Source organism: Chroicocephalus ridibundus, chromosome 3, assembly GCF_963924245.1.
Source record: "Chroicocephalus ridibundus chromosome 3, bChrRid1.1, whole genome shotgun sequence".
Taxonomy (NCBI): Eukaryota; Metazoa; Chordata; class Aves; order Charadriiformes; family Laridae; genus Chroicocephalus; species Chroicocephalus ridibundus.
The window spans coordinates 68,701,630-68,769,306 of NC_086286.1; the positions used below are offsets into that span (position 1 = coordinate 68,701,630).

A 67,677-nucleotide genomic window follows, 5' to 3' on the forward strand; every position below is an offset into this window, starting at 1 on the left:
TCTGCTCTGACTTGAGCAATGCATTTGATACAGTAACACACCTGAAAATATTAGCTAAGCTGGATAAGAGAACTGGGAGAAAAACTATGCTGAGTAGTAACCATCAAATAAGCAGCTGACAAGTTGGGGTGATAAGGGATGTATCAGTGGAGTTTTTCGAGGTTCTGATGTGGAACTGATCAAATAGCATTTATTAACAAATTTAAGAATAAGGTACATTTGTGCTGACACAGTTCTTGGAAGTCACTAAGGGTGTAGCTGAACTAGCAGTTTTTTCCAGGTGGGTAGTGTTCCTTTGAAACAAATCTCCAAGTTGATCTTGCCTACCTTACTTCAGTTCATGTCAAAGAGCAATCGCATAGCACACACTGAACTCCTTTCAGAGGAAAATAAATGGGGAGATGTCGTCCAGGAGCATGTAACATGTTCCAGTCACCAATGGCTGTTCAGTCCCAGCAGCCCAGGTGGGAGCTAGTCAAGTTAACCCTCTGAGATGCAACCAGTGTGGACAACACATCCTTGGCACCAAGCACAAGACCTACTCCCGTTGGGCTGCCCTTACTGCCCATATAGCCTGAGTAGATAAATATTATCAATATGAAAGAGATCAGAAGGAAAACTGAATTGTCTTAATGGGCTGGAATGAAATGGGATTTAATATTAAAAGTGAAAAAACATGTACTTAGAGGCCAAAGCAAATACAGTATTGCCTACAAAGTAGGAACCTATTCTGAGAACAAAAAGATCTAAGTGCTAAACCGGTTGTACAGTGAGTCACAGGATATACCCTGGAATATTTTCTTAATAGGAGAGCAGCTGGCTGTTGCAATGAAATTAAAGTGCTGATAAGAATTCCAAACTGATAAGAGAAATATATTTATTGGCAACTCATAATTAATCTGCAGTAGTTTGCAAAAATAATATTAGTAAACTGAAGGGCTTAGTGGGATTCAGAAATGGATTATATGTTTCTGTGAATGCTATCCTGAATAATTACACTAGCTGGAATAAAAACTGATACGGGACAACAATGGTTTTATGATTCTTCCTATGGACGATTCACAGTGATGGTAAATTACTCACCTCTAAAACATTATCTACCTGAATTAGAACCAAGTCAACAGGTTAGACATACTGCTTTTTGTTTAATGCAGTGGGTTCTTATATTTCAATTTCAACAAAGTATTCTAAAACAGAAGTATTGTAACTATCAGATTTCCATTCTTTATGAGACTCAGTGTTGTAATTCTGCCAGCGGTCATTCAGACAAGTACTTCTATTAAAAAACTGGGCTTTATTGAATGCATAACATATTCCAGTGAGGTTAATTTGAAATACTGAGTCCTAAAATACAAAACAACTCAACATTGCCAGACATAGAATATTGATGAAAGAGTTAATACATGTGACCTGAAAGTTAAAAATGTGATAATTGCAATTAATTTGCTTTTGAGTTTAATTTGAAAAGATTTAAAATAAAGGGCATGAACTTGCCCTTGAGTAGCTAAATCATACTAATTGAAGCACTCCTACATTGTAATGGACCATTTATTCCATTTGCATCTTCATATATACATGCACAGTCTCGCTGAAAGATTTCTACTTGTTCATCATAATGCCACATTTGGTAGGAAAATGAACAAAAAAGAAGGTAGTGCTGGGAAGATGAAGACAGAAGTTCCTGGAAAGGGTCAGAAAAAGACTCATAGAAAGCATTTAAGAGCTAAGAAAGAAAGGATTTAAGAGCTAAGACTAAAGCAATCTAGGAACTCTACAAGCTGCCTGAAAAGCTTTTCAGAGAGAAAACTGCTACTGTAGGTTAAAACTATTTTCCAAATTTCATTCAGCAGAAACTAAAGGACTAGTAATGCTGTATTTTAAGGATAAGGACCATCAGCTCTAGGTCTGAGAAAGGCGCTCGGATAAGGTCGCACAAAAATTATTTTGCTAATATATGAGGTGGACGGATGTAGATGCCTACTTCCAAAACCGGCAGCCTCAAAAACTCTGCTCAGTTCTAACATTAAATTTCCCTTTCCTTCAAAACCAGCCTGGTGGTGCCAGCTCACCTTTCCATCCTTTACACAGCCCAAGCATTAGAGCAGCCATCAGGATGGGTAACGCCATGCCAAAGTCCTTTCGCTGCTGAGAAAACCCGTGCCAACACCTTCCCATCCATTAACCCACGAGCAATTGAGCAGCTGGAGCTTCTGCCAGTCCTTCCTGCTGAGCGCTGCTCCGCGTGGAAGGGGTCGGCTCGTTGGCTCACAAGGAGAGTAAACTGGGCTCCCCAGGGCAGTAGTCAAAAATATCAACCTGGCAAAAATCCAGGCCCTGTTTCAAGGATTTTATCCAGCAACCATTTAATGCAAAATACAGAAGCCATCCTGGAAGAGACAACGTAACCCAGCATTTCTGCTCTATCACTGCGGAGTCATGCTCTTTATTTCCTTGCCCAATAAATGAACAGAGTGAAACAGATTTGCCCAGGAGGGAGGGACAGACCTTAACATCACAGGTAGGGACTAAGATGCTTACCTGACAGGTAGAAAATGTATTTTTTTTAATAGAAGAGGACGAAGCAAACCCATTGCTTGCACGATCTAAATTATTTCTTTTTGGAGCTATTTCATACAAGGGATGCAGTACCATAACATTTCCTTTGGCTAGATGGAAGGTTTAGCTTCTTATACCATGAAAAGGCTTGTGGTGTAGCTCTGCAATTATTTTCTCTGATGACAAAACCAGTTTTAAACTCCCTGTCTTTGGCTTCTTTTTCACCCTACAGTTGTACCAGAGCAATTCGTTGTGGGGCTGCACGGAGCATTGACAATGGAAATAAAATTTTTTTAAAAAAAGTCTGTGAAGTGGATCAGCAACAGATTGAGTACGATATTTATGACCTAAAGATACAATTTAAGTTTAAGACATGTTCTTGTCTTCACCAGTTCCTTACTTGTCAGCTGTACATGGCTCCCGTTTTGGCCCCTGTAAGGTTCCTAACTCTCCCTATGTATTGCAAAGGGTTCAGGCATCTTTGCTCTACTGCAGTTTCTGACTAATGTTCAAGCCTTTTGAATGTCCACAAGTTTTCCTAATTTGAGCTTGAGTCGGAACTACCAAAGGAATATGGAAGGATGCAAGGTCCTGTATTACCCTTGAGGGAGGGGATCCTTCCCCTCTACGCAACACCAGTGAGGCCACACCTGGAGTGGTGGGTCCAGTTCTGGGCTTCTCAGTACAAGAGAGACATGGACATACGGGAGCCAGTCCTGTGAAAGGCCACAAAGATGATGAAGGGACAGAGGCATCTCTCCCATCAGGAAAGGCTGGGAGAGCTGGGATTGTTCAGCCTAGAGAAGAGAAGGCTCAGGGGGATCGTATCAATGTGTATAAATACCGAAAGGAGGGTGCAAAAAAGGAGCCGGGCTCTGGAAAGATCCTGGTGCACAGTGACAGGACAAGAGGCAACAGGCACAAACTCAAACACAGGAGAGTCCCTGTGAACATCAGATAACACTCTTACTGTGAGGGTGACCAAGCACTGGCGCAGGTCACCCAGAGAGGTTGTAGGGTCTCTCTCCCTAAGGTTATTCACGAAACCGTCAAGACACAGTCCTGGGCAACCGGCTGTAGGTGGCCCAGCTTGAGCAGGGGGGTTGGACAAGATGATCTCCAGAGGTCCCTTTCAACCTCAACTGTCCTGTGAATATCTGAAGGAAATATTCAATTTTTGAGTAATTTGGGAATATTTTTGAAATTGGTCTGTCAACCACAAAGTTTCTTTTTATGGTGCTATTTTGATTTCTTGCTTTAAGTCGGTAGCTTTACCTTGATGTCCCAAGCGGGTAAATTTTTCCAAAGTGAGTGCATTTTTCAGTACCTGGTATCTATGTTAAAATCAAAAGCTTATGCCCTGCTATACTTAGAAAAGGATTGCTAGTCCCACATATGATAGAACCCCAAAGACAGTCTTTTAAGCTCGATTTAATGTAACTATTAAGGAAGTAAAAGCTTACATCATTCATGCCTTTAACAGTGTTTTCCATTTTTATAAGAATCCTTACTGCCAACCTAAAAAGAACAGGATGTTCTTTTTACATAAAACTTCCTTATATCAAAACCACTTGGAATACATTTCACATTACACGGGAAAAAAAAAATACTCAACCTTTACATGTGTAGAGATGTCATTGAAGTCAATTAGTCATAATCAAATATCTAGTGGCAGGCTAATATATCATATACAATGTTACAATCCCCAATTATACTTTGATATGGAAGATTTGAGATCAGAGAGGAAAAACAGGTCTTACAACAGATATATGTAGATAGACATTTTATTTTATTTCAAAAAATAGCAAATGTCTTAAGAACACAAACCAGAAAGTTATTAAAAGCTTCATAGCAAAATATTTAGCCAACTCTGTTACAATATATAGGCTTGAGGTTCTAACAGTTAACACTATGCCTCAATTCACTGAGCAAGGAATGCTCCTGATACATAAACATTGCGCAGTTGAAATATGGAGCTGAATATTAAAAAACAGAGAGGGCATTTTTGTCTTTGATCTTTCACAATCAAAGTTATTGAGGAACAATGACATTTTAACAGGTTTGATTCTTTTTGGGAAAAGCCATTCAAAATAATTCCTGAGTATTTATGTTAAGTGAACATATCAAAACCGCCCAATTAAGACCAACATCCTGTTAGGTGAGCCTTGAGACTTGAAGTGACACTCTCCAGCATGGCTGTCATGGCAGGATCACGGCCTAAATACCTTAATGAAATACATGAAAACTTGCTGGTATGCACATTCAAATTCTCATTTTTCTTTAGCAATAGCCTACAACTGTCAACTGTGAAGCTTGCTTTGCTGAGAAAAACATTGTTTTAAATGTCACTTTCTTTTGCAAAATCTTGTAATGCAAATTGCCACAGCTAAGCCTTCAGTGAACCATCACACCAATAATTATGTGAAATATATAAATCGAAATTTAGGCAAGGGGCTTTCATACTATGTTAGTGTACATATTGAATTGTATGCTTTGTATCAGTATTTTGAACACAGAGATCTAGTTATTTAGCTTTTTGCTATTGTAATGAGAGGCAATATATCCATTTCCATTATTCTCTTCAGATGCATATCACAATATAATCTTATTATGCATCGTGTTTCTAAAATCCTGTTGGCATTCATCATGCTCCTACGATTTTAATTGAATCTGTATATTTTGATTTTAAAACTGCTGCCAATCAAAGTGGTTTAGAGAACTATATCCCAGAAGAATTTTCATGTTTCTTACTTTATATATGTTTTCCCAGAATTACAGGATTAAACTACAATGGATGTAGAAAGATTATTTTACAAAGCGTAGTTAATAATTCACAACACTTGTATTCAACTCGACCGATTACAATGAATTCACAAAAATGGTTTTAATTATACCCACTCTTTTCTATCCACCCACCCCAATATGTAAACAAGTTTCTCACAATGACAATGGCAAGACTGCAGTTACCGAGAGGTACCGTATGTGAAAGACAACACCTAGGATAAAGGCCTGGATTTGACAATTCCAGTATGTGCTCCTGCTCACTTCCCATTCTAGACCGCAAGCACCTTTTTTAGACTCTTGCGGTCATTAAATAAACAGAACTTACAGGTAAATGGAGCTTTTTTTCTAATGCAGGCTTCTGGAGTCAAATTGACAAAAAAGTAACATGCTTATATAGAACAAAAGAAATAATGACTTGGGAAAAAATTGGAATGAGTTGTACCAAAACTCTCTGAGCAATGATAATGTACAGTATTGCAGCTCTATGTTACTAAGACAAAAAACTCCTGGCATTACAAAGATGAAGAGATCTCTGTTCACACAAGCCAATTTTAATGGGCTATTAAGCATTTGGTTAAAAACAGGCTTGTACTAGTCTCACTGAAAAGGAAACACTTGTCAAAATGTTTTTTTTTTAAAAATACTGTATGACATCTTCTAAATTGCAATTTCAATATTAAAATCTTGTTTCAGAAGTTCCCCGCTTTAGGTTGTTACTCAAAAACTCATCATGTTCAAAACTCAGATTATTATGAGATCTTGATATCATAAGAAGCTTTTCCTTATTAGTAAAGTCTTTCTTGACTGCTGCTTGTGGCACCAGTAACCTATCCATTGGGTCCTCTTTGTTTTCTAGTTTCATATACCCTTTACTGTTGCTCCGATCCAGTCTGGGCCAGCTGGGGTGCTTCCTTTGTTCCGCTTGGACAGTAAGTGTAGACGGACCCCTTTCCAAGTCCAGGGACTTCGAATGTGAAGACAGGAGATGCAAAGATGTGTTGGACCCAAACTGTTTCCTGGCAGCACCAGGGGATAAAAGCTTTCCTGTGCTTGGCCCAAGAGTCATAGAAGATTTGAACTGATCAGATGGAGTGTCCACAAAAGAATTGTGTCGTGGCAGCATGGCAGCGACCGGTCTGTAGGATTCATTGGTATCAGTTAGTGGAATGGCCAGAGAATCCATGGACAGGTTTCTAGACCGACTCCTAGTGATCTCCGAGTCCTCAGTTATGTTGTCTATACTGGGCTCATCAATAACACAGTTATTCAGTTTAATTACTGGCAGTGTGAAAGCACTAATGGAAGATGATACGATGGATTTTGTTTCACACTTTATAGAGCTAGTGTTTTTGTCATCTGAAGCCTTGCTGGAGTGAGGGTAAAGTCCAAAGACTGAACCTGATTGCTCAGTCAGCAGAGGTGGCAGGAGGCTACCAGTGGTCCTATCTTCATTTAGGGTAATCTCATCTTCTTCAGCAGAACTATCCATTCGAAAATTACTCTTGAAGCCAGAGAAAGGTGCAACTGTGTTCGCAGCCAGCCGTGATGCACACGAGCTCCCGCTGTGCCTGAGTTCTCCTTCCCCCAACAAGCCAGTGAAAGCACCGCTCAGCTGCTTTTGTTCCTTGATCCTCAGCGTGTGGATGTCTATTACAGTGGAGTATATGTCTCTCATGTGTATGATTTTTGTTTCCTTGTCACGGTTTTCATGCAGAATGGCATTTGCGCAAATAAAAATGAAGATTCCAATGCCCATAGTAAAAGGGCCCAGCATTTTCATTTTATCCGAGTGCACATGCTGTTCAAAGAAACGAAGTAAAATGCTTCCTTGGCTCCTCAGGACCTGGGTTTCATTTACAGATAGATTCTCTTCAGATCCTAAAAGCTGCTCCTTTTGGGGCCAGTATCCAAGGATGGCCATTGCAATTCCCAAGAACGCAATAAGCACTCCCAAAACAAGGAAGAATCCCGATGGAGAATAGAGACGGATTTTGCCCCTGACAATTACTACATCTGCCCTGGGCCGACGTCTAACTGGTTTCTTCTCCTCAGGAGCTGGTGCTGTGGCAAGGTTTATATGTTGCTGAGATCTGGCAGAGTCTTGCCTTTTTAAGGCAGCCAGTCCTGTTATGACTCCTCCGGTTGCTATCATAGTTCTATACTGTGCCCTGGGAAAACAACAAAAAGGAAAAAAAAAAAAGCATAAATATTGTGGCAAGCAAAGGTTGTGTCTGCAAATATAAATAGCACTTAGTTAGTCTGTAGCTATTTCTTGATAAAATATTCATGACTTTAAAAAACCTATTACATCTTAATCCAGTTATGATACAGTAGCAGTTTTGAGATTCACATGGCATCTTGAAAAAAATTTCCAAAAGTCTTTATCACTGTAAATATAGGTAATAAATCTTCCATCAGTGATACAGACAGTAGCAGAGAGCAAGTGCTCTTAGTGGTGATATATGAGGATTAAAGATGAAAATATTCAGAAGTCTTAATAGATGATTTATCTCTGGACTGGTCTGCAGCAAAGTCAATAATATCCTCTTACCTTGTATGTGGTTCAGATCATTTTAGCACTTTAGCTAGTAGTTCCGTTAAAAATTTCTATGACCCACGATGACTATGGATACAGCTCATTGTACATATCCCCTCTAAGAGATCTTTTCTTATACGTTTCAGCATAGATTAACACATATTTATTCCATCATTTAAAGAAGCTTTTATTAATCCTATTCTGATCACCTGAGTCTCAACTACAGAATCATTTTTGCCTTTCCGAATAAAGCTGATCCTCTTTTATGCATATCTTGATCTTTTTTCTCCCTTCTTGGTTCCTCATGGACTACAAATCCAGTAGCTCAGTTTAGTTTATCGCATAAGAAATCTTCATAAATTTCAAGTTCATCAATTCAAAGCTTCATGATTTGAGGAGGAAATCATTTCATTTTAGACTTGTTTTCATACCTGACTGCCCACTCCATGAGAAATATTAACCAGCACGTGTTTAAAAAGAGAAAGCCATGTTTGATAGTTTTTTATGAGTAAGAGTAACAAATGAAACAACACATTTCAGGATAATTGTGTTTTATTTTACAAGGCATCTTATAATCAGACTCAAAAATAGTTTCTGAGCTTAATTAATGAATATTAGAATGAATACTAGATAATATTATAGACTAAAATTAAGATACTATAAGGCAGGTATGAAAAAATTTGGTTCTCTGGTGGCCTTACTAGGCTCAGAGGTAAAGAAAGGCTGACATTCTGTTGCAAAGCAAAAGGCTCCGTGGCAAAGCTGGGGACGGTTTAACAAGCAGACAAAGATAAAGTTGGACTGGGTGAATAACAGGAGAGACTGTAAAGCAGAAGCAAAGCAAACGTGTGACTACTTGCAATTTACAGGCAGTAATTTTCATCAGATCTCTTAAAATATTTATGTTTTTTAAAAAATCTTAGTAGTGCACCCATGCAAAAAAAAAAAGATTAGATCTATCATGGTATGAGAAACAAACAGACACACTCTATATTTTGACACTATCACAGATTTCCAACACTGCAAACAGGTGTCACATAACCACATCTACAAAGAGAAATCGGCCCAATCCACCAATTATGAACTTGGTTATGAAATTAATAGGGAATTTGAGATAGCTGGCCAAGTGGAAGGACTAATCCAGGAAAAAAAAAATGTACCCAGTGTTCATTATTAATCTGTTCAGCAGCAATTCATATGACAGACAGAAAAAGTAGCAACCTGAACTCCCTCCCTGCACCATCAATATTAAAGGACAGAGCGCTTTCTCTCTCTCTGTGAGAAACCTTTTCTTTATGAAGGAAAGACCTGAAAAAAGGCCCAGGATGCTAAGTATACAGCATTTTCTGAATTTCTGAAAGAGAAATTCATAGCATTATTCCAAAAATCACAGAAATTTCACTTGAAGTGTCAGGTTTGATGTTCCTAATCTCTCTGGAAAGTCTCACCCTTTGCAATTCACTTCCATTTTTATGCTGAGCAATTTCAATAGGTCAATGCCAATTTATTTCTTGAATGCTTCATGAAAAGCCATTTTTTAAATGTAACAATTTAAAAATCCCTGAGAGACAATTATTTGACATTGACAGTCTTTAAAAGTGAAAACAAAACTTTTTCATATGCCTATGTGTTTATGGGCTTCTGACAAAACAAAAGATCATTATTCTGTAAAACAATGTTTTGAACCTCTAAACAGAAATAAATAGGACTTATCCATTATAAAAGCTGCTGTACTTTGCCGTGACTCAATTATATGTAATTATTTTTCTCTATGAAATAAATTAAGAGAATTATGGTATAACCTTATTGAAATTAATAGATCATTTAGCTACAACCTAGTTTGTTCCATTATTCTCTTCCAGATCCCAGACCTTTGGGGGGGACAAGGTCTGGGACAGGTCTGGGACAAGGTCTGGGACAAGGGACAAGGGGAATTTCCGTATTCTTGTGGTATTTTACAGGCACACATCAACGCAACCTGTCCATTCTCAGGGCTGCCAAGAAACTGCATGGCTATGACAGGATTTGTTATTTTGTGTACTGTACTGTGCTGTGCTTCTCACAGCTACCTGGGTTGCACCAAAGGGTGAACGGAATAAGCTCACATCTGCTTGCTAAATATTTTAAACATACCGCTAGCAAGAGCTCCTCTCTAACTCTGAAAAGCAGAGACAGAAAAACGTTCTTAAAAATTACATCTTAGGGTGCCGTTCTATAGAAAGCTCTCATTTGCAAATTTTACAAAAATTGCAGGTAAACCACATCTCAATTTCATTATTAATTGGTCGCCAGTAACTTGAAAGACAGAGAGAAATTGAGATCTCTTAAAGTGCAAGTGAGAGAGAAAGAGGGATCTCTCAAGCCGTGTGGCTGGCTTCCTCCCAGTATTTCAGGGGAACAAGTCCCTCTGTTCACTTTCCCTGCATCAGAACCGGGACACAGGGGAGAGAAAGTCTGTTTGCAACGAGACGTGAACCTATTTTATACACAGAAAGGGTCTCTTTCCTATTTATTGAGTTAATGTCAGTATTATTAAATCTCCCCTCTTTCATGGAAAAAATCACATCCAGCTTTGTAAATAATAATTTGCAATAAGCCACAGTGTTGGTAAGGCTTAGATTCTGCTTAATATTAACAGCTGAATTTTTATCTCTTCTACAGCTAGTAAAATTAATGGTAGTAACAGACACATTGGTATGCCATAGCTTTTCAGAAAGCAATTACAATGAAGTGCATATTAAGAGGGAAAGCTTTTTTTTGAAAACATTGTATTTAGAATAAAGTGACATTGTAGATACATTTGAATTATTCTGCAAAACTGTTTAGTTTCAGCAAGTAACAGCCATAATGAGTGCCAGTGACAAATGCTGCTTCTCTTATTTAACTTAGTAGAGTGATTACATTTAGTTTTACTCTGGAGTCTGAACTCAAACTTCTGAACAAGCAAACCTTAGAAGACTTTGACTCGGAGGTAAAGAAAGATTATGCTAAGAGCTCAGAGAGCATCTATTTGGTGGCACTGTGAATGACACAGGCTTGCTCTAAAACAAATCAAATAACGGTAAAATGGATATGGAATACAGAAAAAAAGAAAGGGACAGGCCTCTAATTCATTTTATAAAACACAACCCTTTTGCTGACACAAAAGCACCACAGCTGCCGAGCTCCTTTTGAAGAACAAAGGTTGAGTGACTCTCTAACCTCATAGCTGCTCTGTTTGTTTCATCTTCAGCAAGAACACCGGGTCCAAAGGCCTGAACAGCTTTGGGCTTTACTCTTGAAAGAAGCAGTGGCCCAGATTTACCTCTACATTTAACTTCGCTTTGTATTGTGCTGTTGTTACACAGTGGCCCTGACACCACCCCTATCAGACACTTAAGATCACCCAAGAAAAGCCTGTCTTGGTATAGATCCCGTAAAGCAGCTCCTGCTTGCTCTCACTCTTGCTCTTCCTCTGCATCATTTGCACAGAGGACAATGACTCAGGCTCTTGACGCCTCAGTTCTAACCTGGCCATCAGCAAGATCTACTTCACCTTTCATCCAGGCTGTAGGCTAAGCCCCACCCTCTGCATCTGGCATGCATTCTAGGAGATGCTCTAAAAACCCCAGCAGCAAATGGAGTAACAGGTTGTTACGTGCTCCTTAGCATGAAGAAAGGCGGGACCCCTCAGCAGCTGCTACTGCTGGTTATCTCAGGTGACTACAGCCAGCCTCAGTAGGGCCTGTGGAAAGCCGTCTGGCTAGGACAGAGAAAAGGAGCCAGAGGGAAAGACCTGGGTGACACCTGCAAAAGTATGGGTGGTGGGTAAGGGGGTACAAGAGGGGCTGCAGCTCACCTAAGAAGAGAATACTAGAGCCATGCAGGAAAGGTTTGCAGCTGTGATGCAAAATGGGTAATGATAAAAGAAGCATCAGTCTGGGATGTGGAGTGACATCTGCTTCTTCCTTACATTACGCTGGCTACCTATGCTAAGCCTGCCAGAGAGGCTGGAAGGGATTCTCCTTTATCACCTTTCCATACAGGGAAAGGTTACTCAGATGCTCAAGGAAAGGCAGTCATAAAAGAAACTTAAGAAAGAAGGTAAAAACAGCTTTCACAAAACAGTTTGTTGTGCGTAACCACTAGACTCGCATTTGCCAAGCAAAGAATGAAATATTTTTCCTAATTGAGTCAGGGATACAAAGGTAAGGCATAGGTAAATTATCGCAGACAAACTAATTTAGCACAGGTGGACAAGGACCTTTCTTTTCTGCCAGGGCACCAGGCAGTCACTGGAGATCAGACGGAAGGACGGGGCATTTATTCTGCTAGCATTACCCGTATCTGACTTTGCCAGCCTACAGGAAGGAAGGGAGGCAGGAGGCGGGTGACCTGGGACTTGCTCGAGTAGCTGCGGAGTACAGAGCTGCGTGAACAGGCTGGTCACTTCCAGAGGGAGGTATGGCAGATAAGGGGTGACTCAGCGTCCTTTTGAAGGAAGGAGCCATCTACATAAGTAACACCCAGTTATCCTTTGGAAGCTAAGCAAACAACAAAACGGCTGGGATAGGATTTGACAGGATTTGAGCCCAGTTGACTCATTGATTGATTACCCCAGATATAAGAGCTGTGTCAACTGCAAGAACCTATTACAGACTGCACATTTCTGCTTTAACAGCAGCTGAGGCAAGAGCTGCTATTTAGACAACGGCTCTGATGCTAGGCAGCCTAGGAAAATCAGAAAGATGCGGGTGTAAAAGCACAGATTCAATGGAAGGAATTGACTTAATAGCATGTTCTAGTGCCTCCAACTAACTTCTCCACAAACTATAAACTACTTATTTCTCCCTTTTGTCTATGAGGCTGCCACCTTAATACCCCTCTTTCCTACCTAATGACTAGCATCACCTTAACTGTACTGCTGTCAACTAACTTTTTTTCAGAGACGGTCTAACTATTAAAAACCTAATTGATCTCTCAGCAATTGATCTCAACTTGTAGTAAGCATTAAAGCTTGTGGCTCCTATTTTAGGTGCCCGAAAGCTTATATAAATTTTTCAACTATTTTGGTACATATTCGTTATTACTTCTACCTACAACTTCGGTCTTTTGAATGCATACATAGTCATTTGAATTATACTGAGATCTTACACTTCATTTTAAACGTATACCAGCAGCAAAGATGGGATGCAAACTGAAGAATACTAGGATTGTATTTCTTTAATATTAATTATTTTATTCCAAATACATTTTAGTGTCCCTTACCACTTAAAATCTTCTGTTTTCATAAATATTTCTTATTCTCATTTACTGTTTGAAAAATGATTGAAACTTAATTATGTGAAATTATCAGAACTGTACATGCTATTTCCCTGTAGTTTAGCTTTATTTAAAACTTTCTGAAAAGTACAGCTCTTGTGTTTCAGCAAAGAATTAAATGTCACTGCAGTAAGAAGTAGTGTGTGACAGAACCTGGTTTATATTACCATAGCATTTCCTATCTTATTATTTCAGCTGATTAGGAAAATTATTTCCCATTAATACTTGATTCATTATCATTTAAGTGACTCAATTTCAAATTTTAATATGAGGAAAAATTTTAACATCAAGGAAAGCTGCTTTTACCTTTGATAAATCTGGAGTCCTAGAAATGAAGGAGGTATGAGAGAGACTGTTTACTCATGAAGTATTTCTCATAATCAAGAATGCAAATGATACAGTAATAAGAGAACTGATAACATAACTGAGTAAACAAATCAATATTAAGCTGTATTTAATACATGTATACTTTTCTCCTGATGTATAATATATAAATATCAATGTTCTCTATGCATAGAGGTTGTTATCTGATACAATCTGTTCTATTCCAAAGGCAGTTTTATAGGCCCAAAGGGATTAATCATTCTGGTAGAGATAATACAACAATAGCCAAACAGAGGGTAGTTCCACAAAAAGCAGAAAAATCATCCCAAATTATGGTTTTATTTAGCAGTTTAACAAGCAGCCCCCTCCAAGTGCCTAGCACAGCAATGGGACTACCTTACAATACATCTCTCTCCGCATATCCATTCCTCAAAAAATGAGCTGATTAAAAAAGAAAAGCAAGCAACGAAAAGACACCTTTTGTATTCATGATTATGAGGTATCTTAAGTGTACTTTAATTGACAATAGGTGAGAAGAAAGCAGATGAAATGTGGCATTAAAAATCTTCATAACCTCAGCTGGGATTTAAAAGTCATGCTAGCAAAAGCCAAGGATAGGAAATTGCATGCCTATTTAAAACACTAAAACTGCAAAACTTCCAGCTGAAACAAACACTTTGGGTTCAAATTCCCTTTAATGGTGCCTCTTTTAGGCTGTAAAGGGATAAGTTTAGGGACTAATCATGTCCTTTTAACCTCCTGGTTGCCAGTTAGATTATGGAAACAGGCCAAATCATGCAAGCAGTTTCACAGCAAAAAAGGGAAAGGCAAGCTGCACGTGGGTCAGGCAGTGCAAGAGCACCACGGTGTCCGAGTGGCAGCAACCAGACAGAAGATCAACTGCAGAGATTAAAAACTGAGGTTCCCTGGATCTTGGTAGACCATGCAGCTGTATCAAATGGTTTGTGTTTGATTTACAATAGTACCATTTTAAATAGTAAAATTTTTGCACTCATAAGCGGAAAATAAAAGCTTGGTATTAAGGACATGTCAAAATCCGTTGGGAGCTTTGAAGTCTGACACTGATCCATTTATTTAAAAAATCTAGATCTGGCAGTGGTTTTCAAATCTGCACTGTACTGGTCCAGGCAACACCACAGGGGTCCAGCAGTTACCTCTGCAGAATCTGTGAAAGATAACTAGGCATGGCACATCAGAACTTCCTTTAAAAACCCTAAAATTTTTACTGCTTTAAGGAATTCTGTCCTTTTGTGAAGAACAGAAGAGCACTAATTTGGAGTGGATCTAGAAGGTGGACTGAACACACATCAGGAACAGAAGAGAAACAGCTCTTGGTTCTACTATAAAAAGTTCAATATTGAAACAAGGTAAGAAGGGAAAATGACTTGTGCCTGTTGTCACATGTCCTAACACCATGTGGCACTGTGAAGAGCTTGCCTCTGTCTTCTTGATCACCCCTCTGTGGGTACTGGGGAGCTGCTGTTAGGTTCTCCCAGAGCCACCTCTTCCCTGGGGCTGAACCAGCCCCACTTGCTCAGTCTGTTCGCAGGGCAAGAGCTTCAGCCCCTGACTGCCCTGGGGGCCCCATGCTGAACCTGCTCCAGTCTGCAAACGTCTTTCTTCATGTTTTATTACTGTGAAATTCCTTTTTTGATATCACCTGGGATTTTATTTGGCCCTAAACTAACTTGAAATAATCAACCGATAACTATGGAATTTGAACTAAAAATTACAAACTCAGAAATATGGATAAATACAATCGTAATCTAAGCGAGGATGCCTGTTATCCAGATTCGGGGAATGCCATGACTGCATTCTTTAAATCATAACAAACAAAAATCCCTTTTGAATGTCTTCATCACTTACAGTATGTACCACATATGTTAATTGTTTCAACTATTATGCCGAGGTCAAAAGTAAGGTGAGCACCCAGCAATACTGCACAAAGAGGAATGCCTGAGCTGCTTACGCTCTTTGCTATTATTTCTTCTTCAGCCTGATCCTTTCAGCGGGTCATACATTGTAATTCTATGCAAAATCAGCAACATTCAATATTGGCAGCATTACACAGAGCTCGTTAGCCAGTCACAAAAGCACAGAGCACACATCAAAGACAAAGAGAAAGAACCTGAGTTTCTATATTTTGCTTTCAAGACACTACTTTATGACTTGGCCTAGATTTGGTCTACAAGCTTTTGCCTGGCCCAGTTGCACTCACTTTTAAATTTGTTCCTTCCTCAACTACATCTACTGGTACACTGGGGTAAATCAGGTGTGAGTCTATAGAAGTTCATGGATTTTACGAACGTAAAACTCATGTTGCATGAGGTTGGCACCAGGTCTCTTAGGTCCTGAAGAGCCTTCCAGTCATCATACACCAAACCAAACCTGTTCTTAGGCCACTAAACACCTGACTCATGTGGCGTAAACCCACGTACCCCACCGTCGTCGCATGTGATGTCCCAGATTCCCAGCTGTCCTGCTCTCTGTAGCTGTACCAGCTTAGCTCAGGTCCTAGATGACAGACTAAAGAACACAAGCTCTCAGGCACTTGGCTGTGTGTGTTTGTGGAATGCCTACTGTAATCTCTGTGCTCACTGTATTCAATTATCAATAAATTGAGAGCTGTAACTTGTAAGACAAGTGTAAGACACATACTTACAGAAGTGTGCCCCGATAACTTCTTTACTTACACACAGAGATTTTCACTTCTTCCGCACAGATGCATCACGTCCTGTTCCAAAATACATTACAGAAATACAACAAAAAGCAAGAGGGAGCTAAAAAGACTAGGGAAACCAAAAATGGGAAGAGGCTTTATAAGATTTGAAGAAAAAGGTGTTTAAAAGGTGATTGACTAATACAGTCTTTTAATTTTCTTCCTAGAAGAAAAAAATACACACACAGGAAAATAAAAGCTGGATATATAGGCCGCTTTTATTTGCTTGCATTCTCCAGTTTGTCTGAGTTTTTCTACTAAAAAACAGCTAGGGTTTTTTTAGCCTAAATTGAGTAAGGTGATAACTGTCCTTTACGACTAAAGTGACAAAATCTGTTTCTAAGCTATTTTAGCACTTTAGTTTGTGTAAATCCATTTTCTAGTGAAAATCCATGCTACAAATGGAAGCAGATATTGTCTATTTAGACAAATATTCATAAGTATTTTTGACACATTTGTCCATTCACATTATTAGCATACATATTCAGTAATTAGAAATGATCCTGGGTTATCTATGTTTACAGGTGAAATAAGTAGACTATTCTAAATGTTTTATGCCGTGCAATCTATCTGCTTTCAGTATAAACAGAAAGTGAAGCTTTTTATTGAAAATAATTACTTTAAGAGTACAATCTAATTTAAAATGTGTAAAAGAAGCATGTGGATCGTTATGCATTTATTCTCTTTTTTTCCCCAGTTTTTATCTTTTAGACATTACAAAGAGCAAAAGGAAGCTTCTTTTAGAAGTACGAAAGTGAAAACTGAGATACTACTATATCCCAGCAACTCTAGAACTGAAATCCAAAATGCACAGAACTAATGGGAATTCTGAAGCAAGCTCACACAATGCAGATCAGATTATTGATCAGCTGTCAACCACAAGTCATGAAACAAATTTTACAAACGTCCCTAGATGTTTCCAAAAGACTGAATCTGTAAAAGCAGAGTAAAAGGTATGCTCTCTGTCATCTACTGCGAAGGAAAGGCATGACTAAACATTCCAGGGCTCAGTGTGCCAGGTAAATTCAGTTTCTTAATAAAAACCAAACATGAAACAAGATCGAAACTGGTAGGAAATATCTTCATTTACAAGCACTAGGATTGCTGGTTCTTCAATTCTTGTGCACAAAATTTCGAAAAAAAACAGTGGCAAGCACTTGATGTGGAGGTATATAAGCACAAACAATGCTGGAGTGCCTTAGCTACCATTTACATTCACGTTATCTAGGTTAACTAGCAATCTGTTACTTGATTTAGTCAGAGGCAAAATCTCCAGCCTAGACACACACTTAATGTAGGCAGTGACCAGCTGTCATGACACCAAACAAATGTCCTTATCTGCATTACATGCTCAGTTAATCATGCTAATTAGAAGGTTCTAACAACTGTAATTTCCCACTGTATACAAGTCCAATGATTGCACGATCAAATAATATCAGGAACAAAATGAAGTAGAGGCTTTCAAAGAAGACTTAAATAATACATGTATTAGATATGAAACCAAATCTATTTGCCACACAACTACGATGTCTAAGTAAAGCTTTCCCTCTGACCTAGAAAATATTTCTTGTTCTATAAAACGTACAAACTCAAGTGAGTAGGAGCTATCATTCTCTGTTTACCATCAGAGACCTAGGACCAATTTTTTCAAACATACTCAAATAATGAAAGAGCCCAACTCCGAAAAGTACTTAGGTATCTACACTGAGTAGTTGTATTTGAAAATATCAGTGCATGACAGAAGTACAAAAAAGATGTTAAATGCCTGACTTAGCAGAACATAAGGACCCAAGACCAAAAGGTAACCATGAAAGCTACCTCTCCATTAACCCTGGCAACATAGTTTTAAATTAGTGGCTGACACTTGTGTGGAAAGTCGAGTGTCCTGGGTGCCAAGCCCCTCCATCAGCAGGAGGCTTTCTTCTGTGTCATTAGAAAAGTCCGTGCAAGGGGTCTTTGTAACAAGAACTGGAATTTGGACTCCAAATGCTCCAGCCACAAGTTGAGAGCATTTACATGGCCAACAGGAGGAGGCAGTTCAGCACAGCTGTGGCCCTATGCTATCGTTACACTCATCTGGTCTGTCATTGCCTTCTGAAATCTTCTTTGAGGACTATGATCTAAGAAACACTAAAAAAAACATGGGTCAGTGTTGGGATGTCTTTTACACTGAAGACCTTTGTGCGAGTTAACTCACCCTGCCAAGAAGCAAGACAAATCAGGCCTGCCTAAGGTCTCTGTTGCCGTAACTAGCAAGGTCACAGTATCTGAGCTGCAACATTTAAAGACAGTTCCATCATGTCTACACTAACTTTCAATGACTCAGGGGTGCAGGTGGACTCTCAGATAGTTACAGTATCATTATATTCATCCACAGGGGCAGAAAAACCAGTGCATGAGGAGGTTTAAGTTACTCTATGTTGGCAAACCAATTAGGCCATTGTTATATGCTAGCTATTATTCGGACATTAATAATGGAACGAAAATTTTCTTGGGCCTCAGGAATCCCACAAAAAGAAGTAAACTGGTTAGTGTGATACTATTCCCAATATGTCAACAATAGTTTCAAATGCTAGGTACAAAAAAGGGATAGTGAAGCACTATTTCAGAGAGAATGGAAAGCATAGTTCAAAAATACTTTTGGTATCCCACAGTCGAACATTTTTGCCCATTAATGGATGCCACAGAAATAAATTATTATTAAATTAACTAAAACTCAACCATGTCTTCAGCTGTAGACTAGAGTGATCTAGCCAGACATCCACATGGGGGCATCAGTAGAACCTGTAAGCATCCACACAGCTACTCAGCTTGTTGACTGGTAAACACGAGTTACAAAATACACATAAGAGCAGCAGTTTCAAGACACAGAGACCAACAAATTAATATTTCACATATAAAAAACAACATAAAAGTCAATATCAAGGTTTAAATTAATTCCCATTATGTAAATCACCCCTCACAATTTCTTCTGTACTTTTAATCAACACCATTATCACTTCCGTTGTAATAACCGCTCTCTTTGTGGCAAAACACCCAAAACTAAGGGTACTGCAAACATCGGGAATCCACAGGGAGCCAAGTAACCTATGAGTACTGAGATGCTAAGAGAAAGGCACGCTGAAATACTGTGGGTCACATTTATGGAATTGTATCTTAAGCTTTGGTGGCAAAATTCACTCCTACAGATACATGATTTGCTTAAAAAGTCTCTTTCTTCTTCTACCGTGAACAATCCAAACCAGGCTGTACCATTGGGGGTTAAAACCAAACAATTCCTAGGTAGCAGATCAAGTAAGGCCAGTTAAACATAGCAGAAGAACTGCTTCCTATGCTACCTCCTCACTTTTACTTGCTTCCAGGATGCCCAGGTGTTGTTCACACAGAGGACTTTGCATCTACCACAAAACTTTCTTTTTTGACTCTTAAAAGGTCTTCCTTCCTCTACACTCCACCCTGTTGGCCTACATTTCAAATATACACAGCTTTTCCATGGGACCACAGACACTGAAATATGTCAGGATTGCTATTATTTCATTTTGCCTCTATGAATCAGCATATGTCTGTCCTGCTGTTTTCCAGAAAACCAGCTCCATCCAGTTGTTCCAGTTAGATTGAGTCCCTAAGAGACAGTCTGTGGAATTGTAGGCTGCCAGGCTCCAGACAAATGTGAATATTCCTAATACATGAGCAATGATAAATGGTACTGATGCCCTAGTTAAAGACCTATTAACAGATGCGTTGCCAATAGTGTGCCAGCTTATCTAGTGTGTTGCTCAACTTCAATGCCCTCCATTCATAAAGTCTATACATCTGTGTTTTAACATACTTAGGCTACCCTACCTAATTTAAAACATGACCCATACGACCAGGACAGATGTCAACACTGATTGATACTACTAATAATATTAGTAGTAATAAAATAATAATAAAATAGTAATATTTTAATTTTAACAGGAGATGTCAACTTTTATTAGCATGTAATATAGGCTGCAATTTATTAACAAACTACTTGCAATTTATTTTTTTTAGCTCCTTGATGTCCCCTCACTTACATTGCTATTGCTACACCACCTTATGCTATTAATATTTGACTTACTTTTCTTTAGTTTGGGTATGGTCACTGTTAGTTACCAAGGTAAATGTCAATTTATTTAAAGGAAAATCCTCCTGACTTAAAACAAAGCGAGCATAATGTTCAAGCACTTACAAATCAAAGTAAGGCACGTTTAAACTAAAATGAACGCATGACTGAAGTTCTTTGAAGCACCTTGTTAAAAACTGCTGGTTGATCTGTGACGTAAATATAGGCAGCATAAACAACTAAGAGATTATTTCAAAAAGGAGCTAAGAGTCAGGAAGAGAGAAAATATAGAGCCAGGTTTTTCTGGCTCTGTAAAATTTGTGTTTATGTCTTAATGCTTTAGGGCCTTCTCAGCCCATCACAGAGCACTTGTAGGTATCAGTCAGCCTGGTATGTCTAAATCTTTAGCCCAACTTCTGAATATTGCTGAAGAGAAAAGAAAATAAAGGTCAGTAAAACTCTCTCAGCAGACTACCAAATACCAACAGATACAGAGCGCGTTACCATTTTTCCTTTTAAGAAACTACTGCAAAATTACCAATTCCATGTAAGAAAAGCAGGATGAAGAAATAGGCAGAGGGAGGTAAGTTGACAATGTAGTTTCAGGTTGAGCAGCAGGAAGTTGCCAGCAGTCCACTATAAAGTTTCCAGTTCAGAGTGTAGGGGAAAGGGTGAAATACCGTGTCACCTGCTAATTATTTTTTCAATAGAAGGCTATCAATGTGTTACCAAATTACTTGAAATAGATTTATTTAGACAGCTAAAGCAACATGCAAAAACTAAATGAAAATTATTGAAGCATAATCGAAAGTATTCACTAAAATTCACAGAAAATATACAGAATTCTTGTTAACAAATATTTATTTATGATTCGTCCTGTCTCACAGTTGTGTTTAAAGGTCACCGTTCAATGCATGTTCCTCCCAGTGGAAAGACAGCACCGATGCCAATGTATGTGTGGAGTAAGAGGCAATAGACATTAATATGCAACAGACATTACGGAACAGTTGGGACTACCAAGATTAGTGCAGTTAACATCAACCTGCCTGAAGTGTAACCATTCTCTAGTTTTGCAAGATACTGTCCTAACATGGGTCAATTCTGAAGACAGGTACCAAGTTAGCTCTTTCACTTCCTTGTGGGAGCCTTGAGTGCTTCGATGCTGCAGAAAAGGTGCTTCCTAGAATATCATGGGTACAGTAAACGGGTTATATATATACACAAGTCCAAGTTCATTATGGGACTAAAATGTGAAGAAAGTAATTACTGCTTGTTCAAGGCAATGAAAGCACCTCGACAATGCCACAGCAAGACAGATACATGAGAAAGTAAAAGGTGAACTGTTGTTTTTTCTAAAAATGTGTCCAAGAATTAGCAGAGCAAATATTAGAAGGAAAAAGTTCTGTACAACATGAACTGAGCTGGAGATTTGAAATAGTGGCTGATAGAGCTGCAAACATTGAGGACCACCCAGAGTGAACAAAAAGACAGAGGAGCACGCAGAGAGATGAACCAGATAGTGCAACTATGTGCAAACAGCCTGGAATGTCAGAGATAGAATGTAACTTAACCAATGCAAATGCCAAAAAAATGAAGATAACAAATGAGAACACGCTAGGAGGCAAGGAAAAATCAAATCAACACAGACCTACACAAGCAATGAAAAAACATGACAGATGAGAATGAAACCAAAAGGGAAGGTAAAAGAAGCATCTGGTTATGAGAACTGTTTGATTTGTAGGAAATGTGTAAGGTCTGTGGGAGTTAACGAGTCGGATACACTTGCAGCTGCTGCCAGATTTGGAAGCAGATCACATCCTCCAGGTTCAGCTGGAGGATAAGATTTTACAGAACAAGAACCTCCTTTTCCTTTCATATCATACTGTTGTTTTTTCCTCTACAGAAAGGATGAACCATCACCTGCCCAGAGGCTGAAATTACCACTTCACAGGTGCTTCATTCAGGCTTCTCATTTACTCTTCAGTTTTCCTTATCCTAGAGCACTGCTAAGACACCAACAAGAAACAAGAAAACTTGCTACAGTCCTCGCAGAAGTCATGGGCTGCTCTGTGCTCGATCAGTATAGCCAACTAGCAGAGCCACCACTGGACAGAGAAGTGCACAGTACTCGGAGAGGTCCCATAAGCACCTAAGCCTCAGACACTTATGGCAAGCTGGCTCCCTTGGAAATGTGCCTGCATTGCCCTGGTACACGTGTGCGGCTTCTCATGCTGCCTTGACATCCCAGGGTGTGGTTCTAAGAGAGGCACATCCCAACCGAGAGTGTTCCAAATTCCAAACATCTCTGATGCTTCTGCCTTTCAAATAGCTGCGAATTTGAGAAAAGGTTTAACACAAGCCTTCTGTGATTTTTCACGGCTGAGTTGCTGAGTGGCTGCAAGAATGGGTCAGAACAGAGGGCACTCGCAACACTTCTGCTGCAGCCCTCAAAAGCTAAATTCAGAAAAGAAAGATCCAAAGATAAGATGCCTACTACATAATTAGAAATGTAATTTCTGTACTATCAGAAAATAGGATAGAACATGTTGGTATTTTTGGTTTTGTTGTTCTTGTTGGTAAATTTGTATTTGTTGTAATATTTTATTCAGGATCTTTGAAGAACTTCTGGCCAGCTGCAGACTGCAACCATGAATATACCCAGCATTTCAGATTGGCTGAAAGCTGTGCTTAGATTTTTCACTTGGACATTCTATCTCCATACAGTTCCAAGTCACATCTTCCAAGCCATGGAAAGATGCTTGTAGAGTAGGCCGCTATTACGTACTTACTGATAACACGTGGCACGCTTTCTCTGCCACTTACACAGAAGGAGACTTCCATGTGCCCAGGAATAGTCAGTGACAATACTGAACCTGATGGTTTCCCAAGGGCTGTTACTACATGCCTTTGCCATAACAGGAGAACAACATTCAGCTCATCGCTGCCAGACATGCTGAATTAGGGACACAGTATTAGGATCCTAGTGCTCAATATTTGTCTCCTTTATTTAAGCTGACTTAAATCTGCAAACAGAAACCCAGCTGTGCACTCTTTTCCTAACTTTTCAGTTCATAATACATACATGGGTCCACAAATCTAGCCTGACAATTCCACATGTGAGACACAAAAAAAATTACCAATTTTACAGGAAGCTTGAGTATGTATATTATACGGAGCCAGGGCAGAACCTTAGTGGATTGTGAAACAAGAAAAACCCAGATCATAGAATCATAGAATCACAGGGTTGGAAGGGACCTCTAGAGATCACCTAGTCCAACCCCCCTGCCAGAGCAGGTTGCACAGGAACGCGTCCAGGCGGATTTTGAATGTCTCCAGAGACAGACACTTCACCATTCCTCTGGGCAGCCTGTTCCAGTGCTCTGACACTCTCAGGGTAAAGAAGTTCCTTTTCATGTTTAGGTGGAACTTCCTATGCTCAAGTTTGTGCCCATAACCCCTTGTCCTGTCATAGGGCACCACTGAAAAGAGCCTGGCCCCATCGATGAGTCAGCCTGCTTTGGGACTGGTGGGACAGTTCCTAAATAATCCCTAAATTAGCCTGGAAGGAATTATTCCTTCTCCAGCTCCCTTGCATGCAGTCTACATGTAGAACCTTTCTTGTTAAAATAGTCTCACTTAAACTAAAATCATTACAGAAATGGCAGTGAAGAGTGCTACTGTTAATGACATCATCAACCCCTGGTGCCATAAATATCATCCCACGTGATCTTGCTCACAGAGGATCAGCAATGTAAGGAGATTCTAATTTTCTTTCCATCTGAGGTATGATAGAGATCACTTAATTCCCAAAGCAGGACCATGGTGCCACCTAAACTGCTTTTAGAACTGCTGGGACATTGATGTCACTCTAAAAGCCTCAAGTCCTGCGAGCCCTGAGATGAGGCCCAAAGTTGAGATGCCAATGTCCTGTCTTTTTCTAGCTTAGAAACTCACAATCCATACATGATGCAGCACCCTACTCCTCCTCTATTCTATTCTACTGCTGTTATACTCATGAATAAGCATAGTGACACCTGTCCTTGGTGAGTGCCATACAGTCCTAATTGCATGACACCACTGCGTAGTACTTGTTCTGGAAGAGCATTACTGAAGAACACTGATGAAGTGCAGTAGAGCAACAGAATATTTATATGAAACCTTCAATTTTCCAGCACTTCCTGATTATCTTCTGATTTGAGCTGTGTGACCCCGCTGAGCATTAACGTTGATTTTTTAATTTAATTACAGACACTCTGGCTTGGAGAGCTGTGACATTCTGAAATTCAATTGAATTGGGCTTGCCCTGGCCTCCTCCTAATACACACTGTGCTGATTAATCCAATCCTGTTCTGATTTTCTGCAGTGCAGGCTACATTTATCTGTTCCCATTCCTTCACAACGAATGCCATTTGCATCCCTGATTCAGCACTGATTAACCATATGCCCCACATCAGCTTACTGTACTTCGTTGAAACAGTTTTCACAGAAAACTATTTCTTTCAAAAGAACAGGGGCGGTAAGAACAAGACAAAGAAAGGGCAGATAGGAACTCAGTATGTGTTTTGGGGAGGGATTTACAGATTTAGATTTGTATAGTCTACAATATTATTCAGAACATCTTTATTCATCTACATCTTTATTCTCATCCTTTCCTTTTGATAGCACATGTGATTGTATTACAGCTCAATATTTTATCTCACCGATAACATAAGTAGATTACACCCAGTGCCAACTCTTGAGGACCGATGTTAGCCATGGGATAATGACAGATATTTGTTTACTCCATTGGCTCATGGAAGGAATAAGGGACTCGTCTTAGCTAAGAAGCCCGATTCATGTTTCTTACCTATAAAATCATAAACAGACTCCAGCGTACCAGAACTTACTCTTAGTCAATACCACAATAAAGTCATGATCCAGGATGTCCAGAATATAGCTATAAAAATTATGTCATCAGGAGATTATCACCATTAGAATTTAAAGCACTTTAAAAAGTTTAATATCCATTTCCTCTTCATGGAACAACTAATGCATAAGAAAGCTTAGAGCAAAATTTTAAAGAGTGATTCAGAACCTCTTTCAGAAGTTACCTGGGAATCTTCATTCAAAATTGAAATTGAGCTACCAAATTACCTAGAAGTTTTTGACATTTACCCTTAGGGTCTGAACCTGCAGTTACGGAAAGGTTTAGCTTTAAGCATTTGAACATTAGAGCTTCCTAGTTTCCATCTATTAACGGGGCCATGGCTCCTTTTCTGTGACCCTACAACACCCTCGTCAAATTCCTATTTACTAAGCACCAAGTAATTAAGTTATAACTGTTTCCCTTGACAGCTATTCCTTCCTCATTCTTGCCCTAGTCTCCACATACATCAACTTTATACAGAATTAGGTTTTAAGAATTCAGGCAAGCTTTCAGCTGAAAAATTCACACCTTGCTGTCTGCAGATCTGTAGAGCTTTATTGTCTAATTGTCTCTGTTAATGGGAAAAGGAGGAAAACCATTTTAAACAAGAATATGCAGGCCATATTGTTCTTCTTTAATGTATTTATAAGATGATGCCTGTCATTATTTTGGGACAAAATCTTTGCGTTTTTCACTCTCTATTTCAGCAGTGCAGTCTGCATGGGGTTTTGAATTGCACACATAAAGCAGATTTAAAATACGTTAAGTAATGCCCAAATTCAAGAATTCCTCCTTTAAATTATAGCAATTTTATATAGCAACAAAATATAGAATCATAGAATCATTTAGGTTGGAAAAGACCCTTGGGATCATCGAGTCCAACCATCAACTCCACTCTACAAAGTTCTCAAGGATGTCTGTTTGTGTGTATAGAAAAAAAAAAACAACTGTCAAATCAGAATGTGTTAGCAAAGTTACTACCAAAGACTTACCAGTCTTTTGCTGAAAGGACCTTTCTAATTATAAAGTCTTTCAATTTTGCTTTTTAAAAATATGCTTCCTTGTAGAAATGGAATGCTCTCCTGTAGAAAATTACAGGGGAGGGGGAAAAAGAATAATATATCACAAATGGACACAGAAAACATTATTTATTATAAAATATGCCTATGGTATATGGGCAGAAGCAACAGTTTCTTCAAAAGCTCTCTGTCAGTTGAGTATTTAACCTGGGGACTTAGCATCAACGTTGTTAACATGCTTAGTAACAAGAATGGTGATACATATGTTAATTCAAAATCATGCCTCATTCTATTGTCATACAAATGATTACACAAGGGCTACATTACTGAATATACCACACATTACAAATTGGATTCTTTACACAAACAAAAAGTGAACATATTAACAGAATAAACAAATTATATAAGGCTTTATTTTTCCCTATACAGGCTGCCTTGCTGAAACATTGAAGCTGGCCCCTAGACACAGTCTTCTTCACGAGGATCACTTCACACTTTACATTTAATATTCAACTGCTCAGTAAACATTAATTGTGTTCTTCCTCCACACAAAATTAAAAAGAAATCCATGCTTTGTACCATGTCAACTAGAGCACTTTAACATTCAGAATAACTTCTACAAATATAAACTCTTGCCCGTTAGGTGAAAATGTTTCTTTGAATATTTTTTAAATACTCTTTCTTCAATGCTGCTTTTAAAGCCAAACTAAAATCTAGTGAGAAAACATATAGTTTAGTCCCCTTACCAATGTCAAAGATAGCACCAGATATTGTTCTAAAAATACAAGACTGGAAAAGATGTTTGGTTCATTACTTTACAATCAAAACCTATTTATAATCTCTTTCAATAAATCTACTGCCCCTATTTTAAATGTAATGTATTTGCTCCCGCCCTCCCACTGGGATCGCTTTACCCTAATGTCTAGAAATATTCTTCTCACTTCCAGTTCCATTTTATTGCTGGATGATGCTCATTTTATGCTTTTGTGCCACATATTCTGAGATAGTTGAAGTCAACTACATTTTTGAGTTAAGCTGCATCTCTGCTATTGAGACAACACAGCGCTATTACTCTCTCTGATGAAATAATTTGTTATGGTACCTTCAGAATTCACAGTAGTATTAAGCAGGACAGATTCATCACTTTTTACAGTCTCAGAGCATCCGTTTGATCCAACAATACACTTAACTAAAAGCTAAACTTTAAGAACAGGGGTATTGCAGCTGACCTTGACAGCATTACAAGTGTGTTTCACATTTTTTAAACTAAAATGCTCTATGCATTGATGGGTTGAAGCAATATGCTCCACAAGGGTCAGACTGAGGCCAAGGGAGCAGGAGATCAGGATCAGAGGTTGCCAATACAAAGAACAGGCACAAGAGTAGATGCGGCAAGGGCGAGCTTACGCATCAAGAAAGAATAACCTAGGGTAAAACTTTTGGGGGGGGTTTGCTGTTCACTTTTAACACCATAATTCTTATTCCTTTAAGATCATACCTATTAAGACTACTCTAACAATGTATACTATATTTGCATATGATGCATTTGATGAATTAGAAATTAAAAAATAAAAAAGTACTCTACCTGATATCAATGATTGATTTGTCAAGTAGCTAAAATGTTTCAAACCAAGCTATTTTTAAGTCTAAGTCCATTACATGGAATAAGCATAAAATTATTATTTGGGAAACATCATCATATATTACAGATTGAAAAACACCCTATTGTATAGTGCAGACCTTAAGTATTATGCTCTATTTGCACACTCATGCAATACAAAGCAAATACTCGAGTATCGTGCTATCTCCTCCTTCTCCTTTCTCAGATTCTAAACCTAGGCTTCACTCTTTCTGAAATAATCATAGTAATGGGAGCAAGAGATGTGCTGTAACCTTTGGTGCCACCAACTGCTGTGAGGAAACATGCAAAATGCACTGAAGTTCTGACAAACAAATGCAGGATCAAACACTCAGGTGTTTGTTACAAGGCGGTGGATGTTTTCCAGTTGCACAGACTGGGGTAAGGTCTTTCCTGTTCCTGCAGTTCTTTCCTGAGCTGTAATCCTGCCGAAGTTTTTATGTAAAAGATTCACACAGAGATGCTGAGGGGCTCACGTAAGAAATTGCTGCTGGATCAGGGTGGTTCTTTCAAATGGACTGTAGGATTTAAGATTCCTACAGGTTCAGCACTGTTATTGTCTTTTGACTTATTAACTGTTTCAGAAGAATCTGCAGTTCACTTTTTTATGGATAGGTGACTTCAATCCACATACAGACATCTGTGCAAATCCTGCAACATGCAGTTGAAGAAAGGCTACATTTTTCATACTTTTTTCCCTTTCCTTGCTTCTGGGTTGATTGAGGTTTTGGTTATTCATTTTTTCCATGTTGCTTTGTTTTCCTCATTGTCACCTAAATTTATTTTCTTCAACTATTCAAAACTAACATATTTGACAACTGTGCAGAAAATGTATTTTTTAAAAAAATTAGATTGCTCTTCCCAGATCCTGAAGATAGTGTTACCCAGCTAACGTAAGTTGGAAGGAGAACAGACTGATGTCTTCAGCAAATCCTGAAGGGCTTGAAGTCTTTTTCTAACCATAAAAGGCTGATTCCTTAGTAACAGAGAATATGCAACATTTTATATTCTAGGCTATCAGTTGAGAATAACATGATGAAAGCATATATATATATATATCTCCACCATAAAAAAAGACTTTTAAAAGCTGGCTTCAGAACAATTATCCAGTTATAACAGCAAAGGCAGTAGTAGCTATCCAACTTGACTATAATGCAGACAGAATCTTGATCGGTTCCCTAAACTTTATTTGTAAAAACCATTCTGGTGAATCATGGCAGTGGAGCACCTAACCTGGTATCTTCCCTCTGTCTGGTAACACATGCAAGAAGCCCTGTGTTGCCAGTTGCAAGGCATACCAGCCACAGAAAACAAATTTCTCCCTAATTACAATGGAAAGATCCTTTGTTTTAATTTTCATTATTATTGCCCAAAATACTGCCAGCAAACATTTAATCTTTTGAAGCTTATAAAGCTTTTGATTTCAAATATGGAATGTAAAGTCTTGTTTCCTTTGATTATTTTTTTGATTTGTTGAATGCAGTCCAGTTCACACGTGGGTGAAGAGGAAACACCCCCATTCATTATACTTATTGATTTGTACACCTTTAGCTTGTCTTCCGTTATATGTTCCCTACCTGAGGTCCAACCCTTTCCGTACAGTATCTTCCAAGAATTTTGTCCTTTATGAGAATAGTTCTTATGAAAATTCTCCTACTGCCACCCTAAATCCTGTTTCTCATAGTCTTCTATTGTCGTCTCATAGCCATCCACTCTAGCTGCCGTCCATCAGCATGAATGAAGAGTAGGTGAAGATGTACACATTAGACTGTAAACTCTACAGGGCAGACGTGCTGAACGTGATTCTTTGTTGTCTTCTAAGCTGTGCAGGAGCTCACACCTAAGCACAGCAGGTTGTGTACATCACTACCACTCGAATGTGGCAGGGCATCCTTCCCACTTTGCATTCCCTCCAGTCAATAGCAAAAAACTAAGTCAATTAAATCTTGAATCATTTTTAATTAACACATGATTTTAAAGTGTTTTCTGTTACTAGAAACATTTCAGAAATGAAAGCATATGCTCAGAATAAAGTTGGCTTTGACTCTAATTAGTGAAATACTTTGCAAATATATAAAGCAAATCTTTTGTTTCAGTTCTAATCATTGACAAATGTGGCCTCATTGGAACCATCCTGACAGTCACTCACAAAATTGTGAGGTAAGATTGTGTCCTATACTGCTTAGGGGAACATTATTAAAACAAAGATAAACTTGCAGCCAGTGAGATTCAGATGGATTGTTTTTACTAAGCATAAACACAGATGTTTTCTTCAGTCACTACCTGAATCCAGGCACTCCAGATTAACAAAAATTAAATTCTCCTATCGTTATAGACAAAATGCAGATAAAGAACCTACTGTGTACTCTCATAAACCACATATCATATACTTAAGAGAATATCTGTTGCATAACAACAGTGAATTTAATTATTTTGTTTCAACAGTGAATTTAATTATTTTGTTTATCTGTGAAGATTTATGCGAAGATATATATCTTCGCATTTGCATCCTGACATGACTAATGAAAGTACAGTGTTTTCTCTGCAACTAATTCGTTTTCACTTAATACGGCAATGACTGATTAATTTCATTTTCTGGTGTGGAGGACATCCTGCAACACAGTCAATGTTGCTTCAGAACCTTTGAACTTAATTATCTCCAAATAGAAGGCAGAGTAATAGATACAATTTTCTCTCTCTTTTTCTCTTTCTTTATCTCTGAAATTACCTGCTGTGCATCAGAAGATTTTTCAAAGATTTATGGTTAAGCAAATGCTACTCTTATTGGTGCCCAATTCTCAACAGGAACTTTGCATTAGTAAAGCAAGTAAAATTCGATCTGGAAATGTCTGTTAGGATTATGCTTAATGTAATTTATTTAAACTCAATTAGAAAAAAAATTCACCTACAAATTAGAGGCCTGGTCCTACTTTTCTAAGTGCATATAAAATTATGACTGGCTTGTATGGAAGTTTTGAATGTGCAAGGAATACAAAATGGTATTAAAGGATATTAAGTTGCTCCTCTAACACAAAATAGGATTATGAATATCAAATAACTAGACTGTGGTCAAAACACACTGGTGATGAGATCTCTTGAATTTTGAGAACACAAATTTATGAACATGCCCTCTCAATATGGAACAAAGTTAGGTATTTTAGTTCAATTTCTAATGGTTTTAAACAGCATTCAGAGACTTCTTACATCATTGCCAAAATGTTTTTCCATTCCACATTTGCAGAATGGAATCACAAATTCTGAGACATTATTGAAAAACAATAAATCAGGTATGATGGCTGAGTCACAAGAATCAAGATGGCCATTACACTACTGGGTGAAATCCTAATTGTTAACATCAGTTGCAAAATTTGCATTGACTTAAACAATGATAAATCTTCATTTGTGAATTAGAAGTTTGTTTTGTGGATATTCTGAAGGATTCCTTTCACACACACTACCATAATTTGGAAGCTACACGAGTGTGGGCAACATCACACAGGAAATGAAAAACTATAGGATGGAATAAGGAAATTTTGCTAACAATGCTAGTTTTTCAAAACCAAAATATAATTATTTCCTAGAGGATATTCAGTAACATATGCGCCAAGTCAGCATTCTGAATTTTTAGTTGCCCATATGCTGGGAAATCCTAGGCCCAGTACCCTTGCAGTGATCCTAAAAATGGAATGATATGGAAAATTTTTTCCACGTGAACGAAAATAGCGTTTAGCTTTCTTAGCAAAACCTTAAACAAGCAAAACTAGTTCTGGGTCGACCAACAGGGTTTTTTATGTGTGTCATTAGCAGTTTAAAAATATTTATTTTTACAGTGAATTTTGACTAAAAACATCCTTTTGAGAGGAAAAAAGAGGTTTCACTTTCAAAACACTGAAAAAATATTTTGGCTGCTTCAACTTTTGTTTTCAGTTGTTACTATTTTAAGCCAAAACCACCTGCTGAAAGTAGTATGGAAGCCCATACAGGGTTTGGTTTTTTTAATCTATACTGCATTTTTGGCAAAAAGATTTAATTAGCAAAAATGCTGCTCTGATATACATGTAGTGTATCCTCAACTTTAGCTCCATCCTATTTCAAAGTTTTGACAACAATTAAATAAAAAAGATGATGAAAAGAAACTTTTCAACAGCTCTTCTTTCATATTATTGTCAGCACTGAGCCAGAGTGAAATGTTTCGCACGTAAAAGTGATTTTTTTAACCAAAATATTGCATGTACAGAATGAGTCATATTATAAATCACACAACTTCTGTCAAAAGAAAGAAACACTTCGCATAGAACTGACATTCATCTGATTAAAAAAAATTATCTGTTTTTATGAAATGTGATTTTGATCTCCACAAATCATGCTGCTCGTAAGGAACTTTTACACAATACGCACACCATTTTCAGATTCATAAATTACCAGCTGTCATAGATTGCAGCCAGGCTTGCCCTCTGAGGTTTTCCAAATTCTTGTCTTTGCTATGGAACATCCTACAAGTTTGCCAAGAGCTGAAAAGTTGCTGCCCAAATACAGTAGATTTATTAGAAGAGCTGAAGACGTTTATGGCAATGACCAGTTATTTTCCCTTAATGTATCCCATTGTTCTCTCACCAAAAGTTACTCTTGGTTGCCAAATTTTTTACCTATTCCTGTTTGATGGATTTTATGAAGAATGGAATTTTAAACAGCAGCTGCAGAGCTACTTTAAATCAGGAAGCTCCACCAAATGGATATTCTCTAAGGGTGATTGACTTTCTGAACTTTCTGAACTTTATTTTCACTACAGTTTTTTGTCAGGCAACATACTTCTTATCTTAGACAGAAGCTCGGTCAGGAAAACTTCCTCGCAGGATATTAATCACATTTGTGGCAGACCTGTTGCATCTTCCTTTCTGCCAGGCAAAAGACCACACGTATCCACAGAAGCTCCAATTGCTGCCTGGGGACTTCATGGCAGCATTCATCGAACTTTAATTAAAGCGTCCCCTTTGTCCCCATTTTTGGGCTGCCAGCCTGGTATCATACATGGGAAGATAAGCAGAAAAGTACAACAGATGGTGGTAACAGATGCCATCTCTCGACACAGGTGAAAGGACGTAGTTATATTCACGATCCTGCAGCTCCCATCTTTCCCTCAGCACCCCTCCCCCCCCATATTGTCACAAATACCCTTTGGCACTGGCAGTAGTCCTCTGTACCCACTCCAGCTGTAACTGCTAACTTCCATACAGTCACACTTCCCCAACTTTGACACTGGTTACAATACTCAGCTTCAATATACGTTGATTAACTTCAACACTAAAATTACTTCTAATCAATTCGCATCAAATATCATGTGTGTAACTGCATATAGTTGGCATTGGAGAAATATTAACACATAAAATATAATTTAGAATTGAGGTACCATTCACTGGTAAGGCCCCTATATGACCTCCAACTGAATGCACTAGCAGAATTACTATAATCTTTGGGGCAGGATCAGCCTGTAAGTTGCCAGGAATCAATACTGCCAGGCATTGAGCACTCTGGCTGTAAGTGCTCTGAAATAAATTTTTAGCCTGAGACACATCATCAGGAGAGGAAGTTAGTTACACCACATCCTCAGACCCACACAGGAATCTTCCAACTCAGAGCAAGGCTAACACCTTAATGAAGCCTTGATTACACGCTTAAAATTTAAACATAGCTAATTAAAATAAAAACAAACTTTAAGTATTTTCTACTGCTTGTTTTCCTTGTTGCAGTAACAATTGAGAAGAACTAGAAAAAGGACACATTTTACCTTTTCTTAATTTTGTGTATTTGCCAATATTTTTGTACAAATTTCTCTATTTCATATGCAGGGGAAAAAAAAAACAACACAAAATTCATACATAAAACTTCCTCATTTTATGTCAGAAAGATTCCATAGAGGTGCCTGGATATTGTAGCAAACTTCTTAACTTTCTAACTTCTCAAAACCAAATCCTGTTGTCCTCATTCCACCGTAAATTCAGATCTCCAAATCTCTGAGGGCCTTGATGGACTGCTACTGAAAGTCAACGGCCAAGTCTCCTGTCGACTGACTTCCAGATGGCAGAACTGGGGAGTGATCAAATCTCTCTCCATGCCTGTTATGTCTCCACCAAGTAACTCCTTAAATCTTCATGGCAAACTGTTATTTTAACAGCCAGATGTCTTAAACAGGCACACTTGTGCTATGAAGCAGATCTTCCACACAGATGGGTCCAGGTCCTCCATGCTGACTCTGACTGAATCATGCGCTCCCTACACTCCCTACTCAGAAACCCTTGGCAGTTTATGAGAGAGCCAACTTCCTTCAGCCAGAAAGTGCTTCATACACATGTAAATGGGGGGAGCGCTATGAAAAATTAAGTAAGATCTCTGCAATATAAGAATAAGTTTACCTCATCAGAAGAAATGAAAAGAAGAAATTAGAAGACAAAAAAAGCCTAATATGCAGCTTTTACTCATAGGAAGAAAGCATCCATAAATTAGCCTTCGATTAGGCCCAAAAACTAGAAAAAATATGAGATAATGCCTGTTTCTAAAAAGATTAGTTTTCCTCTGTTCATGGAATTTTTGAAATATATAAATATACAGTTACTTTGCACAAATGTTTGTATTGGTTGCTTATTATTCAATTCATCTGTGTTAGTGATTAAGCCATCATAACTGATTTATCATTTTCAATACTCTCGGAATTCAACATTCCACTCCACAAATGCCAAATGGAAAAATACTTAGGCAATAAAGTAAAAAGTCCCCAAATGCTGTTTATCAAAGTAGTAACATCTGAAGATGAATTCAAATACAGAACATCTGCCGACATGTTGTCATAAAAAGCCACAGCTGCATTGCAGGCCACATACATTCTCTCAGGATATCTGCTGAGATGGGGAAAAAGAACCCTAACCCAAGAAAGGAAGAGGGGCTAAAAAAACTTTCCCCGTCATAAAGATATTAATACAGACATGGCATCAACATAGAGACGAAATTCAGCCATATTCTTGAACACGGGATAGAGATTTGCTGCCTGTACTTGCAGCCGTTCTTGCCACGATCAGTACTTTGCTGGCAGGGGCTAGATGCTGTTGCTGTGACTCATCCGGGATATCACCACGCCGCAGCAGAAATCCTGCTGTGATCTACGGTCTGTTCAATGTAGAAGTATTACAGTAGCTCACAGAAATCGTTCTGGGGCCCTTATAGATGCCTTATGTCTATTACAAACAGTTCAAGTGGAACTGACTGGAGCTACTCATTTGAGTAAGATTTTGTTTATTGTTGGTGCAGATGTAAGACCTGGGCCTTTAAATTTCTTAACAATAATGCATTTTCCAAGACATGGTATAACGTAGATTATACTTGCAGATCATAAAAGCCTTGAGGAGGCTTAAGAACAGGTCATACAATTAGTACACTTTCAACTAGTACACTCCCAGTCCTAAACTTTCCTATGTGTCACTTTCTTATTAGGACCTGCCAACAACCCCCTCCTTCCTCATGCAGGATTATATTGTCTCTCACTTTTTCACCAAGGATCCCTCAAATCATATTGCCAGGCTTCCTTGCTCTCCCCTTGCAGGAGAGGTGGGGCTCTACACATCTCCCCTTTCCCCACAACTCTCTCTGCACTTTGGTCTGTGTGCCTCTAGCTCTTCTCCATCCTAACTGCACTACATGCTTTCTTCATTCACTTGATTCAGCCTTCCTCATTTTTCTCCTATTTAGGAGATGAACCATTCAGGATGTCAATCATTCTAGAAGGACTGTAAGGTCCGAGATAGAGATCTGTTATGCCAAAAATGCTAGGGGCTGGCACCAACCAGCTTTGACCTACTGTAATGTTTCCCACACTCTGATCTGTGCACAATGGGCAAGCAAAGATCCAAGAAACAGAACAAAAACATTAACAAACTCCAAATTTAACAAGATAAAACTCTAATGAAGATTAAGAAGCACATGGATAGGGAATGTTCACAAGGCTACTAAAACAGTGATTGGAGCTCTTAACAACTAAGCTGGGCCAGCTTAAGCTCAGCAGGGGAAGTGCCCTGATGCACCGAGCCCAGTGGATCAAGTGCTTTGCCCTGCTGCATCCAACCCCAGAACGTCTCAGTTCAGTTTTGCAGTGCTCTTGCGGAACAGCAGAATCACGTGTCAGGGGCAAAGTTAGAGCAAGTTGCAATGGAATATACAAACATTTTGTTAATCTTCATTAACGAATCATGCCAATATGCTAAAATATGAACTGTAGCAACTGAGGAGTTGTCATGTGTTCATGCCTGCTGCTCAGCAATGGAGGAAGCCTTTGATAAGTACTGGGATGGACAACTGCAGGAGTAACATCTTAAACCACCAGAGCTAAACCTGCCACTGAACTGGGGGCAGAGGCCAGAAGCATTGTCTAACCGACCAGATACCTCCGGAGCCTTTGAGTAGGTTGAGTACAGGTTACTGAGCTCAAGTTGTCACCGCTAACAATGCCAAAGCCTGTTTGCAGACGGGCACGTGGAGGGCGAGTATATCTGCTTCATTAACTTTACCCAGTCAAGGACCTTTTCAATACAAAAGAGGATAATAAGCAAATAGGGAAAAGATAAACAAAAGCACACAAACTGATAGACAAAGGATAAACAGAGACAATGTTGAAGACCTGCAGTTATTAATTGATGGAATGCTAAGCAACTAACCGGATGTGCATGGGGTGTACGCCTGTATATTTACTCACAATCCTGAAGTTGAACTAATTCGTGAGTAGCAGGCTCTGGGATTGGCAGGGGTATCAGGTGGGGAGAGGGTTCATGCTGGTATCTGAGGGGACCCATGAGTGTGAGGTGCCTGTGGGACAAGTGTGTGAGTGCATGTGTCTGTTGCATGGGTTTGCAAGCACCGAGCTGGACCAGCTGACGAGCAGGGGACCCATGGGATGGGTAAGGGGGTCTGGGATCTGGGCAGGGGTGCTGGGTAGACAGAGGGGCCGCATCGGTGCTTGGGGGATCCAGGAATGCGCATGTGTTTTCACTAGTGAATGTCAATCCCTACCAGCCAAACAGGAGGAAGGGGACTTGGCTGTTATGTCACTCTTGGAAGCGTTACACATGGCTGCTGTTGAAGGAAGCGCCTCGCCTACGGCCATGCGCCCATCCTCTCTGTGTGTGTGTTTCTGGCGTACATGTTTAGCCTTGCTACTGGTTGAAACTGTAAATGGGAAAGCAGCAGCCATGTCCGTCAGTCTGGGATGGAGACCTCTGAGTTTCAGGGCACCACGTGCTGGGCTCCAGCAGCTGGGTAGGAAGAACTGCCAAGCTCTGGAGCTGCTGGAGGCAACATCTGCCTCTAACATTAACTTAACTGTTTGCTTAAAGTTTATGTGTAGATGGCCTTCAATCCTGCAGTCATATTAAAATTTCTTAAGTAACAGCAAGATCTTCTTTACATGCTCCATACTACAAGCTCCCACTAAAAAATAAAAAAAAAAACCAACACCAATAAGCCATGCTGACAGGTCTTAGCTCACTGCTCCCAGAAGACTGCTGAGGATTTGGGAACAGAATACAAAAGCAATCCATCTTATCCATCCCAGCAGAAAGACAGCAGTAAATAAAGGTATGCCATAAAGATGGAGGAGATAAGCCCGCAATTGGTTTAGCCATCCAGTTACAGGGCTGTTATATACATTAATTTTTAGTTGAGAAAAAAGTTTAGTGAGGAAGAGGTACGGAAGCCAGCAAATTCTAGGGTTAACTTTCTTCTCCAGGTTTTCTCTCTATCCTTCATCTATATTTCCCCATGCTCTGCATAATTTTCAAGTCATTTGTCTTATCAATTAGATATCTGAATGCCCACATGTGCTTTGAAAGCACAAAACAAGACAAAAGGTTAAATCTTAAGTTCAAGCAACAGGAGGTTGCCATCAGTTTAAATGGGATCGGAATGTTATATGTGATTCAAAATTATTTTTTTTCTTCGCAGTAATTCTTGATGTGCGCCTTGTTGCCTTTTCAAAATAATTGCTACTATGGTTTATTATTTATAAGCTTAGGAGTCATTGGAGGCTGTCCATCTCAAATCTTAAGAGATCCCATCTTGTTATTCATTCTTAAACATTCATGCTTCAGCATTAAATTGGCTTATTAAGCAATATGATGATAATTACTGTGGAACTTAAAAATGATGATCTTTTCATAACCCTAAAAAGCAGAAGACTCATTTTAATGTACCCACAGGAATTATGGGAACTTAAATTACTATTTCTATAGTGACAAAAGTATGCTTTATGTTTACAAATTTAGCATAAACTTCTACAGAGAGCCTGATTTTTAAACATCTGCTTACCTGCACTAACTTCCTTCTCATTTTAAGGTCACAAAAGTTTTACAGTAAATTCTTCATTTATTGCACCTTGTATGCAAAATAACATTATAATCTCACAAGTTGGCTGCAGAATTTGTCCAGAAAGAAAATGCCTTTAGTGCACCTATATCCTGGAATTCCCTCCGTTAAAATCAGTGTGATATTTTTCATGCGACTAATGGCTGACAGAACTGGCAAGAATTTGTAGAGCTGAGGCCAGAATACTACAGCTTTTCATTTTGCTGTTTGGCAGGTAGGGAAAAATTCTGTCATTCCACAGACGATCTAATCATATGTGTAATTTCATATGGTTTTGCTTATCAACGAAACACATAAGCTGTACGGTTTTTCAAAGCTTGTATTTTAGTTTATTTGCAGAATTGACACTTTGACCAGTCAGAATAAATTAATAGGAGACACATGGCCAAAGAGTTGAAAAACTATTTTTAAAAGTAGTCCTGCTGTGTAAAGTTCCTTCCGGTTTTAACTTATGAAAATAGTTCAGCTCTTAAGTTATTAGCAGCAGGTCATACACAGTAACAGCACCTACGAGCTCCTTCACCAAACAGGACTTTTCAGCACCACATGCTGTAAAAATAAAACACAGCAGTCCATGTCTTAAAGAGAAGTATTTGTTTCTTACACCTTAAATGCATTAGTTTTCCTCACCTCTTTATACTTTTTATTTTCCTAATCAGTTAAAAAAAAAAAAAAAGACAACGATGACCTCCCCATTGGCTTTTCCTCACCTAACTCTGGTGACTTCACAGAACAAGCCCCTTCCCTCCTGAAGGCACATCTGTGTATATGCTTCCACCAAATGTAATATTACTGTAGCTCCCCTGAACTCCCCCTGGATTTTCACTTTCTATTACAGTGCATCAACTATCCTGAGAAGTTCTTCCTCATATTAAAATTAATTGAAAGGTGCATTCAGCAGTATTTTCAGGCTCAGCAAGCTGACTGCAGTGAAGTATGGTATGATCACAGAGAAAAATATCTTCTCCAAATATCTTTTTAATCTAGTCTTGTCATATGCTTCTGTACACTAAAAGCCTTATTTTGGCTTGGTCACAGCCTTCTCTTGAAACAAAGCCTGGTCTCTCTGGTAGTTTACTCGTCAGTATGTTAGCATACACATTCAGATCCTGGTAATGGAACTGGTTAGTTCTTCATTTCTATAGAGGAACCAGGGATGCTCGCTATGAGAGTGATATGCTGGCATTTCTAGTAAACACCTACCGTTGCCTCATCTTCCTTCAGAAACATTTTCTGTTTCAGAGTGACAATAAAGGCCTCATCCAAAGCAACCTTAAGACAAAGCAACCACTTAAGTTTACAATGTGTGTACAGTATAAAGTAGACCACATTAAAAAATATACGACCAAGTAAAAGGAGATTACATTACATGGCAAACAAGGACTTAATGAAAATACTAGTTCACTTTGGATTCCCATTATTCTTAGCTCTCTCTGCTTCTCTTCATCTTTTATTTCATGATTCACTCATTTGTCCCAAGACCGTAAGAGTTTCACTCAGCACAGCACTGGGCAGATTTTTAGGTAAAGGTAAACCACAACCATTAGTAGCTTCAAATTGTAAAGAAGCTATACTGAATTAATGTATGCTATGCGCACACAGTGGTATAGCTTTTACAGAAGTGGAAATAAATAACATGTACATGTAGTAATGTACATTGTGTACTCATTGAATGTGGAGATCTCAATAAATAAAAAACAGTGACTAAATTATCACTTGCAGATAAAACCAGAATCTTTACAGATAAAGCTAACATATATTACGAAATATTTGGTTTTACAACATCAATAGCATTTTTACAACAATCATTGCATAGTCTTTGTTGTCCGGCCTTTGAATAGAGATGTAGGATCTTTTGCACTGACCACGAAGAGTCTTTTCCACTTTCATTATCAGCCAGAATTGCAGCAAATGGGCATAGTTACACCATGCAATGAAGTGCAGTAAACTGAACTCTGAGCTACAACTAACAAATCCAAAACTGTGCAATGGTGCTAGCTGGGGCCTTGAAAGCAGAGAAGTGGATCCTGCTGCCTTGGACGCAACATCACTTTTCTATTTCTTTTTGTATAGGTGCTACTTTCTCCAGATGGCATGATGCTGGTTAAGCGGGTAACAGAATTTCTGACATTGCAATGTGTGGACACAACCAACTTTGGTTTGAACAGCCAGCTATTAGTTGAAGGGCTCTCATGAAAACTAATAGCCCTGCCCTTCACGCACTGGCTGAGGAAGCTGCATCCTAAAGGAAGTGCAAGAGAAAATTAGTCCTTCTAATTTTCTGTCTGTCTGTCCTCGCATTTTGAGAGCCAGTGCTTCTCCTTCTCCACATTCATCCAAAGGAGACTTATCTTTTAGCATGGCTCTGTGTAATTGACAGAGGCTAATTCCTTATAAACACGTATGATCAAGTTGAATATTAATTAAATAATTTTAAGGGAAGATTTTTATGCAAGGTCCACTGCCGGCCGCTGAATATTTTGTAATAATTTAACATTAACTTAGATTTTGGGAAAGTGTATTAAGTCAAAGTATCTCTGACTGCAAAGCCTTGTAATTCACTAACAGATAAATGAAGGACTAGAGTATACAATTGTCAAAATATTTAAATTATATGCATTAAGCATAAATTCTTACATTTTCAGGAAAACTACAGAAAATTAGACCTCAAATGTATATTTTTTTAAATTAGCGTGAAATATTTAACTTATGAAAATAGTTCAGCTCTTAAGTTATTAGCAGCAGGTCATACACAGTAACAGCACCTACGAGCTCCTTCACCAAACAGGACTTTTCAGCACCACTGAAAAGTCTCCATATTAAGGCTGCTCGATGTTCTCTCTGTAAAATCTCCTGCTCTCTCTGCTATCAGCATCTCCATTTAAAATGTAATGATTGTTAAGGTTCACTACAGTTAGATATACACCAGATGAAGAGCTTTTGCAGTTAAAAATGAAACTGAGCATAATGAAACCTCCCATAGTTCACTGAAAAAAAAAGCATACAGAGTATGACTCGCCTTCCTTTCTCTGAGCATTATAATGGAGAACCGGTTATGAAAATTTGTCATTCTTTGGCAATTCTTGTCTTCTCCCTGCTGGTATTTTTCAAGATTATCCACCACAGATATTGTGCTTCCTCGGTATTTTTCTTGTACCTCACTCTGCACTGACACCTTTGGTTTGCAGGAAGGATGAAATTTAAAACTACCTAGGTAGATCTAAATTATTTTCAAGTATTTTGCTTAAAAGATAATCAGATCCTGCAATTTATAATGCTTTAACTTACACTGGTCTTTTAACTATTTGCTGGTTATGAGAATTAAACATGATGGCTTGACAACATCTGGTCCAGCAGTTCCAGCTGATTCTGGCATGGACCACAAAAAAATTATAAAATGACCATTCTCAGTGGCCCTTCCTGTCTGATTTTCTGTGATACATTATATTTCATATCATTGCAAAGGAAATGGTTTCCTTTTCCAAAGCCCATTTAAAATGCTGCCAAGTTAACCAGTTGCCTGGTTATTTCCTTTGTAAATTCTTGTTTGTAATTTTGCCAGAGTTTACTAGCTTAGGGCTTTTATGGAACAGGGCAGTTCTGCATCTGATGTTTTTGTGAAAACTTCACCAAAAACTGGTTGTTTGACTTCTAAAAGAGACTGGGGAATAATATATAGCAATGGTGATATTCACAATTTCAACTGCTTATTTGAAAATCTGCAACTCCTTACATACATACAAATTCTATACAGACTGTTGGTATAATATATCTGGGACATCAGTTCTGTGATGACAATTTCTGTTCAGATTCTCAATAACGTGAAAGAACAGGATACATACACAAAAAAAGAATAATGATCTGTTCTGCCCAAAATTGTAAAATACCATTTAAAGAAAAAAAAAATCACAAAACCTTTCTTTGTACAGTACAGATTTTGCAGACTAACACCTAAGTTCTCCATTATTAACCAACCAACCTAAGTAAGAAGGGATAATTTTGAATGTTTTGCATAACATTCTGACAACCTTTATCATGTAAATGATTTTTCTTCTAAAAAAGGATATGTTCTAAAAAAAGAACTGTTCAATCATATAGAGTTACAAATCTGAACACTAATAACATTTGCTCATGTTAAATTGTGAAAATCAGACTTCGGGCCCAGCTCTAGACTCTTTGCAAAAACAAAGGCTCTGGTAAAGTTCCTGAGAGTTTTGGGTAGCAAATGAGAATTTTAGAATTAACAAATCATTTATGCTATTTAATTATGCATATGAAATTCTGGTCCCACTGCAATTAACAGGCAAACTCTAATTCTTTGAGACTACCACATCATGTGTTGCTTTGCAACATGAATGAATACGAAGTGAAAGATATTGCCCACACTTTGGTCTCACCTTGCAAACATGCAAGCAACACATTTATTCTCCTTCGTAATACTATCAGCAGGTACTACTACAAACTTTTTCAACTGGTTAATTAACTCATAAGCATGCCAAACCAATTTCTTCACAAACACTTTGGCTTGTACTTTTTACATTCTTTGTTATAATAGCCAAAACGTTATTTTGCTTATGAAAGTATGTATTCCTCCTTAAACTATGTATTTATTTGAGATAGTATTTGCATGACATGCTAGAGGGATTAAGTATGTTTAAAAATAAGACTTCATTCATAGTTGTCCAGAGCACGTTTCTGTTTGGGAAAAACTGGCACGTATAACCTTCCTTCTCCCAGGTCTACCAACAGGAACAGTCCAATACCTCACCAAAACACAAATGTAATAATGCCCTTTTTCCAAAAATACGATCCATCCTTATTAGTGCCTTGGACAGAATCTCCAAATCCCACCTGAGGCTTACCAGAAGACAAAGCTAACTATGATTCAGCCAACAGAAGCTGCCCGTAAGAAGCACAGGCAGGAAGAAACAGAGTCTCTTACGGTGACGTTTCTTCCTTTTGGGTGCCCTTCCAGGCACAGTGCCATCAAGGGTGCTAGCCAGCTTGGAGGGCAATTTCCCCAGGGCAGGAGAGCATCCTCGCTGACTGGGCTGCATGTGCCATCCTCCTCTCCAGGGCAAACTTCTCATCTAGCCCTAGAGCAGATGGTGTCTCCCTGCCTCCCCAATCGAACTTGTCACAAAAATTTAATGAAAATACAGGACCTTGTCACTCAAAATCTTTGACACTTGATAGTGTGATGATACAGTTAGTCATGCAATGGTCCCAGCACTAGTAACCAGCTGTTCTTCTGACCAATGCTGTTTTCTAAACAAGACAAGCAGTTAGCTATTGCCTCTTACTGGCAGATGTCTGTTGATAGTCAGAAGTCAAGCCAGGATATGGCATTAATACAAAGACCACACATGATGCTCCATCTGTCAATAATCTATCGGAAGGGTAGCCCTGATGGACTTCTTGCAATATTAGGTAACACTGGTCATGGAAAAATCAATCATATTCCACTAAAAAGAGGTTTTAAAACACAAAAGGAGTGCCCACCTTTGGGCTATTGTTCCTTCAGTTCTCAGGAGAAGTAAGGCTCAGGCTTTCCTGTTGAACTGCTGAGCCAACACACAACCAAGAATTCAGGCAGGAAATTTCAGAGGGCAAAAGTCATAACCTTCACAGAAGTATGATACAGACAGTGGACCTCATCTCCACAGTCAGTAAGGGTGTCTACAGACTCCTCCACATGTGGAATGGCTCCAACTATATATATACTTGTGCAACTACATGGCCCTGAAGTGTGCAGACTCATTCTTACATACATACAAAGCAAAACCACTCATTCTTAAATCACAGAACTACAGAACAATTTAGGCTGGAAGAGACCTCCACCGCTAATTCCAAAGTTAGATCAGGTATGCAATTCACATTTATTTTCCTATAAACTGCAAAGGAAGACGAAAGACTGTTATTTCAACTTAGAAACAGTTCAGAAAGTGCTGAAATCATCTACTCATGTGTGCCATAATGATTGAAGTCTTTATTCAGACCGTCAAGAATATTACCAAATTGCTTGTATGCAGTAGTGTACATTAAACCTTTCTCCTTACAACTCATAGCGTGACAGCTGCTCCTGAGCTCACAGGGTTTGTGTAAATTATCCAGTCCTACATGGAAACATCTGGACCAGCTCATCTGGAGCACACATGTAATAGCCTTCCCATGTCTGGTGCCCATATTAGCTCAGGCATCACCATAAGGTACTGAATTTTGTTAGGCAGGCTTACCAATACTAACCCTACTTTTGCCACACACAAATAATGCATTAAAGGCATGGTGTGCCTGCAGAATTTTACTCCTACTTAGACACATTTGTTCCATTCACTACATTGAGTATGTGGAATCTAAACTATATCCAAGAAGCTGCAAGGAACCACATCCAGTCTCTCCAACATCTATTTATCAATACAGCTGGAGAGAGTTGCCAAAAATAAACATCTAGGCCATTATGTTTGTCTAAATAACAAGCTTACATTATACATTTCAAAGTAATAGCTTTGATGGAATTTAAATCCCTCTAGAGAAAAGCACTATTTAGCCACAAACATATGACTGTTCCACCAAGAAAAATATATATGCGTGGATGTTTTAGGCCAGAAAAGATTGTTGTCATCTGCACGCTGCATACATAACCAAGGAAATGAACCTCTGATTTCTGTATCAAGCCCATAAATCCTCCTTGAGTTAGATATTTCAGAAAGTCGTGATTCTAAGAGAGACTACTCAGCTCTCAGAAGAATTAGTTATTAGTTAGAATTAGTTATTCTCACTGTTTGAAATAATTTCCAGTTTCAATTGTTATTTTATTTTCAGTTTCAGTATTTTAATTTCCAGTATATTTTGGTGCATTAAGATGCCTTCTGTCATTAATGATTCTGCTCAGGCACTGACATTCATGAGGTCTTTTCACTCAGGGTATATAATACTGATTTGATTTTGCATAGCACCTTTCATTCAAATATCACAAAAATTCCTCGTGACTATTTATGAGTGTTAAACCTTCTATAGAAATATCCCCATTTTGCAGACAGGCAAACTGAAAGAAAACACGCTAAAAGATCATATTCTGCAAAGGGATGAAAATAACATGGGAACAAGGTGCCTATGCATTTCTGGGAAGGCAGGGTCAGGCAAGCTCTCTAAAGTCACGGCCTACCTCTGGCAAAGCCAAGAACAAAACCCTCATCGTCAGATTCTTATGCCTGTGCTGCTATAGCAAGACCATTACAATTTGAATACATTATTTCTAGATACTATTGTATAAAGTTTAGGTGTACAACTTTGCATTTAGAGCAACTCAGAAATGCACTACAAATTTAATACTGATGTTTCAATTACATTAACAGTACACACTGTCCAGCATAGGAACGAAACAGTTTTTTACACTTCTTAAGCAACTGGCTGTTGTTACCCCATTTCATACAAGACACTTTAAGCCTAACAAATCACAAACACCAATATTTGCAGCAAGCCCAAAATCTCCTTGGCAGCTGCTGATACTCTGACCTATGGCAGAGACAATGAAGACCTCAGCCCAGCAGTTCAGCCCCCAGTGACTCTGTGTCAATGGAAGCGTGCACATGCAGTCACTTCTTTTCACATCTGAACCTGGGAGGAAGGTGTTTTTTTCTGGATCGATGAACACTACTGAGTAGATGAAAGAACTTAATAGCTTTTCTCAAAAATGCAGCTAATAGCTAGCAGAGTGTATTCTGAGCGGAGCCTTATTAGGCACAGACCTCTTACTCTCCCAGTCTTATGTCATACGACGCAGGAGGTCAGATCATAGTAAGAGGCAAAAAATTACAGTGTTTCCCATCCCAGCAGATGGGATTGCAGAACCAGAAGAAAAAGTAAATTCTCAGCACATTTATATAACCTTTCCTACAACTCCAGTCTTATTGCTGAAGCACACTGGGACGTAAAGGTTACTGAGATTTTACTACTATTTTTGAAGTGAGGGATATGGTCTTTCATGAATGGCCAGCTTTTTGCAAAATGAACATCTGACCTCCTGAGATTTACTGGCCTCAGAAAGTCTTTCGTATCAATGTTACAGCATTTCTAAAAATTCTCTAAAAAGTGTTTATCCTGGACTGGAAGAGACATCTTGCCCATTATGTTTCCATTAAGAGTTTGAATATCACTAATAAGAAAACTGAACATCTACTCCATATCTTGATTAACTTAATTAACCTGCCATATGCTTTCATAATATTCTATTATAATCAAAAAAATTAGATGGAAAAAATCTCTCCTACTTCCAAAGTTAATTCGACTCAGCCACGTTAGATATATAATTTAGAAATGTAGGAGACAGACATTTTAAAATCCAGCTGATAAAAGCATATGTTTAGGAACATTAACACAACAACAAAAATACCAACTTAACATGGCTTAGATAAACTAGAAAGTCTTCTTTGCAGAAAGCACATTCTGGAAGGCTTTGGGGGTTTCCAGGATGGCAGCTTATTAGCTGAAACTGATTGTCATGGCTTTGAACTAAAACCCTTATAGCTCCTGAGAGCTGTTTTGGCTTGCTTGTGTAATAAAGGCATGATTCACAGAAAACATCTTTGACATTTTTGGGCCATGTAAGAACCAGCACTAGGTCCATGCCTAGATAACATACTGAATGAAATCCTAACCTTGTTGAAATAAATAAGAATTCTGCCTTTGATTTCACATGGTCAGGATCTCACCACACTACCAGAGCAACAGTAAGCAAAGAAGAGTAATTCAATCTTTTTGCACTGCCCTTGAGATCACCACAGGAAAAGACAAATTTTGACTTGCATCATCCAGTTCTCAGTCTGTAATATCTAACCCTCCATGAGTTTTGTGACATATATTAAAACTTCCACTAAAATCAAGGACTTAATTGATCTAAAATGTGAGTAATGATAGCAGAGAATCCAAATTCTTATGTCTTTGCTGACCTGTGTCATTTATACAACTCTAAAAATTAACTTTGCAGGAGTCATTCAGTGGTCTGGTATGCAGTTCCTGGCTGTGTGCACCCTGGATATAAGAAAATCTAAATAACTTTTGCTTCCCAAAACATTTGCTGCTCTGATGTAGGAAAAAAGCAAAAAGGGAGAAGTAAAGCAAAGGAGGAGAGGATGGATCTCCTAAGATATAAATACTGAGAGGAGACAGCATTGCAGGTACACAAAAATCTCAAGGATTTAAAGGACTGTTTCAGAGAGGAAACAAGTCAGCTGTTACCAAACCTTTCATATAACATCATGTCCATGAGATTCTTAAATGTGTACTACACTCTGGTACCTTGTCTGTATCTATACAATACAGGGGTGGCTTGGGTTCACATCATAAAGTAGGGCACAGCATTAAGGTGCTTCTACTGCTGTTCTTTGAAGCACACAACAAAACTAGGGCCTACAAGTCTCCATATGAGACAAATCCACTACCTGGTTTGGTTTTTTTTACAAAAAGAGGGAAAATAGTTCCATAAAGTCCCCACTCTCCTCCCAAGATTTTTTACATACACATATATAAATATTTGCTTGATAAAAACAGAAATTACTGTCAGATCAGCCAGAAGAGCCACACTAGATTCAGATAAACATTCAAATAATGCAATACTAGCTTGGCTACATTGCCATGCTTTTTTCTTGCACCCTCTTCATGGACTATCCAGGGAGAACGGAGAGAGTCTCTGCACTATAAATACGCAGTCTGTCTCAGTAAAAACAAACAAAACCCATACTGAGAATGAGCAATGAAAAAGTTTGACAACAAAGTATCCTGAAAACTAAAACACAAGCCAAATATAAAATGATTAACACAACCCATTCATCAGCTTCAATTTTATCATTCTTCCAAAGCCGTGACATGAAGTCGTATAATCTTTCGGGTTTTGATGAAATCCAGGATGGTTTCTCTGGCTGTTTTTCAGATCTCTGCTGTGGCTCATATTTTCTGTTTTTACAGTTTGATCACTATGATTGATAGTTCTTCTCAAAAATCTGTGTAAAGCAAGTTCTACTCAGCAACAGTCATCCTCTAGCTTCTGCACACAATGAGCTTGTTTAATCATAGCCACATGCTTTTACATGTGATGTATGTGAAAGTGATTTTAAATGCTTTTCAAACCATTTCTATTGTTTCGACCAAATCTCAAATTTTTTTTTTTTTTTTTTTTTAAGGAAAGCCTTACTGCATCTAAAATAGTAAGAAATGTATAAAGTAGGATCTGTAGACATATTCTGCCGCATTCATCTCATTGATGTTTCTGTCTGAGAAGACAGGATTTTAGGCACAGGAATTGTAGAAACCTGCACAGCACTTTAACTTCAAGGTCCATGTGATTACATACTCAAAATCACAGAATCACAGAATCTTCACGGTTGGAAAGGACCCTTAAGATCATCGAGTCCAACCAAACAACCTACAATCTCTGCCACTAGAGCATGCCCTGAAGTGCCAAATCTACACATTTCTTAAACACCTCTACGGACGGCGACTCAACCACCTCCCTGGGCAGGCTGTTCCAGTGCCTGACCACGCTTTCAGTAAAGTAATTCCTCCTAATATCTAATCTAAACTTCAGACCATTTCCTCTGGTCCTGTCATTATTCACCTGGGAGAAGAGGCCAACCCCTGCCTCTCTACAGTTTCCTTTCAGGTAGTTGTAGAGGGCAATGAGGTCTCCCCTCAGCCTCCTCTTCTCCAAGCTAAACATGCCCAGCTCCCTCAGCCTCTCCTCATATGACCTGGTCTCCAGACCCCTCACCAGCCTGGTAGCTCTCCTCTGGACACGCTCCAGCACTTCAATGTCCCTCTTGTACAGAGGGGCCCAGAACTGAACACAGCACTCGAGGTAAGGCCTCACCAGTGCTGAGTACAGAGGCACGATCACTTCCCTGCTCCTGCTGGCCACAGTATTCCTGATACAAGCCAGAATGCTATTGGCCTTCTTGGCCACCTGGGCACACTGCTGGCTCACGTTAAGCTGGCCGTCCACCAGCACCCCCAGGTCCTTTTCTGCCGCGCAGCTTTCCAGCCACTCTTCCCCAAGCCTGTAGCGTTGCTTGGGGTTATTGTGACCAAAATGCAGGACCCGGCACTTGGCCTTATTAAACCTCATACAGTTGGCCTTGGCCCATCGATCCAGCCTGTCCAGGTCCCTCTGTAGAGCCTTCCTACCCTCAAGCAGATCAACACTCCCACCTAGCTTGGTGTCATCTGCAAACTTACTGAGGGTGCACTCAATCCCCTCATCCAGATCATTGATAAAGATATTAAACAAAACCGGCCCCAAAACTGAGCCCTGAGGGACACCACTGGTGACTGGCCGCCAAGAGGATTTCACCCCATTAATCACAACTCTCTGGGCACGGCCATCCAGCCAGTTTTTAACCCAGCAAAGAGTACACTTGTCTACGCCATGATTCGCCAGCTTCTCCAGGAGAATGCTGTGGGGGACGCTGTCAAAGGCCTTACCAAAGTCCAGATAGACAATGTCCACAGCCTTCCCCGCATCCAGAAGGCGGGTCACATGGTCATACAAGGAGATCAGGTTGTTTAAGCAGGACCTCCCTTTCCTAAACCCATGCTGGCTGGCCCTGATCCCTTGGCCGCCCTGCACTTGCCGTGAGAGCTCACTCAAGATCATCCTCTCCATGATCTTTCCTGATACCGAGGTCAGGCTGACAGGCCTGTAGTTCCCCGGATCCTCCTTCAGACCCTTCTTGTAGATGGGTTTCACATTAGCCAGCCACCCATCTCAGATTCTGAAAACAAAATGCCTCAAGATCTTGAGGAAAAATCTTGAAAACCTGAACTTAGTGGTCATCTCAACAACCTCCGTGAAAAACCCTTCCTCCTCTGCCTACCTTCCATATTGTGAACAAGCATATGTGGGCTGGAGCTTGGCTGGAACATACACCACAGCACATCACCGAGTACATCACAGTCTAAAAGGCAGAAGTGTGGTCAAAAGGCAGACAAGAAGCAGTACAAAGATGCATATGGCCATGCTAAGGGCAATCTTTCAGTGCAATGCAGTTGTTGCTAGGGATGCTTTTAAGTTGAGTGTTTGCAAAGAGTTCAAAAGCCACAAACTTCTGAAGAACAGTAGGCACAAAAGCAGATCAGACCCCTTTTCTAGGGCCCTTTTACTGCTGCATGTCAAAGTCTCTGCTGTCACTGCTGAAGACCTGAGTGTTACCCCTACCATGTTTTTTCTCTTCTAAATTGCTAACCATGACAAATGCCAACATGTGGTGTCATCCTTGTGGATTTACTGAAAGACAAGAAGGAAAATAGTGCTATAATATTAATGCCCACATACTTCTAGTCACACTACATAATATGACCTGCTTCTCATACTTCCAGTTATTCAGATAAGAATCTCCCTGCTACTTGTCTAAGACATTATTTGCAGAAATATAGTCTTGCCCCGATAGAATAATCGATGTCTGTGGTTGCTGCTACACTGCTGACCTATCTTCCTCTCTATCTACATTCTGCTTTCATAATATCATTATATTCACAGTCCTGCAGTTGTCAGTGGGTGAACTGTGCTTGCCTACAATTTTTTACAGAAGTGTAATAAACTGTGTCAGTTTCTGTGAGTTTTCTGTACAGCACAGGGCTACTGAATGTGTGCAACTGAATCAAATGCAGGCAGTTAGGCACAACACAACAAGATTATTAATATAAAGCAACAGAAGAATTCACACAATAAACACTAACCAGGCCTCCAAGCACCAGGTCTAACCTAAGAAACCCCAAGCCCCTCCAAGCACCAGGTCTAACCTAAGAAGCCCCAAGCCCCTGAGTACTAAAGAGTTTCAGCCACATGTTCTTGGGAATACGGGTATTCCCAGACGCAGTCTCACTGTTGAAGGGCAACATCCTCAGCTAATTCCAGAGCAAATGACTCATCAGAAAAATCTTCCAATCCAAATTTCCATAACATCAGCAACCTCTCCAAGGGCCATCTCTGTTCCAGATTGGTTTAACCAGCTTCTCTCTCTCGCCATCTGAATTCATAGCTTGCTGTACTGGACCTTCCTTCTTTTCTTTTTTCTTTTTCTTACCCATTTTCCCCAGTAGATGCTTCTTCAACTTTGAAGTGAGAATAGTCAGATTAGGAAAGAAAGCTTGGAACTGAATACTGAAGTCCACCTCTTCATCCGCAAGGTTTCACAAAAGCATATTTAGCTTGAGGGTGATGCTGATACTGGATTCTCAAGGAGTTTTAAGCAATGTCTTAGGCCTATTTCTAAAGCACTCAGTATTCTGGGCTGAAAATAACCTCCTAAACTCAAACCTGAAAACCATGGATGACAAGCCTTATTCAAAGTGAAACTGTGTCTAGTAACAATTAGAATATTCTGTACAAGAGACAAAGAGTTTTCCCTGAGACTAGATCTAAACTCTGGAAGGAAGAACTGCAGAAACTAAGGATCCATAGACCATTTTCTGCTCCGGTTTCTCCTTTGGACTTTGCCTTCCATAACACAGGGTAAAGACCTATTACCGTGGAAAGTAGGAAAGAAACAATGAACTTCACATGTCATGATATCATGTCACAAAGTACAATAATAATGCATTTGTATGCTATGAGGGCAGCACAAGAATACATTGGTAAAATTATCTAGAAAACATTAAAAGAAAGCGATACTACTTCACCTGGGCCCAGACTCTCGTACTCTAATTCTGACTTTGTGATAATCTTACCCCTTTTACAGGAATTATATAGTGTATGCAATGCCATCTACTCATAATCTCCAAATTCCACAGCAAAGAAAATAAAAATCTAACAATGAAAAAATTCACAACATTAAGAACTAAAATAAAAAAGAACCACAGTCTCAGCTATAGCCTATTTTCCATTACCGTTTCAACTCTACAGCCAATAGAACAATGAAAAAATACAAATCAGAGTTTTGCAAAACACAACATTGCTTGTCCTTAACAAGTGTGTAATTTCTTCTGTGTGTAATTTCATTGGTATGCGTATTGTTTGCAAGCTTGGATTGGAAAACAGTGAGTTGTGTCTTTCTAATATAATATAGCCTATTGAACTATGTTCCAGCAACGTATATAGGACCTTGAAGATATTCCACCACAGGCACCAATTAACGAGGACATGTCTTAGGAGACAACTGAATTAGAAAAAGAATAGCAATAAATTCAGAATAGGCATCCACAAAGTAATTTGAAGAGAAATTTCTTCCTGGCAAAGTGCAAAGCAAATACTTTGTAGGGGTCATAAGAAGGGTTTGGGAAAAGCACTTTGGCACTGAATTAACGCAAAGTGATTCCACTGCTCTAAAGTCTATAAACTGTAGTAGTAGCCAAGCCATTACTTCCCAGTAACAGGCCTCTGTCAGGCCTCTAGATATTTATTAATATTTGGTAGCCATTTTTGTACCAGACTGTTATTACCAGGACAATACTCATGACATTAAGGAATTGCCAGCTAGAGATTTATTTTGTGTGCAAGTTCATACTTGTTTGGTAAATCTCTTGTAATCCATTTCGGAGTACAGTATCCCAGTATGTTCCACCAATTCCGCATATTTTGTGTATCCAAACATAATGTTCCAGTTTCCATAATACCAAATTACTACTGTGATAGTAAACTGACAACAGATTTCTTTTAATGTAATTAGAGCAGATAATGGCCTCCAAAGATAACTTTTAATATCTTACTTGTACTTCAAATACACGCATATAAGGATCGTTGTAATAAGATTGTTTGGGCTGAGATGGAAAAACATTATAACAAGTCATGGATCTAGTGACCAGTACCAGCTGCTGTGCCCAGGCCCAGGCGGTGGGACTCCACCATGCCTCTTTCACGTTACAACATGAGCTGGCAATGTGCATTTGCAGCCCACGAAGCCAACCACATCCCAGGCTGCATCAAAAGAAGTGTGGCCAGCAGGTCGAGGGAGGTGATTCTGGTGAGACCCCATCTGGAATAGTGTGTCCTGCTTTGGAGTCCTCAGCACAGGAAGGACATGGACCTGTTGGAACAGGTCCAGAGGAGGGCCACAAAGATGATCAGAGGGCTGGAGCACCTCTCCTGTGAGGACAGGCTGAGAGAGTTGGGGCTGTTCAGTCTGGAGAAGAGAAGGCTCCGGGGAGACCTTATTGCGGCCTTCCAGTACCTAAAAGGGGCCTACAGGAGAGATGGGGAGGGACTCTTAATCAGGGAGTGTAATGATAGGACGAGGGGCAATGGTTTTAAACTGGAAGAGGATCAATTTAGATTAGATATTAAGAAGAAATTCTTTACTGTGAGGGTAGTGAGGCACTGGAACAGGTTGCCCAGAGAAGCTGTGGATGCCCCATCCCTGGAAGTGTTCAAGACCAGGCTGGATGAGGCTTTGAGCAATCTGGTCTAGTGGGAGGTGTCCCTGCCCATGGCAGCGGGGTTGAAACAAGATGATCTTTAAGGTCACTTCCAACCTAAACCGTTCTATGATTCTACCAGGAGGATGCTGGGGGCATTTGTAGCCGAGGTCAGATAGCACTCTGTCAGGCATTTAGCTAGTTCAGTCCAGAAGCTCCTTCTTTAACCCAGGCAGTTTGGAGGCCACCATCTCAAAGACAGTTTAACACCTGCACATAGCCAAACCACTCTGGCTGGTCTCGTGGCCAGAGAACAGGTCGTCTCATTAGTTGCACAAATCTGTGCAACTACGGTAGCTAAGTATTCACGTGATAAATACCATTTAATTATCCCCCATTTTGAAGGAAGTCCCCTTATTGTCCTTATTGTGCTCACTAGTCTTCTGTGAGACAATGACAAATTGCATATATAGATCTGCATGGTGGTAACTTTTGGGTTCAGGGTATTAGTCTGTTTGCAAAAGGAAACAACAGTTCACCTAACTTGCAAGTACTTCAAAAATCCAGTTTCTATCTTCGTAGGCAAACTATGCTCCATAGCTCCCTTTCCTTTCATATTTTGTACTGATTTGCTTACAGCGTATCTTCTGTAAGAAGTGTTTAACATCATTTTTGCAGAGCATCGTACTTTGATACACAACAAAGACAAATCATTTAAACTTCATCTGAGGGAGACAAGAATTTATCTCTCCATTTTCCAGAGTCAAAACATGGGAATGCTTCAAAAAAGAAACGCCACCATATCTTTTGGTCTTACTATTCTATTCATTATTTGAGTTTAATTCTGTTTATAACACCAACCATAGGATCATTCATCTTTAAAAATGCAATTTACTATATCTCATCCTTTTTGTGCCTTCATTTTTTTGTGTCTTCAATATTTCTCTTTTTTCATTTGCTCTTTTTCCACTTTCCCGTCTCCCCGCTTTCTTCCTTGCTCTTTTTTGTTTGTTATCTATCATTTAACTTCTCTTTCCTACAGAAGTATAGTCATACCACAGCTGAAACAACCCAACAGTTAAGTACACAATAATTTATAGCAAGAAGTACACACCTGCCAAGTCTCAGACACCTTATCAGGTTTGTTCAGTTGGCCTCCAACAACCCTACCATGACATTCATGTCTCCAGAACAGAATAGTTCCACAGTGCATCTCTTTCTGAGTCCAATGGGCTGCCTCATACTTTATGCACTAAGTCCATCTAGCACAAGATCATGCAAAATAAAGAAGCTATAGCAGCTAAGTTATGTACACCTTGCGCGTCCATGAAACACTTCCTTAGGAAAGCTTATTTGCTGCAGCAAAACGTTGCCCCAAGACACAATGCTGCTCTCGTCCCTCTTCATGAAGGAATACATTAAATGTACATGTCATTACAATGTCGATCCATGCCAAATTTCATATTTGAGCAAGAGAAACAGGTAACGTCTGTGCAGAGAGAGGAACAAATCTAAAAATACAGGTAATGGGATCAAGTTGATTGCTAGGCTAGAATATGCTTCCTTGACAATCCTGTCAACTTGTATGAAGAAGGGCAAAGCACTACCAATACAACGCAATTCTTGATTATGAGTTTTCCAGTACACCAGGAAAATGGTTCAATAACCTAACAACTCAGGAAGCTATTCATTTATCTGTAGCTTCTCACACACTGAATCCTAACAAATCATAAGTAGAAGCTTTTCAGTAGTGGCAAACAAAAATTGAGTAACTGGAATTTTTTTTTAATTACAACATACCTTTTTGCCTATTTCCTCCATATTTTAATATGTGATATGCCTTTGTTACTTTGAATTACACAGAGAGAAAACTCCAGTGCTTTGAGCTGCAATTGTACACATTCAACTAGATGGATGGACAAGTAATAGCACTTTTTTCATTTAATACATAGCAAAATGTGATAAAATTAATTAGATACAAACTTGTTCTTCAACAATAGGCAACTGATTACAGATAAGCAGATACCACTATTAGACCAAATTCAATATAATAAGTGAAGTTTTTTAACTGCCTCCTAATTAATCTGCTTTGATAGTGGTTTAAATTGGCAAAAATTAAAATTACTTCTAGAATTCCCCCCTTCATTGGAAGAAAGTAGTGTGACTATCATTGGAAAGCTCTAAAAAGCTTGTTTTGATTTCATAGCCACTGTCTGAGCTAATGCTACAGATCCCAGCATAGGTCACAGGCATCAAAGCACAAACATCTGCCACTTTGAGTTAAAGAATAAAGTGCCACTAACCCATTGCCAGAATTCATAGGCTATTAGCACCCAACTGTATCAAGGCTTTGTTGAAAATGTCCTTGCCACTTTCCAGCCAGAGTGAATTACAGAAGTATGCAGTTTCAACGGGCTCAAATTTTAGCACTCTCCAATTTTAGCACTTTTTATTGATGGATTTTAGAAGCATAGCACTGAGATGCTCGGTCCAATTGTCTTTGTCAAAGAGCAAAGAACAACAACACGTTCACATAAAAAGATATTTTTTCTTCTTCCTCTCTAGTTCTTTGTCTTTAAACTAGTTTCTATGAAAAGTAACCTACGCTATATTTTACATCTCTTGTGATTTTTAAAATCTGTTTGGTTATAGTGTGTACCAAAAGCATATTTCGTTGAAGCAACAAAATCCTAATTTCTCTGATTCAGTAAGATTTTCATCATTTAGCTCAGCAGGGTAGAATTAAAAAACAATGTAGAAAAATATGTCCTTTGTTTCTACTTATTTTAATTGGAGGAAAACAGTCACACTTCCAACAAAAGGAACAATTGACTAAAATTCCAGTGGGATATAAATAATAACGAGATGTTGATATAAATGGACACAAGAGAGTAAAGTGACAACTGTCTTACAGTCCTCGTAAGACTCTTCAGAGACTTTATACACAAAAAGGTAGCTCATTGCTACATTTTCCACAAGTCTGTTTTCCTGAAAGTCTCTGCTAAATGACTGCATCTCATTGACAATGTTCCTCAGATGCCCAGTTTTGGTTAGGTGGCCCTGCACCTCCCTGCCACACTTTTTTAGGTACTGGAACATGGAGGAAAAAAAGAACAATAACCTTCCCCAACATGAAACACAGAACAGAGGAGATGACTGAGGAGAAACATCCTTCTTTCTCAGGTCTTCTGGTCATTGAATTATTTTCAAAAAAACACCAAGTGCTCTTTATAATATTTCTGCCACCAAAAGACCAAAATAAGATAACTGAGTGATACAGACATGTTCTGCTACTGCTGCAGATAAAAGATTTCAAGTAGCTGTGTATTACAGGGTATCGATTTCATTTGGCTAGCTGTGCAGAAGACAAAAACTTGATTTTTAAGAAAAATCAGGCAAAATCATGAGGTTAAAAATCACTGATCCTGTACAAAGTTTGGGAAGGAGAATGGAATTTCATTTATACTAAGAGACCAGTATAATCTGAGTATTTCAGTACTAATTTTAGTCATCGGGTCCACTTGAGCTGCTCCTGGCAAGACTCACCTATACAAAAAGTAGTTACATACATACACCTGGTACTGAATTGTGGTATGTGGAAGTGGTTAATGGTGGAATAGATTAATGACTTCTTCCTGTACAGTTAGACTGAAGTCCCAACATGGAAGTTTAGAACAGCGTTTATTCTCACAAACTCCACAAAAGGTGGACACCCAGGAGCTAGTAAAACTAGTGGGTATGATAGCAGCTGTGCAAAACATCTGTTCAGTACTTTAATTCACTGATGTTGTCAGCATTTCACCTTCCCATGCAATCGACAGTCCACTTACTAAGAACGTAATTACCCAGAGATTGTGTGGGTTAAAACTGAAGTACCAACTAGAAATAAAGCACTAACTCAAGTGCACTCTGCAAGTTTCCTTCTATTTCTAGTGGGCATGGAGAGTGTACACAGCTCTGTGCTTTATAATATGTATCAAACTTTAAGAAGATTTGTAATTCTTAAACTAATATCTTTGAGTAACTCAAAGGCAGTCACCAGTAAGCAACATGGGAACTAGTACAAAGATTCTCCTGGTAAATGGGCACTGAGAATGGACCTCCCTAAAGCCTGATAGTAGGTTGTATTTGGGATGTCTTCCCACATCCATCGTCCTGCAGCTTCAGAAATCTTAATGACAAGGTTTCAGAGAACTGATTCAAGTCCTTTTAAAGGCTTTTTTATAGAACTGTAGTACAAACGTTATCTAATAGGATATTCTACCTGGTCTTCAGCTGCCTTTCTTAAGTGTTCATGTTCTCCTCAGACCCCATTTGCCAGCCTCATACTGACGTCTGAACACCTTAGGGTATCTAAACCAGCACAAGACACCTAGATTTTCACAAATTAATCCTACTTTTAGTCTCTAATCTCACACACTCAAAAACGATTCGTAGTTTCCCCTTTGTTCCAGTATCACGAGATCAAACACATGTAGACTAAAAGTAATTGATCTGCTTATGAAGTATAACAGCACCAAATCAAATGGAGGTATCATCACTAGCTAGGTTATCAAGTTCCTCTTATTTCCACTACATTGTCTACCAGTATGATAGACAAGACTGACAGCATTCTTCTGTTAAAAAAAAAAAAAAAAAAAAAGGAAACTATTCATGACAGCAACCCTTAGGTTTCATATTTTTTGTATCATAACTTTGTCTGGTTTCAGTAATTTCAGTGGGAGTTTTCACTGATTTTCAGTATTTCAGATTTTTGGCTCTTAAAATACATTGAACGAGGCACAAGAAGCAGCAGTCTCCTCTTGCTGTTCCATACATGTACTGTACTCCTTAACCAATTTTCACTTTTCATTTTCCCCTCCCACCCCCAGAGAGGTACGAGTCAATCAAGAATATATAACCCGTGAGATATGGCTGATGTGAGCAGCCGTGTATGGCACAGGTATCTTGTGTCATATGCCCAGCATTCAAGGAAATGGAAGCAGAACATGTTGAAAGAAGGCTTGGTCCAGGAAAGGTCCAGCAAAGCAGTCAAGCCAGTGAACGGTTTCATTGGTGTTACTAGCACCTACTGCTGTGTGCGATGAACTCGCACTACAGGTGATCACTAGGGATGGAGGTTGGAACTACTTACCTGCTTGAGGGCCAGCATACATTTCAGCGCTTTGTCGGAGCAGGACTTGCTCAGTCCATACTTCACAGGATTAAATTCAGACAGCCCACCTTTTATAATCTGATTACAGAGCTTCCATAAAAATGAAGCTCTGTTCCAATTCTAGCGAGGTTGTATTGGGCAAAACCTTTTCTATACATGGAATAAAATAATTCTAGTATGCTGAACTCTCACACCAGTATCCCTTTTTCAACCTTCACTTGGATCGTTGTTGCAACGCAACAAAGGAGCAATAAATAAAATATGTTTCTATGCCAACAAAATATAAATTGTATATTATTTTATTTTCCAAATTATTATTTAACTACCACAGTTCTTTTTCCATACGGGTGTTTTTCTGGACAAAAATCCAATTGCAACTCATGCTTCGAATTACTAAAAATTGTCTTAGAATTATCTTCTAACAAGTATTTTGCTAGAAGTACATTTACTGGCAACATGAGAAGTACATTAAAATGTTCCAAACTTGAAAGACCCTTTAGCTTCATTATCAAGTAATTTAAGTTACATTCAATGGAAATATAATTTTCCATTGGTTTTAAATGGGCTTCCCCTTCCCTGGGCTTTTACAAAGCCGCACAGAAACAACTACAGGAAAAAATGTACTGTTTCTTTCTATCTGGACACTCTCTTGGTTTCCATCACATAGACTGGAAGCACGTTCTACTTACAGAAAAATATCAGTTGCTAGTGTATTGATCCAGAACCAGGGTAAGCCAGAGAAGACAAAACCTTTGCTGACAGAATTTTATTAAACAATATAGTCCTCATGTCCTAAAGCATTCTGAAGCCCAAGTCTCCACTATATTGCTACAGGTTATCTTGTAGTTCATGTTACAAAGAATGTTACACTAAAGGAATACTTTTGCCTGAATACTTTTGCCTTCAAACAGTAAAACCCGTTTTATTTTTCACAACCGCTGCATGAAATAGACTAGTAGTGGTTAATGACAATTAGTCTTAAGTGTCAAGCAGATACAGCTATTGCAATTCCAGATCCGCAGAACAGCTGCACGCATATTGAATTCAAGCACAAGCACTAACAATAATTATGTTAATAAGATATGAGGAGTATGTGCCATGCACCCAAGCTGTTTGCAGTACTTTTGTTTCAAAGTCTACCTCGCCAGCAAGCTCATGTCTACCCGGTGAGCGATTTATTTAGCGGTGAGTTATGTTTGCACGCAAGCGAATAGGGCAACCCCCCCCCGGTCGTCCCCATCTGCCGCTCATCCTTCCAGATAACCAGCGCACCACCATTCCCTCCCCCCTCCCCCCCGCCTCAAACAAAGGTTAAGGAAAATCCCAACTTCTGTGAAAATAGAGGCAAAGGGGAAACTTGCCGGGGGCAGGAGCGAGTGGGGGGCGAAGCCCAGGGGCAGCCGCTGGGCCGGACCGGGCGGGCGATGGCAGCACCGAAAGTATTTCGGACCCGAGCGCGGAGACAAAAGAGGGTGTGGAGCAGCTGCACGGAGCGCGGCAGCCGCCGGCAGCGCCGGCCCGCTCCGCTCCGCCACCCGGAAAGTCCGTTCCTGGCTGGGGGGGAGGAAACCCCACCGCCCCCAGCCCCGCTCCCACCCTGCCCCTCGCCCCACAGGGCAAGGGCGCCTCGCCCCGTCCGCCCCCGGCAAGGAACGGCCACGGCCCGGCCCCTCCGCTCCCCGGGCGGGGTTACGGCTGCGGGCGGGTTGAAGTTTGGGTGGGGGCGAAGGGGAGACACCCCCTCCCCACCCCGTCCCGCCACACGCCCCCGTCGCTTACCTGTGGGGAGGTGCGAGGTGTCCGCCGCCCTCACGGCGCGGCGAGCTGCGGGGCTGCGCGGCGCCCGGAGGACATGGGGCTTCTCCGGCGAGGCGGCGGCTGGCTCAGGGAGTGACAGGGCGGCGGCTCCCCTCGCCCATCCTCGGCGAGAGGCGGGCAGGGGGAGGCATGGCGAGTAGGCAAGGGAGCGGGGCCGGGGCGGTCACTGCCGGCCGGAGGAGGAGGAGGACGCCCGCCGACCGGGGGCTGCGCCCCCCCCCGCCGCCGCCGCCGCACGGCCAGCCGGAGGCGGCATCCCCCTGCTCGCCCCGCGGCGACGGGCGGGTGCCATAGCAGCGGGCGCTGCGGAGGGGGAACGGCCGCCAGGCAGCCGCCGAGGGGTGCGTGGGCGGCTCAAAACTTTCCCGGCTCCTCAGCGAGGTGCCCCGGGCGCCGCTCGCCCCCGGCGCCGCCTCGGGCGGGACCCCCGGCCCTCACGGCCCGCCCGCTCCCCCTCAGCGCCGCCGGGGCTGGGCGGCCCCCGCCCGCCGCAAAGTTTCACTCCGAAACCTGTCGGCTGCGGCCCCGTCTCCATGGAAACGGACCCCCCATTTCCCGCCGCTCCCCACGGGACGCGGCCGGGAGGAGGCGGCGGCGGGCGGCAGCCGGGGCGGACCCCTCGCCCGCGGGGCGGCACCCGGAGCCCGGCGGGGCTAAGGAAGGTCTAAGACGGGTCAGGCTCCCGCGATGGGGAGCCCCGCGGCGGGACGGGACGGCGGCTGGGGCTCCTTCCCTACCTCCCGGGGACGCTCCCCTTCTACCCCGGGGAGAGCGCGGCGAGCCGCCGAGAACCCCGTCCCCCTGCCAGAGCTAGTGGAGGCGCCGCTGTGCCGCCGTCCCCGCCGGAGCGGCGGATTTGTAGGGCGCCCGCGGCCGCCGGGGAGGCGGGGTTCCCCACCGGGGGGAGCGGGCGAGGGCGGGGAGCGCGGGCGGGCCGGGCCCGGGGCCGGTGGCGGTGCCTTTGTCGCGACGGGGGGACTCGCAGCCCGGGGGCGACCCTTCCCCGCGGGGCTGGGGGCGGCGGGTCCCCGGGATGCGGGGCGGGGCGCCCGCCCTCACTCCCTTCCGGACCGGAACCGTGGGAGCGGGCAGTGATTCACCGAAATGTGGAGTTATTTTACCTCGGAGGCAATTACATTTTTATGATTCAGCTCTTTTTTTTTTTTTTTTTTTCGCTTATTTTGGGTTGGGTTTGGTTTTTGGTTGTTTGTGACCGCCCGCCCACCCCTCGTGTCCAGCCGGGGACGGCAGAGCTGAGGTACCCGCTGCTCGCACCTTCCTGTCTGCGAGGTGATCCAGCAGATGGGTTCAGGAGAGGGGGAGACTCCAGCCTGCATGGGAGCTCTCCGCATTTGTAAGTCGAACATATCTTTCAAGAGGGAAAAAAAAAAAAAAAAAATCCCTGCACTTGTTTTGAGTTGGTAGCTGGTTTTCTCTCTTTCGAGAAATTATAGTGCTTGAACATTGCCATTGCCTTTTATGTGACTTACTATAATTCTACCTAATGCATCTCCCAAAAGGAGAGAAAAATGCTGAACTTGACTAAGGCACATCTAAATTTGTTTCAGGTAGTGCTCAAGACAGGTAGTGATTTAGGAGCTTATGTCCACCCTGCAATAGGACTTCAAATCCTAAGCGTGTATAGTTTCTTTCTTTGTGGTTGTACACTTCATAATGATTATACTCCTGCCTGATGGCTACAGTGACTTACACATTAAATCATCTGTTATCACCTTATTCTATCAAGGAAACACACATGCCAGCAACTCTGGACTAGCAAAGAGAAGAGTAATGTTCCTCAGAAGTTTGAAACATTGCATTTCCAGCTGTTAAGCATCTTTCGACTCAAGGAGCCAAGAATCACTTTCAAGTGTCAGATTTCTGTCTGTTCATTCAGATATTACTATATCTGTAATTCGATTGGTGCATGACGTAACGTACATGTATTTGATGTCAGCTGGTGAGAGGACAGGTCTGCAGGCACCTTCAGAGACCTCACATTCTGTAAGACCCAGCTGTGCATCACAGAGGGAATGAATAAAAAGGTTATATATGCCCACCAAATCCCTTTTAGATGCAATATCTCTACATGTAAAAAATCAGAGATTTTCTCTAGAATTTAAGTGTCACTGTAGAAGACATAGAAACTTCACTCTCCTGTGCTGTCAGTAGACGATGAAATGGGAAGGCTGTGATATACACTCTCTGGAAAGGCTGAGACTTGTAAATCTACAAGGAAACTGATCTGTTCAGTTCTTGCTAGTGACCTCTGTTTTCCCTCCAACACTGGATCAGGTACAGTATCACTGTATCTTTCTTCTCTATTCATATTTTCATGCCATAAGATGCTTCTCGGATACCTTTTGTCCTTTTGGAAGTGCTGGCATTTAAAATAAATCCTCAGATGATTTATGCTCACAACCAGCCCCCCTGAAAAAGATCCTAGACAGATGACAGTAAGAGCCAGCACAGTTTTGGGAACAGAGCAAACAGTTTGGGGGATTAATTGCAGTAGTGCTACTAGGTGAGACACATCTCTGGGATAGGCTTCCCCTTGCATTTGCTGAATGTGCTTAAAACTCACACTGCCACTGAACCACAGGGTTGTTGTTTTTACACATGAACCACAAGTTCTATGTAGGAAAATGTGACAATCATGAGGTGGGCAACTCTTTTGTGGGACATTGCTGTGGATTATAGTACAACAAGAGCTGCCCATCCTAGCAACAGACATTTGGGAGACATGTCTTGCAAGGAGATGACATTGAGCTTTGCATCTTAGCTGTGTTGCCTGGATTCTTCTAAAATTCTGCCAATGCATTCTTAAAGAGGGGTACTGGCTGTTCCTTTTCCTACTTGCAACAGTGTTATACTGATCTTCAGACCACTGATTTAAGGAATTTACTCTTGATTTACAGTAGACAAGAAAAAAGAGAATAAGGCCCTGAAGCTCTTTAAATCTCAGTCATCTGCACATCTCTGGAGAGTCGGACAATGTCAAGACCAATATTCCAGGCTTTAAAAGTCAACACTGATATTGCTAATGCCCAGTAAAACAAACATTTTAATGCATTAATTATGAAGGTGGTTACTTCTGGGATTATAGCAAGAATCAGAAATGAGCCTCATGAGTGAGATCCTCCCTTTTAATTTATTTAAAGGCATGGAATACTTGTATTTGAAAGTTGGGAGGTTAGCAGTATTATCCTAGTTTTCCTTCCAACCTACACCTTTCAGTTCATAGTATGAAAAGTCATTTATTTGCTGTAATTAGCAAGGCAGTGGGGGGATTAAACTGTAAGCGTATGTTCTGTAAATTTAATGCAATTAAAGAGAAGGCTGACGTTTTTTTAGTTCTCACCTTTGGACAAGAAATTCTCTAAGATCCAGATTCATTTCTGTATTGACTTTGGCTAGAATTCATCTAGAATTTGAGACACTTAACTCTCCTGTGCGACAGGGAGATGTGTGAAATATCCTGCATTTGGAACATGAATGAAATTGAAGGTTGAAAGGATCCCCACTAGAGGTGAAGAGCTGTAGTCAAGTCCGGACCATTACAGTGAGAATAAACCACGCTATAAGTTTTTATTTTTGCTAAGACTTAATGCGACTAATACTGTGAATCGGTTATCTTACATGCTTATTTTCCACATTATATTAAACTAAAAGACATAAAGTAAATCTTCGTCCATCATTTGTTCATACTGATTTGTTCATAATAATTTTTTTTTTTTTTACAATGTAATCAGTGGGAGTTTGGTCTCCATAAGCAGTGAATAAGGATATCAAGAGTTCCACGGTGATAAGAAATGATGTGTTAGTCAATAAATAAAAACCATGTAACTGCAAAATGTCTAGATCTCTGACTTAATGGCTGGTTTCTGCCCCTAAAAGTACAAACTCTAAGATCTTTACTTTGTACATGAGGAAGTGCTTAAGCAATCCATGGCCTAAATAGTGTCTAAATATTAAATCGCAAGCCTGTTACATGTAATCAGGAGGTACAAGTTAGTAACCAAAATTCAGTTATAAAAGATCTGAATCATCCCAATGTTTTCCAGCAGGAAATGGAGTTAGCAGTGTAGATGTTTCTATAATATACTTCTAGAGCACACAAAATGGTCTTGTATGCTTTACCGTATTTTCCCTTGAACTGAGACAGTGAAATCATTAGAGAGGAATGATGCCACAAAGGCTGTTTGAACTTGTGACTATCGCTGCTCCCACTGTCTGTCTCTTCAAACAAAAGTCACCTTTCCTCACCGTCAGAGGTCTAGAAGAGGTGTCTTTACTGCCTTATCCCACGCTATACTGATAGTTCAGCTCCTAGCCACTTATGCCAGCATCCATTAGCCAACTGCCAAGATGTTTAACAAGTAATTAATTCCTTTTTCTATGGTGCCTTGCACACTAGTCCTACCAGGAGCTCATCATAAGTATCAGTGGAGCTACTTCATTGTTCTCCTTATAACGCCGGTGTGAAACTCGTTTCTAAATTGGCTAGAAAAATCTTGACAGTGGCTGGGCTGCTGCAATGCCAAAACCACCGACTCTCAGGCTGACCAGTTCAGTTCCCAGTACTCACCTGTCATACATCGTCTTAACTCGTCTGGAAGCTTTTCATGGCAGACAACATCTCTTTGGTTTGCATCTGTACACCACCACCGAGAGAAATCAGTGAGATCCTGTTCTGCAGAATTATGCTGCAAATATTTGGTAATAACAATGTAAGGTGAGAAACACGGGGCCAAGAAAATGTCAGAACCGTATAAAAAGATTCTGGCATGTGTCACTATTTACGTTAACAATAGCTAAAAAGCATGGAGTGCTATGTAACTTGCCATTTACTGGCTTGAGCTTTACCTTGAACAGTTTCTGAAGCTAGTGAGAATGCAGATAGAAATGTCTGCTTCCAAATGGTTTGCGAGCTGTCAACAATAGTTAAAATGCTGCTTTACCTTAATCCTTTCATGCTTTCTTTTTTAAAAGAACTTTTTTAAAAAGAACAGACAACGTTTAACACTCAGCTCTCCAAGTATGATGAAAATCTATATATATTAAAAATAAACCTTTAAAAACCATGTGTCAGTAGTTTCTGTAAATAGAAAGTCAACTTTTTTCTTCAGCATTGAGAGTTTATAAGGCTTTTTGTATATAAAGAATATCGATTCTCCTGTTAACAATGGAAATATGAACTGTTTGAGTTTAGTAGGTTTTAATCTGTCTTGAACTGGTTTAAGAAATCAGGCTTTCTTAAATATCTTCCACTGCTGTAATAAATTTTACTGTGCTGTTATTTGAAGTGTTTGTCTGAACATAAGTGTTACGATATATTATGAATACCTAGATATGTTGGAACATATAATGTTGGTAACTAATAAAAAACATAGAAATCCTTACCTAGAAATAGAAACACTATTTATTATGCACATGTAGATGAGGAGACTCTAAACAATACATTGAATAAAGTAAAGAAAGTTGAATACATGTGAACTGGAACTCTTGTTTAATGCATAGGATATTGAAGAAAAAAAATCTTCCAGAAAGGTGTGAATTTTTCTTTTTAGTTTATTATGTAAGTCAGTGCTGTTTAAGAGATTTGGCCTATGTCTGTGAGACTTTCTTGAGCTGGCATCTGTAAATAGCAGCTCTGTCTTGAAAGGAAGATGGAGAGTAATGTGTAACTAATATGTCCATTATAGAAGAAGCCCTCAATAAATAAAGTACTAGTGGAATATTTTTTTTAAATTAACAAATATATAGAAAATGTGATCTTTTCTCAGATTACTGAATTGTTTGCAGCAGACACTTTTTCTACTCTCTATGTAAGGTTTTCTGGTACTTCATGACTCAAAAAACACAGCTCTTCTGTTTGGGCTGTTTCAAGACAGGTAGGTGGGATGTTGGGACTGCAGGTAACAGATTTCCTTGTTTGTGTAAGGACTTGTCTCTGCATTTGAAATGCCAGCAGTAGTGCCAGGGAAATAAGATGGCTTACAGAACTAATTTTTCATCATATATTTCCAGGAAGATAATGAAAAGTAATGTACTGTGTGATTTCCCATCCTAGTTTCGTAACAAGTTTCCCATGCAAGTGCTGTTGAGAGCAGCACTGGTACTGTCTCCATATTCCGCTGGGGACTTATAGGAAATCAGGAGCAAGTAAAGCAGAACTATGTTTGAGAAAAAATATTGTTGCTTTTCTGAATGAAAATCTAAATAATGAAGAAAATATAATTTCTTCACAATTTTGAATGGTGTCACTGAAGTATTTTATATGTGATAGACGGTAATTTTCTGTGATCGTTTTAGCTGTGGTGATTCTGAGTTCAGACTTCATGCCATTACATGCTATCTCAAATTTTTCTCACTACCATTGTGGGAAAAAAAAAACGAACTATGAAGCACTAGGAAAAGTGAATAGATTACTCTTATTTGAATACTTACACCCCTATCAAAATGCATCTTTAAAGGAAATATCAATTATTCCCTCTGTTGCCTACTTACATAGGAAAATAAAGCCATGTCTATGTAATAATTACAATTTTATTATGTAAAACATGTAATTAATTATCTACAAGTGCTACCAATATTATTGTTTCTACACAAAAAAGAAACTAGACCTGAACAATAGCTTGCTTCATTAGGAAAGCATGAGGGTGTTAAAAGCCTCCTGTGATGTGACCAAATATGCATGTTTTGCCAAAGCATGAATTTTACAGTGACAGGTGCCTCAAAGAAAGTGCACCTCTCCCATAGTCATTAGCATTTTATCCACCATAATCACGTGTCATTACTGCCTCTCCCTGGTGAAAGAGCTAGGTCTTAATGCTTAAATTATAGGAAATACTTTAGAAAAATATTGATGTTCCAGGAAAATTTGCTAAAACATCTTAAGCAGAGAAAACTGGCACAAAATCATCTTTATAGATTTGCATTACGCTTAAAGATTGTCAGGATGGGTTTTTAGGACTCCACTTAATAGTGGAGTGCTGGAACATATTCTAGAGGGAAAAAATGTGTTTGCATCAAGTCTGCTCTGATGTCACGAGCGCCTGCCTGTGTGATG

General features: G+C 39.8%; 1 protein-coding gene across 1 annotated transcript; it reads right to left on the reverse strand.

Moving 5' to 3' along the window:
• Positions 1 to 4,046: 4,046 nt before the first annotated feature.
• TMEM200A (transmembrane protein 200A) lies at positions 4,047 to 60,704 on the reverse strand. Its single transcript, XM_063329616.1, has 2 exons — positions 60,567 to 60,704; positions 4,047 to 7,508 (listed from the first exon to the last, which is right to left on the reverse strand). The coding sequence occupies exon 2, from the start codon at positions 7,490 to 7,492 to the stop codon at positions 6,017 to 6,019; it is 1,476 nt and encodes a 491-aa protein (XP_063185686.1). The 5' UTR covers positions 7,493 to 7,508; positions 60,567 to 60,704; the 3' UTR covers positions 4,047 to 6,016.
• Positions 60,705 to 67,677: the final 6,973 nt, after the last annotated feature.

Excerpts from the sequence above, each read along its gene's own strand:
- TMEM200A (XM_063329616.1), bottom strand. The coding sequence starts at position 7,492 with ATGATAGCAACCGGAGGAGTCATAACAGGACTGGCTGCCTTAAAAAGG.